At 44.8% G+C, this 72089-nt stretch overlaps 2 protein-coding genes across 2 annotated transcripts; both read right to left on the bottom strand.

Moving 5' to 3' along the window:
• Window positions 1-1492: 1492 nt before the first annotated feature.
• LOC130324303 (uncharacterized) lies at window positions 1493-1945 on the bottom strand. The gene has a single exon (XM_056553241.1). The coding sequence runs from the start codon at window positions 1943-1945 to the stop codon at window positions 1493-1495; it is 453 nt and encodes a 150-aa protein (XP_056409216.1).
• Window positions 1946-23680: 21735 nt separating this feature from the next.
• On the bottom strand, window positions 23681-51993 carry LOC130324302 (olfactory receptor 1019-like). The gene is made up of 2 exons (XM_056553240.1): window positions 51974-51993; window positions 23681-24623 (listed from the first exon to the last, which is right to left on the bottom strand). The coding sequence occupies exons 1-2, from the start codon at window positions 51991-51993 to the stop codon at window positions 23681-23683; spliced, it is 963 nt and encodes a 320-aa protein (XP_056409215.1).
• Between the last annotated feature and the right edge of the window lie 20096 nt (window positions 51994-72089).

Here is a 72089-nt window from a genome sequence, read left to right as displayed (position 1 = left end):
TATAGAGCTCTGTACGTTGGTCAGGACATGGAGGAGGCACTGCTGGGGAGGGTTCATCTGCTGCTCTCCTCATACGGAGCTCTGTACGTTGGTCAGGACATGGAGGAGGCACTGCTGGGGAGGGTTCATCTGCTGCTCTCCTCATACGGAGCTCTGTAAATCGGTCAGGACATGGAGGAGGCACTGCTGGGGAGGGTTCATCTGTGTCTCTCCTCATATAGAGCTCTGTATGTCGGTCAGGACATGGAGGAGGCACTGCTGGGGAGGGTTCATCTGCTGCTCTCCTCATGTAGAGCTCTGTACATCAGTCAGGACATGGAGGAGGCACTGCTGGGGGGGGTTTATCTGCTGCTTTCATCAAACGGAGCTCTGTACGTTGGTCAGGACATGGAGGAGGCACTGCTGGGGAGGGTTCATCTGCTGCTCTCCTCATACGGAGCTCTGTGTGTCGGTCAGGACATGGAGGAGGCACTGCTGGGGAGGGTTCATCTGCTGCTCTCCTCATGTAGAGCTCTGTACGTTGATCTGGACATGGAGGAGGTAATGATGGGGAGGGTTCATCTGCTGCTCTCCTCATGTAGAGCTCTGTACGTCGGTCAGGACATGGAGGAGGCACTGCTGGGGAGGGTTAATCTGCTGCTCTCCTCATATGGAGCTCTGTATGTCGGTCAGGACATGGATGAGGCACTGCTGGGGAGGGTTCATCTGCTGCTCTCCTCATACGGAACTCTGTACGTTAGTCAGGACATGGAGGAGATACTGATGGGGAGGGTTCATCTGCTGAGCTTCGCATATAGAGCTCTGTACGTTGGTCAGGACATGGAGGAGGCACTGCTGGGGAGGGTTCATCTGCTGCTCTCCTCATACGGAGCTCTGTAAATCGGTCAGGACATGGAGGAGGCACTGCTGGGGAGGGTTCATCTGCGGCTCTCCTCATATAGAGCTCTGTACGTTGGTCAGGACATGGAGGAGGCACTGCAGGGGAGGGTTCATCTGCTGCTCTCCTCATGTAGAGCTCTGTACATCGGTCAGGACATGGAGGAGGTACTGCTGGGGAGGGTTCATCTGCTGCTCTCCTCATACGGAGCTCTGTGTGTCGGTCAGGACATGGAGGAGGCACTGCTGGGGAGGGTTCATCTGCTGCTCTCCTCATGTAGAGCTCTGTACATTGGTCTGGACATGGAGGAGGTACTGATGGGGAGGGTTCATCTGCTGCTCTCTTCATGTAGAGCTCTGTACGTCGGTCAGGACATGGCGGAGGTACTGCTGAGGAGGGTTTATCTGCTTCTCTCCTCAAACGGAGCTCTGTATGTCGGTCAGGACATGGAGGAGGCACTGCTGGGGAGGGATCATCTGCTGCTCTCCTCATACGGAGCTCTGTACATTGGTCAGGACATGGAGTAGGCACTGCTGGGGAGGGCTCATCTGCTGCTCTCCTCATGTAGAGCTCTGTACGTCTGTCAGGACATGGAGGAGGCACTGCTGGGGAGGGTTAATCTGCTCCTCTCCTCATGTAGAGCTCTGTACTTCGGTCAGGACATGGAGGAGGCACTGCTGGGGAGGGTTCATCTGCTGCTCTCCTCATACGAAACTCTGTACGTCGGTCAGGACATGGAGGAGGCACTGCTGGGGAGGGTTCATCTGCTGCTCTCCTCATACGGAACTCTGTACGTCGGTCAGGACATGGAGGAGGCACTGCTGGGGAGGGATCATCTACTGCTCTCCTCATATAGAGCTCTGTACATTGGTCAGGACATGGAGGAGGCACTGCTGGGGAGGGTTCATCTGTTGCTCTCCTCATACGGAGCTCTGTACGTTGGTCAGGACATAGAGGAGGCACAGCTGGGGAGGGTTCATCTGCTGCTCTCCTCATACGGAGCTCTGTGTGTCGGTCAGGACATGAAGGAGGCACTGCTGGGGAGGATTTGTCTGCTGCTCTCCTCATGTAGAGCTCTGTACATTGGTCAGGACATGGAGGAGGCACTGCTGGGGAGGGTTCATCTGATGCTCTCCTCATACAGAGCCTTGTATGTCAGTCAGGACATGGAGGAGGCACTGCTGGGGAGGATTTATCTGCTGCTGTCCTCCATTAGAGCTCTGTACATTGGTGAGAACATGGAGGAGACACTGTTGGGAAGGGTTCATTTGCTGCTCTCCTCATACGGATCTCTATGTGTCGGTAAGGATATGGAGGAGGCACTGCTGGGGAGGGTTCATCTACTGCTCTCCTTTATATATAGCTCTGTACGTCGGTCAGGACATGGAGGAGTTAATGCTGGGGAGGGTTTATCTGCTGATCTCTTCATATAGTTATGACGTAGAGGAGGCACTGCTGGGGAGAGTTTATCTGCTGCTCTTCTCATACGGAGCTCTGTACGTCGGTCAAGACATGGAGGAGGAACTGCTGGGGAGGGTTTATCTGCTGCTCTCCTCATACGAAGCTCTGTAGGTTCGTCAGGACATGGAGGAGGCACTGCTGGGGAGGGTTTATCTGCTGTTCTTCTCATTCCGAGCTCTGTACGTCAGTCAGGGCATGGAGGAGGCACTGCTGGGGGGGAGGGTTCATCATCTTCTCTCCTCATACAGATCTCTGTACGTTGGTCAGAACATGGAGGAGGCACTGCTGGCGAGGGTTCATCTGCTGATCTTCTCATATAGAGCTCTGTACCTTGGTCAGGACATGGAGGAGGCACTGCTGGGGAGGGTTCATCTGCTGCTCTCCTCATAAGGAGCTCTGTACATTGGTCAGGACATGGAGGAGGCACTGCTGGGGAGGGTTCATCTGCTGCTCTCCTCATGTAGAGCTCTGTACATTGGTCAGGACATGGAGGAGGCACTGCTGGGGAGGGTTTATCTGCTGCTTTCCTCATACGGAGCTCTTTACATTGGCCAGGACATGGAGGAGGCACTGCTGGGGAGGGTTCAACTGCTGCTCTCCTCATGTAGAGCTCTGTACGTTGGTCAGGACATGGAGGAGGTACTGATGGGGAGGGTTCATCTGCTGAGCTTCTCATATAGAGCTCTGTACGTTGGTCAGGACATGGAGGAGGCACTGCTGGAGAGGGTTCATCTGCTGCTCTCCTCATGTAGAGCTCTGTACGTTGGTCAGGACATGGAGGAGGTACTGATGGGGAGGGTTCATCTGCTGAGCTTCTCATATAGAGCTCTGTACGTTGGTCAGGACATGGAGGAGGCACTGCTGGAGAGGGTTCATCTGCTGCGCTCCTCATACGGAGCTCTGTAAATCGGTCAGGACATGGAGGAGGCACTGCTGGGGAGGGTTCATCTGCTGAGCTTCTCATATAGAGCTCTGTACGTTGGTCAGGACATGGAGGAGGCACTGCTGGAGAGGGTTCATCTGCTGCGCTCCTCATACGGAGCTCTGTAAATCGGTCAGGACATGGAGGAGGCACTGCTGGGGAGGGTTCATCTGCGGCTCTCCTCATATAGAGCTCTGTACGTTGGTCAGGACATGGAGGAGGCACTGCAGGGGAGGGTTCATCTGCTGCTCTCCTCATGTAGAGCTCTGTACATCGGTCAGGACATGGAGGAGGCACTGCTGGGGAGGGTTTATCTGCTGCTTTCATCATACGGAGCTCTGTACGTTGGTCAGGACATGGAGGAGGCACTGCTGGGGAGGGTTCATCTGCTGCTCTCTTCATACGGAGCTCTGTGTGTCGGTCAGGACATGGAGGAGGCACTGCTGGGGAGGGTTTATCTGCTGCTCTCCTCATATAGAGCTCTGTACGTCGGTCAGGACATGGAGGAGGCACTGCTGAGGAGGGTTCATCTGCTGCTTTCCTCATACGGAGCTCTGTACATTGGTCAGGACATGGAGGAGGCACTGCTGGTGAGGGTTCATCTGCTGCTCTCCTCATACAGAGCTCTGTGTGTCGGTCAGGACATGGAGGAGGCACTGCTGGGGAGGGTTTATCTGCTGCTCTCCTCATATAGAGCTCTGTACATTGGTCAGGACATGGAGGAGGCACTGCTGGGGAGGGTTCATCTGCTGCTCTCCTCATGTAGAGCTCTGTGTGTCGGTCAGGACATGGAGGAGGCACTGCTGGGGAGAGTCCATCTGCTGCGCTCCTCATGTAGAGCTTTGTGTGTCGGTCAGGACATGCAGGAGGCACTGCTGGGGAGGGTTCTTCTGCTGCTCTCCTCATATAGAGCTCTGTACATTGGTCAGGACATGGAGGAGGCACTGCTGGGGAGGGTTCATCTGCTGCTCTCCTCATGTAGAGCTCTGTATGTTGGTCAGGACATGGAGGAGGCACTGCTGGGGAGGGTTCATCTGCTGCTCTCCTCATATAGAGCTCTATACGTCGGTCAGGACATGGAGGAGGCACTGCTGGGGAGGGTTCATCTGCTGCTTTCCTCATACGGAGCTCTGTACATTGGTCAGGACATGGAGGAGGCACTGCTGGGGAGGGTTCATCTGCTGCTCTCCTCATGTAGAGCTCTGTACATTGGTCAGGACATGGAGGAGGCACTGCTGGGGAGGGTTCATCTGCTGCTCTCCTCATATAGAGCTCTGTACATTGGTCAGGACATGGAGGAGGCACTGCTGGGGAGTGTTCATCTGCTGCTCTCCTCATTTAGAGCTCTGTACGTCGGTCAGGACATGGAGGAGGCACTGCTGGGGAGGGTTAATCTACTGCTCTCCTCATATAGAGCTCTGTACATTGGTCAGGACATGGAGGAGGGACTGCTGGGGAGGGTTCATTTGCTGCTCTCCTCATGTAGAGCTCTGTGTGTCGGTCAGGACATGGAGGAGGCACTGCTGGGGAGGGTCCATCTGCTGCGCTCCTCACGTAGAGCTCTGTGTGTCGGTCAGGACATGGAGGAGGCACTGCTGGGGAGGGTTCATCTGCTGCTCTCCTCATATGGAGCTCTGTACGTCGGTCAGGACATGGAGGAGGCACTGCTGGGGAGGGTTCATCTACTGCTCTCCTCATATAGAGCTCTGTACGTCGGTCAGGACATGGAGGAGGCACTGCTGGGGAGGGTTATTCTGCTACTCTCCTCATGTAGAGCTCTGTGTGTCGGTCAGGACATGGAAGAGGCACTGCTGGGGAGGGTTCATCTGCTGCTCTCCTCATATGGAGCTCTGTGTGTCGGTCAGGACATGGAGGAGGCACTGCTGGGGAGGGTTCATCTGCTGCTTTCCTCATACGGAGCTCTGTACATTGGTCAGGACATGGAGGAGGCACTGCTGGGGAGGGTTCATCTGCTGCTCTCCTCATGTAGAGCTCTGTACATTGGTCAGGACATGGAGGAGGCACTGCTGGGGAGGGTTCATCTGCTGCTCTCCTCATATAGAGCTCTGTACATTGGTCAGGACATGGAGGAGGCACTGCTGGGGAGTGTTCATCTGCTGCTCTCCTCATTTAGAGCTCTGTACGTCGGTCAGGACATGGAGGAGGCACTGCTGGGGAGGGTTAATCTACTGCTCTCCTCATATAGAGCTCTGTACATTGGTCAGGACATGGAGGAGGGACTGCTGGGGAGGGTTCATTTGCTGCTCTCCTCATGTAGAGCTCTGTGTGTCGGTCAGGACATGGAGGAGGCACTGCTGGGGAGGGTCCATCTGCTGCGCTCCTCACGTAGAGCTCTGTGTGTCGGTCAGGACATGGAGGAGGCACTGCTGGGGAGGGTTCATCTGCTGCTCTCCTCATATGGAGCTCTGTACGTCGGTCAGGACATGGAGGAGGCACTGCTGGGGAGGGTTCATCTACTGCTCTCCTCATATAGAGCTCTGTACGTCGGTCAGGACATGGAGGAGGCACTGCTGGGGAGGGTTATTCTGCTACTCTCCTCATGTAGAGCTCTGTGTGTCGGTCAGGACATGGAAGAGGCACTGCTGGGGAGGGTTCATCTGCTGCTCTCCTCATATGGAGCTCTGTGTGTCGGTCAGGACATGGAGGAGGCACTGCTGGGGAGGGTTCATCTGCTGCTCTCCTCATATACAGCTCTGTACATTGGTCAGGACATGGAGGAGGCACTGCTGGGGAGGGTTATTCTGCTGCTCTCCTCATGTAGAGCTCTGTATGTTGGTCAGGACATGGAGGAGGCACTGCTGGGAAGGTCCATCTGCTGCTCTCCTCATACGGAGCTCTGTACGTTAGTCAGGACATGGAGGAGGCACTGCTGGGGAGGGTTCATCTGCTGCTCTCCTCATGTAGAGCTCTGTGTGTCGGTCAGGACATGGAGGAGGCACTGCTGGGGAGGGTTCATCTGCTGCTCTCCTCATGTAGAGCTCTGTGTGTCGGTCAGGACATGGAGGAGGCACTGCTGGGGAGGGTCCATCTGCTGCTCTCCTCATGTAGAGCTCTGTGTGTCGGTCAGTACATGGAGGAGGCACTGCTGGGGAGGGTCCATCTGCTATGCTCCTCATGTAGAGCTCTGTGTGTCGGTCAGGACATGGAGGAGGCACTGCTGGGGAGGGTTCATCTGCTGCTCTCCTCTTGTAGAGCTCTGTGTGTCGGTCAGGACATGGAGGAGGCACTGCTGGGGAGGGTTCATCTGCTGCTCTCCTCAAATAGAGCTCTGTATGTTGATCAGGACATGGAGGAGGCACTGCTGGGGAGGTTTCATCTGCTGCTCTCCTCATATAGAGCTCTGTACGTCGGTCAGGACATGAAGGAGGCACTGCTGGGGAGGGTTCATCTACTGCTCTCCTCATATAGAGCTCTGTACGTCGGTCAGGACATGGAGGAGGCACTGCTGGGGAGGGTTATTCTGCTGCTCTCCTCATGTAGAGCTCTGTATGTTGGTCAGAACATGGAGGAGGCACTGCTGGGGAGTGTTCATCTGCTGCTCTCCTCATACAGAGCTCTGTACGTCGGTCAGGACATGGAGGAGGCACTGCTGGGGAGGGTTCATCTGCTGCTCTCCTCATATAGAGCTCTATACGTCGGTCAGGACATGGAGGAGGCACTGCTGGGGAGGGTTCATCTGCTGCTTTCCTCATACGGAGCTCTGTACATTGGTCAGGACATGGAGGAGGCACTGCTGGGGAGGGTTCATCTGCTGCTCTCCTCATGTAGAGCTCTGTACATTGGTCAGGACATGGAGGAGGCACTGCTGGGGAGGGTTCATCTGCTGCTCTCCTCATATAGAGCTCTGTACATTGGTCAGGACATGGAGGAGGCACTGATGGGGAGTGTTCATCTGCTGCTCTCCTCATTTAGAGCTCTGTACGTCGGTCAGGACATGGAGGAGGCACTGCTGGGGAGGGTTAATCTACTGCTCTCCTCATATAGAGCTCTGTACATTGGTCAGGACATGGAGGAGGGACTGCTGGGGAGGGTTCATTTGCTGCTCTCCTCATGTAGAGCTCTGTGTGTCGGTCAGGACATGGAGGAGGCACTGCTGGGGAGGGTCCATCTGCTGCGCTCCTCACGTAGAGCTCTGTGTGTCGGTCAGGACATGGAGGAGGCACTGCTGGGGAGGGTTCATCTGCTGCTCTCCTCATATGGAGCTCTGTACGTCGGTCAGGACATGGAGGAGGCACTGCTGGGGAGGGTTCATCTACTGCTCTCCTCATATAGAGCTCTGTACGTCGGTCAGGACATGGAGGAGGCACTGCTGGGGAGGGTTATTCTGCTACTCTCCTCATGTAGAGCTCTGTGTGTCGGTCAGGACATGGAAGAGGCACTGCTGGGGAGGGTTCATCTGCTGCTCTCCTCATATGGAGCTCTGTGTGTCGGTCAGGACATGGAGGAGGCACTGCTGGGGAGGGTTCATCTGCTGCTTTCCTCATACGGAGCTCTGTACATTGGTCAGGACATGGAGGAGGCACTGCTGGGGAGGGTTCATCTGCTGCTCTCCTCATGTAGAGCTCTGTACATTGGTCAGGACATGGAGGAGGCACTGCTGGGGAGGGTTCATCTGCTGCTCTCCTCATATAGAGCTCTGTACATTGGTCAGGACATGGAGGAGGCACTGCTGGGGAGTGTTCATCTGCTGCTCTCCTCATTTAGAGCTCTGTACGTCGGTCAGGACATGGAGGAGGCACTGCTGGGGAGGGTTAATCTACTGCTCTCCTCATATAGAGCTCTGTACATTGGTCAGGACATGGAGGAGGGACTGCTGGGGAGGGTTCATTTGCTGCTCTCCTCATGTAGAGCTCTGTGTGTCGGTCAGGACATGGAGGAGGCACTGCTGGGGAGGGTCCATCTGCTGCGCTCCTCACGTAGAGCTCTGTGTGTCGGTCAGGACATGGAGGAGGCACTGCTGGGGAGGGTTCATCTGCTGCTCTCCTCATATGGAGCTCTGTACGTCGGTCAGGACATGGAGGAGGCACTGCTGGGGAGGGTTCATCTACTGCTCTCCTCATATAGAGCTCTGTACGTCGGTCAGGACATGGAGGAGGCACTGCTGGGGAGGGTTATTCTGCTACTCTCCTCATGTAGAGCTCTGTGTGTCGGTCAGGACATGGAAGAGGCACTGCTGGGGAGGGTTCATCTGCTGCTCTCCTCATATGGAGCTCTGTGTGTCGGTCAGGACATGGAGGAGGCACTGCTGGGGAGGGTTCATCTGCTGCTCTCCTCATATAGAGCTCTGTACATTGGTCAGGACATGGAGGAGGCACTGCTGGGGAGGGTTATTCTGCTGCTCTCCTCATGTAGAGCTCTGTATGTTGGTCAGGACATGGAGGAGGCACTGCTGGGAAGGTCCATCTGCTGCTCTCCTCATACGGAGCTCTGTACGTTAGTCAGGACATGGAGGAGGCACTGCTGGGGAGGGTTCATCTGCTGCTCTCCTCATGTAGAGCTCTGTGTGTCGGTCAGGACATGGAGGAGGCACTGCTGGGGAGGGTTCATCTGCTGCTCTCCTCATGTAGAGCTCTGTGTGTCGGTCAGGACATGGAGGAGGCACTGCTGGGGAGGGTCCATCTGCTGCTCTCCTCATGTAGAGCTCTGTGTGTCGGTCAGTACATGGAGGAGGCACTGCTGGGGAGGGTCCATCTGCTATGCTCCTCATGTAGAGCTCTGTGTGTCGGTCAGGACATGGAGGAGGCACTGCTGGGGAGGGTTCATCTGCTGCTCTCCTCTTGTAGAGCTCTGTGTGTCGGTCAGGACATGGAGGAGGCACTGCTGGGGAGGGTTCATCTGCTGCTCTCCTCAAATAGAGCTCTGTATGTTGATCAGGACATGGAGGAGGCACTGCTGGGGAGGTTTCATCTGCTGCTCTCCTCATATAGAGCTCTGTACGTCGGTCAGGACATGAAGGAGGCACTGCTGGGGAGGGTTCATCTACTGCTCTCCTCATATAGAGCTCTGTACGTCGGTCAGGACATGGAGGAGGCACTGCTGGGGAGGGTTATTCTGCTGCTCTCCTCATGTAGAGCTCTGTATGTTGGTCAGAACATGGAGGAGGCACTGCTGGGGAGTGTTCATCTGCTGCTCTCCTCATACAGAGCTCTGTACGTCGGTCAGGACATGGAGGAGGCACTGCTGGGGAGGGTTATTCTGCTGCTCTCCTCATGTAGAGCTCTGTATGTTGGTCAGAACATGGAGGAGGCACTGCTGGGGAGTGTTCATCTGCTGCTCTCCTCATATAGAGCTCTGCACATTGGTCAGGACATGGAGGAGGCACTGCTGGGGAGGGTTATTCTGCTGCTCTCCTCATGTAGAGCTCTGTACATTGGTCAAGACATGGAGGAGGCACTGCTGGTGAGTGTTCATCTGCTGCTCTCCTCATATAGAGCTCTGCACATTGGTCAGGACATGGAGGAGGTACTGCGGGTTAGGGTTTATCTTCTGCTCTCCTCATGTAGACCTCTGTACATTGGTCAGGACATGGAGGAGGCACTGCTGGGGAGTGTTCATCTGCTGCTCCTCATATAGAGCTCTGCACATTGGTCAGGACATGGAGGAGGCATTGCTGGGGAGGGTTCATCTGCTGCTCTCCTCATATAGAGCTCTGTACATTGGTCAGGACATGGAGGAGGCACTGCTGGGGAGGGTTCATCTGCTGCTCTCCTCATATAGAGCTCTGTACGTTGGTCAGGACATGGAGGAGGCACTGCTGGGGAGGGTTTATCTGCTGCTCTCCTCATACGGAGCTCTGTACATCGGTCAGGACATGGAGGAGGCACTCCTGGGGAGGGTTCATCTGCTGCTTTCCTCATATAGAGCTCTGTACATTGGTCAGGACATGGAGGAGGCACTGCTGGGGAGGGTTTATCTGCTGCTCTCCTCATGTAGAGCTCTGTGTGTCGGTAAGGACATGGAGGAGGCACTGCTGGGGAGGGTTCATCTGCTGCTCTCCTCATGTAGAGCTCTGTGTGTCGGTCAGGACATGGAGGAGGCACTGCTGGGGAGGGTCCATCTGCTGCTCTCCTCATGTAGAGCTCTGTGTGTCGGTCAGGACATGGAGGAGGCACTGCTGGGGAGGGTCCATCTGCTATGCTCCTCATGTAGAGCTCTGTGTGTCGGTCAGGACATGGAGGAGGCACTGCTGGGGAGGGTTCATCTGCTGCTCTCCTCATGTAGAGCTCTGTGTGTCGGTCAGGACATGGAGGAGGCACTGCTGGGGAGGGTTCATCTGCTGCTCTCCTCAAATAGAGCTCTGTATGTTGATCAGGACATGGAGCAGGCACTGCTGGGGAGGGTTCATCTGCTGCTCTCCTCATATAGAGCTCTGTACGTCGGTCAGGACATGGAGGAGGCACTGCTGGGGAGGGTTCATCTACTGCTCTCCTCATATAGAGCTCTGTACGTCGGTCAGGACATGGAGGAGGCACTGCTGGGGAGGGTTATTCTGCTGCTCTCCTCATGTAGAGCTCTGTATGTTGGTCAGAACATGGAGGAGGCACTGCTGGGGAGTGTTCATCTGCTGCTCTCCTCATATAGAGCTCTGCACATTGGTCAGGACATGGAGGAGGCACTGCTGGGGAGGGTTATTCTGCTGCTCTCCTCATGTAGAGCTCTGTACATTGGTCAAGACATGGAGGAGGCACTGCTGGTGAGTGTTCATCTGCTGCTCTCCTCATATAGAGCTCTGCACATTGGTCAGGACATGGAGGAGGTACTGCGGGTTAGGGTTTATCTTCTGCTCTCCTCATGTAGACCTCTGTACATTGGTCAGGACATGGAGGAGGCACTGCTGGGGAGTGTTCATCTGCTGCTCCTCATATAGAGCTCTGCACATTGGTCAGGACATGGAGGAGGCACTGCTGGGGAGGGTTCATCTGCTGCTCTCCTCATATAGAGCTCTGTACATTGGTCAGGACATGGAGGAGGCACTGCTGGGGAGGGTTCATCTGCTGCTCTCCTCATATAGAGCTCTGTACGTTGGTCAGGACATGGAGGAGGCACTGCTGGGGAGGGTTTATCTGCTGCTCTCCTCATACGGAGCTCTGCACATTGGTCAGGACATGGAGGAGGCACTGCTGGGGAGGGTCCATCTGCTGCTCTCCTCATACGGAGCTCTGTGCATCGGTCAGGACATGGAGGAGGCACTGCTGGGGAGGGTTCATCTGCTGCTCTCCTCATATAGAGCTCTGTACATCGGTCAGGACATGGAGGAGGCACTGCTGGGGAGGGTTCATCTGCTGCTCTCCTCATATAGAGCTCTGTACATTGGTCAGGACATGGAGGAGGCACTGCTGGGGAGGGTCCATCTGCTGCTCTCCTCATACGGAGCTCTGTACATCGGTCAGGACATGGAGGAGGCACTGCTGGGGAGGGTTCATCTGCTGCTCTCCTCATATAGAGCTCTGTACGTTGGTCAGGACATGGAGGAGGCACTGCTGGGGAGGGTCCATCTGCTGCTCTCCTCATATAGAGCTCTGTACATTGGTCAGGACATGGAGGAGGCACTGCTGGGGAGGGTCCATCTGCTGCTCTCCTCATACGGAGCTCTGTGCATCGGTCAGGACATGGAGGAGGCACTGCGCGGGAGGGTTCATCTGCTGCCATATTGGGTTAATGTGTATGTGTATACAGTCTCGCTATATACATGATCTCTTAGCCATGACCACCAACCTGACTAACAGCATTTGTCTTGCAGACAAAGTCTTGACTCAGATTTCACCGGCTCGATCACCGGACCACAGTGGTACATCCCGAAAGATTCTTAGGAAACCGCGGTGAATCTTGGTTCCGGAACACAACGTTCTGAAAGGAGAAGAAGAAGAAGAAATATCAATCATGTCGATCACTCTGCATAGGAAATACAAAATAAACTATGTCACCTGTAATGATGATGTCACCTATAATGATGATGTCACCTGTAATGATGATGTCACCTGTAATTGTGATGTCACCCCTTTAATGATGATGTCACCCCTGTAATGATGATGTCACCTGTAATGATGATGTCACCTGTAATGATGATGTCACCCCTGTAATTATGATGTCACCTGTAATGATGATGTCACCCATGTAATGATGATGTCACCCCTGTAATGATGATGTCACCTGTAATGATGATGTCACCTGTAATGATGATGTCACCCCTGTAATTATGATGTCACCTGTAATGATGATGTCACCCATGTAATGATGATGTCACCCCTGTAATGATGATGTCACCTGTAATGATGATGTCACCCCTGTAATTATGATGTCACCTGTAATGATGATGTCACCCCTGTAATGATGATGTCACCTCTGTTATTATGATGTCATCCCTGTAATTATGATGTCACCCCAGTTAGAATGATGTCACCCCTATAATTATGATGTCAACCCTGTAATTATGATGTCCCCTCTGTAATGATGATGTCACCCCTGTTATTATGATGTCACCCCTGTAATTATGATGTCACCCCTGTAATTATGATGTCACTCGTTATTAGGATGTCATCCCTGTTATTACGATGTCACCTCTGTTATTATGATGTCACCCGTGTAATGATGATGTCACCCCCCTGTTATTATGATGTCACCCCTGTAATGATGATGTCACCCCTGTAATGATGTCACCTCTGTTATTATGATGTCATCCCTGTAATTATGAGGTCACCCCTGTAATTATGAGGTCCCCCCTGTAATTATGATGTCACCCATGTAATTATGTCACCGTTGTTAATATGTCACCCCTGTAATGATGATGTCACCTCTGTTATTATGATGTCATCCCTGTAATTATGATGTCACCCCTGTTATTATGATGTCACCCCAGTTAGAATGATGTCACCCCTATAATTATGATGTCAACCCTGCTAGTATGAGGTCACCCCTGTAATTATGATGTCACCCCTGTAATTATGATGTGACCCCTGTAATTATGAGGTCACCCCTGTAATGATGATGTCACCCCTGTAATTATTATGTCCCCTCTGTTATTATGATGTCACCCCTGTAATGATGATGTCACCCCTGTAATTATGAGGTCACCCCTGTAATGATGATGTCCCCTCTTTTATTATGAGGTCACCCCTGTAATGATGATGTCACCCCTGTAATTATGATGTCACCCCTGTAATGATGAGGTCACTCCTGTAATTATGAGGTCACCCCTGTAATTATTATGTCCCCTCTGTTATTATGATGTCACCCCTGTAATGATGATGTCACCCCTGTAATTATGAGGTCACCCCTGTAATGATGATGTCCCCTCTTTTATTATGAGGTCACCCCTGTAATGATGATGTCACCCCTGTAATTATGATGTCACCCCTGTAATGATGAGGTCACTCCTGTAATTATGAGGTCACCCCTGTAATTATTATGTCCCCTCTGTTATTATGATGTCACCCCTGTAATGATGATGTCACCCCTGTAATTATGAGGTCACCCCTGTAATGATGATGTCCCCTCTTTTATTATGAGGTCACCCCTGTAATGATGATGTCACCCCTGTAATTATGATGTCACCCCTGTAATTATGATGTGACCCCTGTAATTATGAGGTCACCCCTGTAATTATGAGGTCACCCCTGTAATTATTATGTCCCCTCTGTTATTATGATGTCACCCCTGTAATGATGATGTCACCCCTATAATTATGAGGTCACCCCTGTAATGATGATGTCCCCTCTTTTATTATGAGGTCACCCCTGTAATGATGATGTCACCCCTGTAATTATGATGTCACCCCTGTAATGATGAGGTCACTCCTGTAATTATGATGTCACCTGTAATGATTATGTCACCCATGTAATGATGATGTCACCCCTGTAATTATGATGTCACCCCTGTAATAATGATGTCACCTGTAATGATGATGTCACCCCTGTAATGATTATGTCACCCATGTAATGATGATGTCACCCCTGTAATTATGATGTCACCTGTAATGATGAGGTCATTCCTGTAATGATGATGTCACCCCTGTAATTATGATGTCCCCTCTGTTATTATGATGTCACCCCTGTAATTATGATGTCACTCGTTATTAGGATGTCATCCCTGTTATTACGATGTTACCCCTGTAATGATGATGTCACCTCTGTAATGATGATGTCACCCATGTAATTATGATGTCACCTTTGTTATGATGATGTCACCTTTGTTATGATGATGTCACTTCTGTTATGATGATGTCACCTCTGTTATGATGATGTCACCACTGTTATGATGATGTCACCCCTGTTATTATGATGTCACTTCTGTTATGTTGATGTCACTCCTTCTAGTATGATGTCACCCCAGTAAGTCATTCTTTCTATATAGTAGAGACAATAAGCTGTAGGTGACTACCACAGTATACACCAGGTCACCTTCATGAACATGGGCTGTTGCTATGTAATGGAATACTCCATTTCCTATCATAAACAATAATGATGTAATAAAGGAACAATACTCCAGTATATGTGGGGAATAAATAGAGCTCTTCTTTATATGAGTCCAACCTCTCAATGTATACAGTTATTATGTGAGACACATTGCTTCACCTCTGAGCGGTCACCCTGGAGGATTTCAGTAATATTAGTAATAACTGTACCAAGTAATACTTCTGTATGTTGATAGGGGGCGCTCTTCCTGCACTTTGGATATATCTTTATTGAAATCTATTTATTTTGATATTTTGTATTTGATAACACAATAAAGCTTTAACATTTCAGATTTTTGGTCTCTCTGGCAAAACTTTTTGTACAATCGTTTTTATAGCAATGACATCATAGATACTGTAGGGCTCTGCCATCAGGACAGGAGTAAGAATATGCAACCCTAAACTCCACCCACCACCCCAGTCCCTCAACTGGGCGATGGTCCCTTGCCTCATAGGGAAGACAACAGGATCAAAATCAACAGCACAGGGTCAGAACCAGAATTTCAAATCAAATCAGGAGAGGGATCAGGATCAGGTCCGAGAGTCAAAATCAAGGAAAGTCCAAAATCACAATAACAGAAGAGGAAAGAAATGACAGCAGTTATATCCAGTAGGAACACATGTGGGGCTATAGATGGCCAGCAGATGATTGGTTAAATGTGACACAGTTAGAAAGCAGGGGGTGCCGATGATGACCCTGATTTTCCTGGTCTCCCTGAATTATAAACCTTATTACTTCAAGGGAATCTGTCAGCTCCATATCAGGTATAAAAAATAAATAAATAACTAAACATTAGTTCTGCTGATCTCCAAGTATGAGGAGATTGTGAAGTTATAAAGGTGCCTGCAGCTTCTCTGTATACAGTATATTGTGTATGTAAATATAACACTGCATGAAAAGAGGGACCTACGAGGAGGCTCCTAGCCATCCAGGCCCTTATAATGCCCCAGACACACCATAACCGCTATCATTATCACTAAAGACAATATAAGTGGTTACAGCGCAGTTATATGCCGCTACATAATGCTATAATAATACAGTCACATCATAAACACTATCATTACCATTACAGACCATAAAGTGATTACAGTGCAGTTATATCCAGAGATGTCCCTACATAATGCTATAATAATACAGTCACATCATAAACACTATCATTACCATTACAGACCATAAAGTGATTACAGTGCAGTTATATCCAGAGATGCCCCTACATAATGCTATAATAATACCGTCACATCATAAACACTATCATTACCATTACAGACCATAAAGTGATTACAGTGCAGTTATATCCAGAGATGTCCCTACATAATGCTATAATAATACAGTCACATCATAAACACTATCATTACCATTACAGACCATAAAGTGATTACAGTGCAGTTATATCCAGAGATGCCCCTACATAATGCTATAATAATACCGTCACATCATAAACACTATCATTACCATTACAGACCATAAAGTGATTACAGTGCAGTTATATCCAGAGATGTCCCTACATAATGCTATAATAATACAGTCACATCATAAACACTATCATTACCATTACAGACCATAAAGTGATTACAGTGCAGTTATATCCAGAGATGCCCCTACATAATGCTATAATAATACAGTCACATCATAAACACTATCATTACCATTACAGACCATAAAGTGATTACAGTGCAGTTATATCCAGAGATGTCCCTACATAATGCTATAATAATACAGTCACATCATAAACACTATCATTACCATTACAGACCATAAAGTGATTACAGTGCAGTTATATCCAGAGATGCCCCTACATAATGCTATAATAATACCGTCACATCATAAACACTATCATTACCATTACAGACCATAAAGTGAAGACAGTGCAGTTATATCCAGAGATGTCCCTACATAATGCTATAATAATACAGTCACATCATAAACACTATCATTACCATTACAGACCATAAAGTGATTACAGTGCAGTTATATCCAGAGATGTTCCTACATAATGCTATAATAATACAGTCACATCATAAACACTATCATTACCATTACAGACCATAAAGTGATTACAGTACAGTTATATCCAGAGATGCCCCTACATAATGCTATAATGATACCGTCACATCATAAACACTATCATTACCATTACAGACCATAAAGTGATTACAGTGCAGTTATATCCAGAGATGTCCCTACATAATGCTATAATAATACAGTCACATCATAAACACTATCATTACCATTACAGACCATAAAGTGATTACAGTGCAGTTATATCCAGAGATGTTCCTACATAATGCTATAATAATACAGTCACATCATAAACACTATCATTACCATTACAGACCATAAAGTGATTACAGTGCAGTTATATCCAGAGATGCCCCTACATAATGCTATAATAATACCGTCACATCATAAACACTATCATTACCATTACAGACCATAAAGTGATTACAGTGCAGTTATATCCAGAGATGTCCCTACATAATGCTATAATAATACAGTCACATCATAAACACTATCATTACCATTACAGACCATAAAGTGATTACAGTGCAGTTATATCCAGAGATGCCCCTACATAATGCTATAATAATACCGTCACATCATAAACACTATCATTACCATTACAGACCATAAAGTGATTACAGTGCAGTTATATGCGGGGGTGCCCCTACATAATGCCTTAATAATACTGTTGATATAGATTTAATCAGATAGCCTGGTAAGTATCCTGCTCCCTTCCAAATACAAAAAAAATAAGGCCTTTGATTCTTTGTGCTTGCACCGGAGTAATTCACACAGACACACACATGGTCAGTGGTAAAATACTTCTGATCTTTATTAAGCAGGCCCCTGATTTATATAACCTCTGTAATTAGCATAAGTTCCCACCCCCTGCTAGGGGGGAAAGACCTGCCACTCCTGAGTCTTTCCCGGGCTTTCTTTGTTCAAAGTCTTCAGACGATGGTTGGGGCCAGATAAAGTGAGCAGAAAGGGGAGGGGCATATGGGGAAGGGGCGTCCTAAATGAATCATTTTTTTACATGGAAGGAAAACATAGACACATCTATTACAGACCATAAAGTGATTACAGTGCAGTTATATGCGGTGGCGCCCCTACATAATGCCTTAATAAAACCGTTACATCATAAACACTATCATTACCATTACAGACCATAAAGTGATTACAGTGCAGTTATATGCGGTGGTGCCCCTACATAATGCCTTAATAATACCGTCACATCATAAACGCTATCATTACCATTACAGACCATAAAATGATTACAGTGCAGTTATATGCGGTGGTGCCCCTACATAATGCTATAATAATACCGTCACATCATAACCGTTATCATTATCACTAGGGACAATATTAATGATTACAGTGCAGTTTTATCTGGTAACTCGCAGGTGACGTCTTCTCTCATCAGAGTTAGACATGTGCAATTTGTTTCGGACGTAATTCGTTTTCACCTGAATTGTACATACAGGAAAAGAAGAGACCCACGGAGATCAGGAAAAGAAGAGACCCGCGGAGATCAGGAAAAGAAGAGACCCGCGGAGATCAGGAAAAGAAGAGACCCGCGGAGATCAGGAAAAGAAGAGACCCGCGGAGATCAGGAAAAGAAGAGACCCGCGGAGATCAGGAAAAGAAGAGACCTGCGGAGATCAGGAAAAGAAGAGACCCGCAGAGATCAGGAAAAGAAGAGACCCGCGGAGATCAGGAAAAGAAGAGACCCACGGAGATCAGGAAAAGAAGAGACCCGCGGAGATCAGGAAAAGAAGAGACCTGCGGAGATCAGGAAAAGAAGAGACCCGCGGAGATCAGGAAAAGAAGAGACCCGCGGAGATCAGGAAAAGAAGAGACCTGCGGAGATCAGGAAAAGAAGAGACCCGCGGAGATCAGGAAAAGAAGAGACCCGCGGAGATCAGGAAAAGAAGAGACCCGCGGAGATCAGGAAAAGAAGAGACCCGCGGAGATCAGGAAAAGAAGAGACCCGCGGAGATCAGGAAAAGAAGAGACCTGCGGAGATCAGGAAAAGAAGAGACCCGCGGAGATCAGGAAAAGAAGAGACCTGCGGAGATCAGGAAAAGAAGAGACCCGCGGAGATCAGGAAAAGAAGAGACCCGCGGAGATCAGGAAAAGAAGAGACCCGCAGAGATCAGGAAAAGAAGAGACCCGCGGAGATCAGGAAAAGAAGAGACCCGCGGAGATCAGGAAAAGAAGAGACCCGCGGAGATCAGGAAAAGAAGAGACCTGCGGAGATCCGGAAAAGAAGAGACCCGCGGAGATCAGGAAAAGAAGAGACCCGCGGAGATCCGGAAAAGAAGAGACCTGCGGAGATCAGGAAAAGAAGAGACCCGCGGAGATCAGGAAAAGAAGAGACCCGCGGAGATCAGGAAAAGAAGAGACCCGCGGAGATCAGGAAAAGAAGAGACCCGCGGAGATCAGGAAAAGAAGAGACCCGCGGAGATCAGGAAAAGAAGAGACCTGCGGAGATCAGGAAAAGAAGAGACCCGCGGAGATCAGGAAAAGAAGAGACCCGCGGAGATCAGGAAAAGAAGAGACCCGCGGAGATCAGGAAAAGAAGAGACCCGCGGAGATCAGGAAAAGAAGAGACCTGCGGAGATCAGGAAAAGAAGAGACCCGCAGAGATCAGGAAAAGAAGAGACCCGCGGAGATCAGGAAAAGAAGAGACCCGCGGAGATCAGGAAAAGAAGAGACCCGCGGAGATCAGGAAAAGAAGAGACCCGCGGAGATCAGGAAAAGAAGAGACCCGCGGAGATCAGGAAAAGAAGAGACCCGCGGAGATCCGGAAAAGAAGAGACCCGCGGAGATCAGGAAAAGAAGAGACCTGCGGAGATCAGGAAAAGAAGAGACCCGCGGAGATCAGGAAAAGAAGAGACCCGCGGAGATCAGGAAAAGAAGAGACCCGCGGAGATCAGGAAAAGAAGAGACCCACGGAGATCAGGAAAAGAAGAGACCCGCGGAGATCAGGAAAAGAAGAGACCCGCGGAGATCAGGAAAAGAAGAGACCCGCAGAGATCAGGAAAAGAAGAGACCCGCGGAGATCAGGAAAAGAAGAGACCCGCGGAGATCAGGAAAAGAAGAGACCCGCGGAGATCAGGAAAAGAAGAGACCCGCGGAGATCAGGAAAAGAAGAGACCCGCGGAGATCCGGAAAAGAAGAGACCCGCAGAGATCAGGAAAAGAAGAGACCTGCGGAGATCAGGAAAAGAAGAGACCCACGGAGATCAGGAAAAGAAGAGACCCGCGGAGATCAGGAAAAGAAGAGACCTGCGGAGATCCGGAAAAGAAGAGACCTGCGGAGATCCGGACATTGGAAGACGGGTGGGATAATGTATCATTTTATGTGATTCATTAATACATGATGTAATGCTGCATGAATGATCCATGTGTTTGACGGGTGATTTATGTATAACGTGTCATGTTGGTTATTTTTATTCTATTCTTCATGTAGATATTTATAGTAAAATATGTGGAAAACTATATGTATGAAAAGTCTCGGCCATACACCTGCCCACTTAGTGCATGTTACCTCTCGGCAATAAATGAGGAAAATAATAGGTTGTCCCTAGCAAGGACTGAGGTGCCTTATAAAATATAACTTTTAATTATATCACTTAAAATATTATTCCAACAATTATAGAAAACCAAAAAATTGTTAAAAAAAACTATCGTGCATAAAGCACATAAGTTGCGGCTTAAATAGGGGTTATAAGCCCACTACGGCGCAAGTTACATAGATGTATGACAGTAGTTGTTATCAACACATCACTAATCTGTGATTGGATCCTCCTCAATACCAATTGTTATCACAACATAAATAAAAATTCCCTTTATCCCGGGATAAAGGGAATTTGTAACTTGCGTCGTAGTGGGCTTATAACCCCTATAATTGTTGGAATAATATTTTAAGTGATATAATTAAAAGTTATATTTTATAAGGCACCTCAGTCCTTGCTAGGGACAACCTATTATTTTCCTAGTAAAATATGTGATTTTAATAAATACTTATTGTTAATACATACATTTTCATGTAATGAGCATTTTTTTGAACATGTAAAATATGTTAGATACGTGTTTTAGACTTGCGCTAACACAGTGTTTCTGAAGCTTTCTGTTACCCAACAAACCAGGGTGCCTCCAGCTGTTGCAAAACTACAACTCCCAGCATGCCGGACAGCCTTTGGCTGTCAGGGCATGCTGGGTGTTGCAGATTTTCAACAGCTGGAGGCACCCTGGTTCATTGGGAAACAAAAATACTGTGTTAGCGCAAGTGTAAAACACGTAACCATCTATATCTAACATATTTTACATTTTCAAAAAAATACACATTGCAAAAAAGTTATTGTATTAACAATAAGTATATATTAAAATCTCACCGGTCTTCCAATGTTCCGATCTCTGCGGCTCCCTTCTTTTCCTGCACCTGCTCCCCATAATGGCCCCCTGCTTATAAATAAAAAAGATTTTCATTATCACAAAAATAAAATTTGTTTCTCGCAATTCCCGACAGCATGTTTGTTTTTCGTGGTACCCCAGCAAAAGGGCTTAAAAGAGAAAAAAATAAAAAAAATTACGAAACAAAACTAAGTTAAATGAAAAATAAATACGATACTCCGAATGCCGAATGTGCCTGGAAAAAAAAAACGAATACTGAATGTGTCCGAAAAAATCAACCCCCCCAAAAAAAACGAATACCGAATGTATCCAAAAAAATCAAACCCCAAAAAAACGAATACTGAATGTATCCAAAAAAACAAACCCCAAAAAATTACTGAACCGAAAATTTTACCAAAACGAAAAAACTATACGAAAGGAAAGTTTCTCTTGTGCACATGTCTAATCGGAGTCATTCACTTACCTTTTTCTTTGCCATTAAGCCCAGACCGTCATTACTATTCCTTCCAGACATGATTCGTCTCTGCAGAACCTGCTAAACAGACATTTTGTCCTGCACTTTTCCAGGACTTACAGCACCTTAAAGGGGTACTCCGGGGGAATTTAATTTTTTTTTTTTTTTAATTGACTGATGCCAAAAAGTTAAACAGATTTGTAAATTACTTCGACTAAAAAAATCTTAATCCTTCCAGTACTTATTAGTGGCTGTATACTACAGAAGAAATTATATCCTTTTTGGATTTCTTTTCTGTCATGACTAGACATCTCTTTCCATGTCAGGAACTGTCCAGAGTAGGAGAAAATCCCCATAACAAACCTCTCCTGGTCTGGATAGTTCATAAAATGTACAGAGGTGTCAGCAGCGAGCATTGTGGTTGTACAGAAAATAAATCCAAAAATAAAAGAATTTCCTCTGTAGTATACAGCAGCTAGTAAGTACTGGAAGGATTACAAATTTTTTATAAACGTTATTTACAAATCTGTTTAACTTTCTGGCACCAGGTGATTAAAAAGAAAAACAATAAGGTTTTTCCACCGGAGTACCCTTTTAAAAAGGTATTTTTCTTCCCTGCTGTCCCCCCCCCCCCCAATAGATGGGCTAAATAAGTGGGTTGGTGAATAGGTAGTTCCCCCCAATAGGTAGTAAGGTCACTCCAGTAGATAGACAGGTCCCTTCAGGTAGTTTCCCTTATTAAGTATGAAGATTCACCAGGGATTCCCTGTAGGTAGACTCTCCAGTATCTACCATCTGAAGCTAGAACCCCTAGATAGTTGCCCCCTGTAGATAGACACCCCTAGATAGCTGCCCTTTGTAGGCAGACCCTTAGAGAAAGTTGCCACCTCTAGGTAGCCCCCCCTAGAGACAATTGCCCTCTGTAGAAAAGCTCCCAGAGATAGGTGACCCCTGTGGGTAGGCCCACCAGAGATAATTGCCCACTATAGGAAGATAGCATCTCACTATAAGTAGACACACTTGGATAGCTGCTTCCTGTAGGTAGGTCCCCCTAAGTAGTTTTTCTTTATAGGTAGCTGCCCTCTGTAGGTAGACCCCCTAGTTATCTAGACATCAAAAACAAAGACAAACTCCACAACTTACCTTCTCCTTCCAGCTCCCCCACAGTTCACGGCATGGCCTCTCCCCTGTGCTCCGCTGCACTATGACATCACCAGTGTGTTGGAGCACAGAGGAAGAGATGATTGGCCTCTTGTGACTGCCAGCATAATGCAGCCAACATGCACCAGAGTGATTGACAGGGGGAGGAGCCAATGGCTCTTTGCTCTGTACATTTTTTACTTTAGGACTAAATAAAAATTCGAGATATGTGGGGTCCATCCTGGGATGGCAGGACATCACCCCAAAATCAGGAATGTCCCACTGGATCCAGGACAGATCCAGGGAGGTATGATCCAGAGGCTGATTTTTGCCAGACAGTTCTGTCCCTCTGCTGGTCTTTTTTTCTACTTTGTAGGAAGCGAGGCATTCTGGGAGAAATAGCTTTATTGTACAGACTGCTGTGGAGGACAGACATTACCTCCATTCTGCCATTTGGCGTCTCTGATCGACTCTCCCCTTCTTGCAGCTTTGCTCCACCTCTATGACCTTTCCTGCACCTCAGGCCCGCCTCTATGATATTTTTTATCTTTTTTAGGATTTGAAGCTCCATTTATTGCATAAAGCCGAACAGACGAACAGATTCCCTTTTATGTAATAAATTTATTTCCCAAAAATTCATCCCACAAAAACAGCACCAATAGGTAGATTGAAAAAAAATATAAGTAGTGTCCGATGGAATGAAGAGATGCAATCAGTGGGTAGGTAAGGAATCCCTCCAGTTGGCAGGTAAGTCATTCTGTTTACATTTTAATAATGTAACTTTACTATCTGTGCCAAACCTAAGTACTAGTGTGAGTGGGGAGGACAAGTGAGCGTCCACTCATGAGCTTTAAATGACATTCTCTAAATTCATGTCTAATCCATAACCCTGTATTAGCCTCAACTAAGAATCAGAAAACCTTCATACTTCACAGACTACCCTAGTTTTCTTTTTAGTGACGCTTTCACGTCTCTGTTTTTTAAGCTGTAGATCAGTGGGTTGAGCATGGGAACTGCAGCTGTGTTAAAGAGAGAGGACAACTTATTGGCCTCCAAGGAGTCCGCTGTGGTCGGTCTCAGGTATTGATAAACTAACGTCACGTAGAGAAGGACGACGACTGTGAGATGGGAGGAACATGTGTAGAAGGCTTTACGTCTTCCAGTGTGAGACTGGATTCTCAGTATCGAGGCAATGATGAAGATGTATGGAGTGAAGGTAAGGACAAAAGGAGTGAGGCTTAGCAGTACCATTCCTTCAATAAGGCTGAGTAGCTTCAGGATGGAGGTGTCACTGCACGAGAGACTGAGCAGAGGCACAAGGTCACAGAAGAAGTGATTGATGATGTTGGAAGTATAACAGGAGATCTCAGAGAGTAATACTACATATGGCATAACTTCTATGAAAGATAAGACCCAACAGACCATGGCTAAGAGGACGCACACCTTACAGTTCATGATAGTAGAGTATCGTAAAGGTTTGCAGATGGCAATGTAACGGTCGTAACTCATGACCGCAAGTATCAGCAGTTCATTGCATGCCAAGCAAGAAAATATGTAGAACTGTATCATGCAGGAAAGGAAAGACACTTTGCTGTCTCTTGTTAAAAAGGCTACTAGGATCTTGTGTAGACTGACGGAGCTGGAGGAGATGTCCAAAACCGACAAGTTGGCTAAAAAGAAGTACATGGGAGTGTGTAGGTGCCGGTCAAGACAGACCAGCAGGAGAAGAGTCATGTTTCCTCCTAGTGTGAAGAGGTAAATGAAAAGAACAAGGAGGAAAATGAGAACCTGTAATTGTGGGAAACTGGAAATGCCCTTAATGATGAAGAAGGTCACCATAGTCAGGTTACAGGATGTATCATGGTGAACTATGGACACACTGAAAGCAAAAAGATCTCATTGTGAGGAGGAAAAGGGACGCCTGGATTCTAAACCTAAAGAGTTTTCCCAATAAGAGCATTTTAACACCATATGGCAGCTGACAGTAAGAATATGTGTGTGTGAGGCTGAAGGATCTGTGTGTATAAGGACAATAGATCTGTGTGTATGAGGGTGAAGGTGCTGTGTGTATGAGGATGAAGGATCTGTGTGTATGAGGGTGAAGGATCTGTGTGTATGAGGGTTAAGGATCTGTGTGTATGAGGGTGAAGGATCTGTGTGTATGAGGGTGAAGGATCTGTGTGTATGAGGGTGAAGGATCTGTGTGTATGATGGTGAAGGATCTGTGTGTATGAGGGTGAAGGATCTGTGTGTATGAGGATGAAGGATCTGTGTGTATGAGGGTGAAGAATCTGCGTGTGTGAGGGTGATGGATCTGTGTGTATGATGGATCTATGTGTATGATGGATCTGTGTGTATGAGGGTGATGGATCTGTGTGTGTGAGGGTGATGGATCTGTGTGTATGAGGGTGAAGGATCTGTGTGTATGAGGGTTAAGGATCTGTGTGTATGAGGGTGATGAATCTGTGTGTATGATGGATCTATGTGTATGAGGGTGAAGGATCTGTGTGCATGAGGGTGAAGGATCTGTGTGTATGAGGGTGATGGATCTGTGTGTATGAGGGTGATGGATCTGTGTGTATGAGGGTGAAGGATCTTTGTATGAGGGTGATGGATCTGCGTGTATGAGAGTATGAGAGTGAAGGATCTGTGTGTATGAGGGTGAAGGATTTGTGTGTATGAGGGTGATGGATCTGTGTGTATGATGGATCTGTGTGTATGAGGATGAAGGATCTGTGTGTATGAGGTTGAAGGATCTGTGTGTATGATGGTGAAGGATCTGTGTGTATGAGGGTGATGGATCTGTGTGTATGAGGGTGAAGGATCTGTGTGTATGAGGGTGAAGGATTTGTGTGTATGAGGGTGATGGATCTGTGTGTATGAGGGTGATGGATCTGTGTGTATGAGGGTGAAGGATCTCTGTGTATGAGTATGAGGGTGAAGGCCTGTGTGTATGATGGATTTGTGTGTATGAGGATCAAGGATCTGTGTGTATGATTGTGATGGACCTGTGTGTATGAGGATGAAGCATCTGTGTGTATGAGAGTGAAGGATCTGTGTGTATGATGGTGAAGTATCTGTGTGTATGAGGGTGATGGATCTGTGTGTATGAGGGTGAAGGATCTGTGTGTATGAGGATGAAGGATCTGTGTGTATGAAGGTGATTGATCTGTGTGTATGAGGGTGATGGATCTGTGTGTATGATGGATCTGTGTGTATGAGGGTGAAGGATCTGTGTGTATGAGGGTGATCGATCTGTGTGTATGAGGGTGATGGATCTGTGTGTATGATGGATCTGTTTGTATGAGGTTGATGGATCTGTGTGTATGAGGGTGAAGGATCTTTGTATGAGGGTGATGGATCTGTGTGTATGAGGGTGAATGATTTGTGTGTATGAGGGTGATGAATCTGTGTGTCTGATGGATCTGTGTGAATGAGGGTAAGGGATCTGTGTGTATGAGGGTGAAGGATCTGTGTGTATGATGGATCTGTGTGAATGAGGGTGAAGGATCTGTGTGTATGAGGGTGAAGGATCTGTGTGTATGAGGGTGATGAATCTCTGTGTATGAGGGTGATGGATCTGTGTGTATGAGTATGAGGGTGAAGGATCTGTGTGTATGAGAGTGAAGGATCTGTGTGTATGATGGATCTGTCTGTATGAGGGTGAAGGATCTTTGTATGAGGGTGAAGGATCTGTGTGTATGAGAGTGAAGGATCTGTGTGTATGAGGGTGAATGATCTGTGTGTATGATGGATCTGTGTGTATGAGGGTGAAGAATCTGTGTGTATGAGGATGAAGGATCTGTGTGTATGAGGGTAAAGGATCTGTGTGTATGAGGATGAAGGATCTGTGTGTATGATGGATCTGTGTGTATGAAGGATCTGTGTGTATGATGGATCTGTGTGTATGATGGATCTGTGTGTATGATGGATCTGTGTGTATGATGGATCTGTGTGTATGATGGATCTGTGTGTATGATGGATCTGTGTGTATGATGGATCTGTGTGTATGACGGATCTGTGAGAATGAAGGATCTGTGTGTAAGATGGATCTGTGTGCATGATGGATCTGTGTGTATGATGGATCTGTGTGTATGATGGATCTGTGTGTATGAAGGTGAAGGATCTGTGTGTATGAGGGTGATGGATCTGTGTGTATGATGGATCTGTGTGTATGAGGGTGATTCATCTGTGTGTATGATGGTGATGGATCTGTGTGTATGAGGGTGATGGATCTGTGTGTATGAGGGTGAAGGATCTGTGTGTATGATGGATCTGTGTGTATTAGGGTGATGGATCTGTGTGTATGATGGATCTGTGTGTATGAGGGTGATGGATCTGTGTGTATGATGGATCTGTGTGTATGATGGATCTGTGTGTATGATGGATCTGTGTGTATGATGGATCTGTGTGTATGAGGGTGAAGGATCTGTGTGTATGAGGGTGATGGATCTGTGTGTATGATGGATCTGTGTGTATGAGGGTGATGGATCTGTGTGTATGATGGTGATGGATCTGTGTGTATGAGGGTGAAGGATCTGTTTGTATGATGGATCTGTGTGTATGATGGATCTATGTGTATGATGGATCTGTGTGTATTAGGGTGATGGATCTGTGTGTATGATGGATCTGTGTGTATGAGGGTGATGGATCTGTGTGTATGATGGATCTGTGTGTATGATGGTGAAGGATCTGTGTGTATGATCAATCTGTGTGTATGAGGATGATGGATCTGTGTGTATGATGGATCTGTTTGTATGATGGATCTGTGTGTATGATGGTGAAGGATCTGTGTGTATGAGGGTGATGGATCTGTGTGTATGAGGGTGAAGGATCTGTGTGTATGAGGGTGATGTATCTGTGTGTATGATGGATCTGTGAGTATGAGGATGATGGGTCTATGTGTATGATGGATCTGTGTGTATGATGAATCTGTGTGTATGATGGTGAAGGATCTGTGTGTATGATGGATCTGAGTGTATGAGGATGATGGATCTATGTGTATGAAGGATCTGTGTGTATGATGGATCTGTGTGTATGAGGATGATGGATCTATGTGTATGATGGATCTGTGTGTATGATGGTGATGGATCTGTGTGTATGAGGTTGATGGATCTGTGTGTATGAGGGTGAAGGATCTGTGTGTATGATGGATCTGTGTGTATGATGGATCTGTGTGTATGATGGTGAAGGATCTGTGTGTATGATGTATCTGTGTGTATGAGGATGATGGATCTGTGTGTATGATGGATCTGTGTGTGTGAGGATGAAGGATCTGTGTGTATGATAGTGAAGGATTTGTGTGTATGATGGGTCTGTGTGTATGAGGGTGATGGATTTGTGTGTATGAGGTTGATGGATCTGTGTGTATGATGGATCTGTGTGTATGAGGGTGATGGATCTGTGTGTAGGAGGGTGAAGGATCTGTGTGTATGATGGATCTGTGTGTATGATGGTGATGGATCTGTGTGTATGAGGGTGATGGATCTGTGTGTATGAGGGTGAAGGATCTGTGTGTATGATGGATCTGTGTGTATGATGGATCAGTGTGTATGATGGTGAAGGATCTGTGTGTATGAGGGTGATGGATCTGTGTGTATGATGGATCTGTGTGTATGAGGGTGATGGATTTGTGTGTATGAGAGTGAAGGATCTGTGTGTGTGAGGATGAAGGATCTGTGTGTATGAGGGTGATGGATCTGTGTGTATGATGGATCTGTGTGTATGAGGGTGATGATCTGTATGTAGGAGGGTGAAGGATTTGTGTGTATGATGGATCTGTGTGTATGAGGGTGAAGGATCTGTGTGTATGATGGTGATGGATCTGTGTGTATGAGGGTGATGGATCTGTGTGTATGAGGGTGAAGAATCTGTGTGCATGATGGATCTGTGTGTATGATGGATATGTGTGTATGATGGATCTGTGTGAATGAAGGATCTGTGTGTAAGATGGATCTGTGTGCATGATGGATCTGTGTGTATGATGGATCTGTGTGTATGATGGATCAGTGTGTATGAGGGTGAAGGATCTGTGTGTATGAGGGTGATGGATCTGTGTGTATGATGGATCTGTGTGTATGAGGGTGATGGATCTGTATGTAGGAGGGTGAAGGATCTGTGTGTATGATGGATATGTGTGTTTGAGGGTGATGGATCTGTATGTAGGAGGGTGAAGGATCTGTGTGTATGATGGATCTGTGTGTATGATGGTGATGGATCTGTGTGTATGATGGTGATGGATCTGTGTGTATGATGGTGATGGATCTGTGTGTATGATGGATCTGTGTGTATGAGGGTGATGGATCTGTGTGTATGAGGGTGAAGGATCTGTGTGTATGATGGATCTGTGTGTATGAGGGTGAAGGATCTGTGTGTATGAGGGTGATGGATCTGTGTGTATGATGGATCTGTTTGTATGATGGTGATGGATCTGTGTGTATGAGGGTGATGGATCTGTGTGTATGAGGGTGATGGATCTGTATGTAGGAGGGTGAAGGATCTGTGTGCATGATGGATCTGTATGTATGATGGTGAAGGATCTGTGTGTATGAAGGTGAAGGATCTGTGTGTATGAGGGTGATGGATCTGTGTGTATGATGGATTTGTGTTTATTAGGGTGATGGATCTGTGTGTATGATAGATCTGTGTGTATGATGGATCTGTGTGTATCAGGATGAAGGATCTGTGTGTATGAGGGTGATGGATCTGTGTGTATGATGGATCTGTGTGTATGAGGGTGATGGATCTGTGTGTATGAGGGTGAAGGATCTGTGTGTATGAGGGTGATGTATCTGTGTGTATGGTGGATCTGTGTGTATGAGGATGATGGATCTATGTGTATGATGGATCTTTGTGTATGATGGATCTGTGTGTATGATGGTGAAGGATCTGTGTGTATGATGTATCTGTGTGTATGAGGATGATGGATCTGTGTGTATGATGGATCTGTGTTTATGATGGATCTGTGTGTATGATGGATCTGTGTGTATGAGGGTGAAAGATCTGTGTGTATGAGGGTAATGGATCTGTGTGTATGATGGATCTGTGTGTATGAGGGTGATGGATCTGTGTTTATGATGGTGATGGATCTGTGTGTATGAGGGTGAAGGATCTGTGTGTATGAGGGTGATGGATCTGTGTGTATGAGGGTGAAGGATCTGTGTGTATGAGGGTGATGGATCTGTGTGTATGATGGATCTGTGTGTATGATGGATCTGTGTGTATTAGGGTGATGGATCTGTGTGTATGATGGATATGTGTGTATGATGGATCTGTGTGTATGAGGATGAAGGATCTGTGTGTATGAGGGTGATGGATCTGTGTGTATGAGGGTGATGGATCTGTGTGCATGATGGATCTGTGTGTATGAGGATGATGGATCTGTGTGTATGATGGATCTGTGTTTATGATGGATCTGTGTGTATGATGGATCTGTGTGTATGAGGGTGAAAGATCTGTGTGTATGAGGGTAATGGATCTGTGTGTATGATGGATCTGTGTGTATGAGGGTGATGGATCTGTGTTTATGATGGTGATGGATCTGTGTGTATGAGGGTGAAGGATCTGTGTGTATGAGGGTGATGGATCTGTGTGTATGAGGGTGAAGGATCTGTGTGTATGAGGGTGATGGATCTGTGTGTATGATGGATCTGTGTGTATGATGGATCTGTGTGTATTAGGGTGATGGATCTGTGTGTATGATGGATATGTGTGTATGATGGATCTGTGTGTATGAGGATGAAGGATCTGTGTGTATGAGGGTGATGGATCTGTGTGTATGAGGGTGATGGATCTGGGTGCATGATGGATCTGTGTGTATGAGGGTGATGGATCTGTGTGTATGAGAGTGAAGGATCTGTGTTAATGAGGATGAAGGATCTGTGTATATGAGGGTGATGGATCTGTGTGTATGATGGATCTGTGTGTATGAGGGTGATGGATCTGTATGTAGGAGGGTGAAGGATCTGTGTGTATGATGGATCTATGTGTATGATGGTGATGGATCTGTGTGTATGAGGTGATGGATCTGTGTGTATGAGGGTGAAGGATCTGTGTGTATGATGGATCTGTGTGTATGATGGATCTGTGTGTATGATGGTGAAGGATCTGTGTGTGTGAGGGTGATGGATCTGTGTGTATGAGGGTGATGGATCTGTATGTAGTAGGGTGAAGGATCTGTGTGCATGATGGATCTGTGTGTATGATGGTGAAGGATCTGTGTGTATGATGGTGAAGGATCTGTGTGTATGATGGATCTGTGTGTATGAGGGTGATGGATCTGTGTGTATGATGGTGATGGATCTGTGTGCATGAGGGTGAAGGATCTGTGTGTATGAGGGTGATGGATCTGTGTGTATGAGGGTGAAGGATCTGTGTGTATGAGGGTGATGGATCTGTGTGTATGATGGATCTGTGTGTATAATGGATCTGTGTGTATTAGGGTGATGGATCTGTGTGTATGATGGATATGTGTGTATGATGGATCTGTGTGAATGAGGATGAAGGATCTGTGTGTATGAGGGTGATGGGTCTGTGTGTATGAGTGTGATGGATCTGTGTGTATGAGAGTGATGGATCTGTGTGTATGATGGATCTGTGTGTATGAGGGTGATGGATCTGTGTGTATGAGAGTGAAGGATCTGTGTGTATGAGGATGAAGGATCTGTGTGTATGAGGGTGATGGATCTGTGTGTATGATGGATATGTTTGTATGAGGGTGATGGATCTGTATGTACGAGGGTGAAGGATCTGTGTGTATGATGGATCTGTGTGTATGATGGTGATGGATCTGTGTGTATGAGGGTGATGGATCTGTGTGTATGAGGGTGAAGGATCTGTGTGTATGATTTATCTGTGTGTATGATGGTGAAGGATCTGTGTGTATGAGGGTGATGGATCTGTGTGTATGAGGGTGATGGGTCTGTATGTAGGAGGGTGAAGGATCTGTGTGCATGATGGATCTGTATGTATGATGGTGAAGGATCTGTGTGTATGAAGGTGAAGGATCTGTGTGTATGAGGGTAATGGATCTGTGTGTATGATGGATTTGTGTGTATTAGGGTGATGGATCTGTGTGTATGATAGATCTGTGTGTATGATGGATCTGTGTGTATGACGGTGAAAGATCTGTGTGTATGAGGGTGATGAATCTGTGTGTATGATAGATCTGTGTTTATGATGGATCTGTGTGTATGAGGGTGAAAGATCTGTGTGTATGAGGGTGAAAGATCTGTGTGTATGATGGATCTGTGTGTATGATGGATCTGTGTGTATGATGGTGATGGATCTGTGTGTATGAGGGTGAAGGATCTGTGTGTATGAGGGTGATGGATCTGTGTGTATGAGGGTGATGGATCTGTGTGTATGATGGATCTGTGTGTATGATGGATCTGTGTGTATGATGGTGATGGGTCTGTGTGTATGAGGGTGATGGATCTGTGTGTATGAGGGTGATGGATCTGTGTGTATGAGGGTGATGGGTCTGTGTGTATGATGGTGAAGGATCTGTGTGTATGATGGATCTGTGTGTAGGAGGGTGATGGATCTGTGTGTATGAGGGTGATGGATCTGTGTGTATGAGGTTGATGGGTCTGTGTGTATGAGGGTGATGGATCTGTGTGTATGAGGGTGATAGATCTGTGTGTATGATGGATCTGTGTGTATGAGGGTGGTGGATCTGTGTGTTTGAGAGTGAAGGATCTGTGTGTATGAGGATGAAGGATCTGTGTGTATGATGGTTCTGTGTGTATGATGGTGATGGATCTGTGTGTATGAGTGTGATGGATCTGTGTGTATGAGGGTAAAGAATCTGTGTGTATGATGGATCTGTGTGTATGATGGTGATGGATCTGTGTGTATGAGTGTGATGGATCTGTGTGTATGAGGGTGAAGGATCTGTGTGTATGATGGATCGGTGTGTATGATGCATCTGTGTGTATGATGGTGAAGGATCTGTGTGTATGAGGGTGATGGATCTGTGTGTATGAGGGTGATGGATCTGTATGTAGGAGGGTGAAGGATCTGTGTGCATGATGGATCTGTGTGTATGATGGTGAAGGATCTGTGTGCATGATGGATCTGTGTGTATGATGGTGAAGGATCTGTGTGTATGAGGGTGATGGATCTGTGTGTATGATAGATCTGTGTGTATGATGGATCTGTGTGTATGATGAATCTGTGTGTATGATGGTGAAAGATCTGTGTGTATGAGGGTGATGGATCTGTGTTTATGATGGATCTGTGTGTATGATGGATCTGTGTGTATGAGGGTGAAAGATCTGTGTGTATGAGGGTGATGGATCTGTGTTTATGATGGATCTGTGTGTATGATGGATCTGTGTGTATGAGGGTGAAAGATCTGTGTGTATGAGGGTAATGGATCTGTGTGTATGATGGATCTGTGTGTATGATGGTGATGGATCTGTGTGTATGATGGTGATGGATCTGTGTGTATGATGGTGATGGATCTGTGTGTATGAGGGTGAAGGATCTGTGTGTATGAGGGTGATGGATCTGTGTGTATGATGGATATGTGTGTATGATGGATCTGTGTGTATGAGGATGAAGGATCTGTGTGTATGAGGGTGATGGGTCTGTGTGTATGAGGGTGAAGGATCTGTGTGTATGAGGATGATGGATCTGTGTGTATGATGGATCTGTGTGCATGAGGGTGATGGATCTGTGTGTTTGAGGGTGAAGGATCTGTGTGTATGAGGATGAAGGATCTGTGTGTATGAGGGTGATGGATCTCTGTGTATGATGGATCTGTGTGTATGAGTGTGATGGATCTGTATGTAGGAGGGTGAAGGATCTGTGTGTATGATGGATCTGTGTGTATGAGGGTGAAGGATCTGTGTGTATGATGGATCTGTGTGTATGATGGTGAAGGATCTGTGTGTATGAGGGTGATGGATCTGTGTGTATGAGGGTGATGGATCTGTGTGTATGAGGGTGATGGATCTGTATGTAGGAGGGTGAAGGATCTGTGTGTATGATGGATCTGTGTGTATGATGGATCTGTGTGTATGAGGGTGAAGGATCTGTGTGTATGATGGTGAAGGATCTGTGTGTATGAGGGTGATGGATCTGTGTGTATGAGGGTGATGGATCTGTGTGTATGAGGGTGATGGATCTGTATGTAGGAGGGTGAAGGATCTGTGTGTATGATGGATCTGTGTGTATGATGGATCTGTGTGTATGAGGGTGATGGATCTGTGTGTATGATGGATCTGTGTGTTTGATGGATCTGTGTGTATGAGGGTGAAGGATCTGTGTGTATGAGGGTGATGGATCTGTGTGTATGATGGATCTGTGTGTATGAGGGTGATGGATCAGTGTGTATAATGGTGATGGATCTGTGTGTATGAGGGTGAAGGATCTGTGTGTATGAGGGTGAAGGATCTGTGTGTATGAGGGTGATGGATCTGTGTGTATGATGGATCTGTGTGTATTAGGGTGATGGATCTGTGTGTATAATGGATCTGTGTGTATGATGGATCTGTGTGTATGATGGATCTGTGTGTATTAGGGTGATGGATCTGTGTGTATGATGGATCTGTGTGTATGATGGATCTGTGTGTATTAGGGTGATGGATCTGTGTGTATGATGGATATGTGTGTATGATGGATCTGTGTGTATGATGGATCTGTGTGTATGATGGATCTGTGTGTATGATGGATCTGTGTGTATTAGGGTGATGGATCTGTGTGTATGATGGATCTGTGTGTATTAGGGTGATGGATCTGTGTGTATGATGGATATGTGTGTATGATGAATCTGTGTGTATTAGGGTGATGGATCTGTGTGTATGATGGATCTGTGTGTATGATGGATCAGTGTGTATTAGGGTGATGGATCTGTGTGTATGATGGATATGTGTGTATGATGGATCTGTGTGTATGAGGGTGATGGATCTGTGTGTATGAGGGTGATGGATCCGTGTGTATTAGGGTGATGGATCTGTGTGTATGATGGATCTGTGTGTATGATGGATCAGTGTGTATTAGGGTGATGGATCTGTGTGTATGATGGATATGTGTGTATGATGGATCTGTGTGTATTAGGGTGATGGATCTGTGTGTTTGGTGGATCTGTGTGTATGATGGATCTGTGTGTATGATGGATCTGTGTGTATTAAGGTGATGGATCTGTGTGTATGATGGATCTGTGTGTATGATGGATCTGTGTGTATGATGGATCTGTGTGTATGATGGATCTGTGTGTTTGATGGATCTGTGTGTATTAGGGTGATGGATCTGTGTGTATGATGGATCTGTGTGTATGATGGATCTGTGTGTATTAGGGTGATGGATCTGTGTGTATGATGGATATGTGTGTATGATGGATCAGTGTGTATTAGGGTGATGGATCTGTGTGTATGGTGGATCTGTGTGTATGATGGATCTGTGTTTGTGATGGATCTGTGTGTATTAGGGTGATGGATCTGTGTGTATGATGGATCTGTGTGTATGATGGATCTGTGTGTATGATGGATCTGTGTGTATGATGGTGATGGATCTGTGTGTATGATGGTGATGGATCTGTGTGTATGATGGTGATGGATCTGTGTGTATGAGGGTGAAGGATCTGTGTGTATGAGGGTGATGGATCTGTGTGTATGATGGATATGTGTGTATGATGGATCTGTGTGTATGAGGATGAAGGATCTGTGTGTATGAGGGTGATGGGTCTGTGTGTATGAGGGTGAAGGATCTGTGTGTATGAGGATGATGGATCTGTGTGTATGATGGATCTGTGTGCATGAGGGTGATGGATCTGTGTGTTTGAGGGTGAAGGATCTGTGTGTATGAGGATGAAGGATCTGTGTGTATGAGGGTGATGGATCTCTGTGTATGATGGATCTGTGTGTATGAGTGTGATGGATCTGTATGTAGGAGGGTGAAGGATCTGTGTGTATGATGGATCTGTGTGTATGAGGGTGAAGGATCTGTGTGTATGATGGATCTGTGTGTATGATGGTGAAGGATCTGTGTGTATGATGGTGATGGATCTGTGTGTATGAGGGTGAAGGATCTGTGTGTATGAGGGTGATGGATCTGTATGTAGGAGGGTGAAGGATCTGTGTGTATGATGGATCTGTGTGTATGATGGATCTGTGTGTATGAGGGTGAAGGATCTGTGTGTATGATGGTGAAGGATCTGTGTGTATGAGGGTGATGGATCTGTGTGTATGAGGGTGATGGATCTGTGTGTATGAGGGTGATGGATCTGTATGTAGGAGGGTGAAGGATCTGTGTGTATGATGGATCTGTGTGTATGATGGATCGGTGTGTATGAGGGTGATGGATCTGTGTGTATGATGGATCTGTGTGTTTGATGGATCTGTGTGTATGAGGGTGAAGGATCTGTGTGTATGAGGGTGATGGATCTGTGTGTATGATGGATCTGTGTGTATGAGGGTGATGGATCAGTGTGTATAATGGTGATGGATCTGTGTGTATGAGGGTGAAGGATCTGTGTGTATGAGGGTGAAGGATCTGTGTGTATGAGGGTGATGGATCTGTGTGTATGATGGATCTGTGTGTATTAGGGTGATGGATCTGTGTGTATAATGGATCTGTGTGTATGATGGATCTGTGTGTATGATGGATCTGTGTGTATTAGGGTGATGGATCTGTGTGTATGATGGATCTGTGTGTATGATGGATCTGTGTGTATTAGGGTGATGGATCTGTGTGTATGATGGATATGTGTGTATGATGGATCTGTGTGTATGATGGATCTGTGTGTATGATGGATCTGTGTGTATGATGGATCTGTGTGTATTAGGGTGATGGATCTGTGTGTATGATGGATCTGTGTGTATTAGGGTGATGGATCTGTGTGTATGATGGATATGTGTGTATGATGAATCTGTGTGTATTAGGGTGATGGATCTGTGTGTATGATGGATCTGTGTGTATGATGGATCAGTGTGTATTAGGGTGATGGATCTGTGTGTATGATGGATATGTGTGTATGATGGATCTGTGTGTATGAGGGTGATGGATCTGTGTGTATGAGGGTGATGGATCCGTGTGTATTAGGGTGATGGATCTGTGTGTATGATGGATCTGTGTGTATGATGGATCAGTGTGTATTAGGGTGATGGATCTGTGTGTATGATGGATATGTGTGTATGATGGATCTGTGTGTATTAGGGTGATGGATCTGTGTGTTTGGTGGATCTGTGTGTATGATGGATCTGTGTGTATTAAGGTGATGGATCTGTGTGTATGATGGATCTGTGTGTATGATGGATCTGTGTGTATGATGGATCTGTGTGTATGATGGATCTGTGTGTTTGATGGATCTGTGTGTATTAGGGTGATGGATCTGTGTGTATGATGGATCTGTGTGTATGATGGATCTGTGTGTATTAGGGTGATGGATCTGTGTGTATGATGGATATGTGTGTATGATGGATCAGTGTGTATTAGGGTGATGGATCTGTGTGTATGGTGGATCTGTGTGTATGATGGATCTGTGTTTGTGATGGATCTGTGTGTATTAGGGTGATGGATCTGTGTGTATGATGGATCTGTGTGTATGATGGATCTGTGTGTATGATGGATCTGTGTGTATGATGGATCTGTGTGTGAGAGGGTGATGGATCTGTGTGTATGATGGATCTGTGTGTATGATGGATCTGTGTGTTTGATGGATCTGTGTGTATTAGGGTGATGGATCTGTGTGTATGATGGATCTGTGTGTATTAGGGTGATGGATCTGTGTGCATGATGGATCTGTGTGTATGAGGGTGATGGATCTGTATGTATGAGAGTGAAGGATCTGTGTTAATGAGGATGAAGGATCTGTGTGTATGAGGGTGATGGATCTGTGTGTATGATGGATCTGTGTGTATGAGGGTGATGGATCTGTATGTAGGAGGGTGAAGGATCTGTGTGTATGATGGATCTGTGTGTATGATGGATCTGTGTGTATGATGGATCTGTGTGTATGAGGGTGATGGATCTGTGTGTATGAGGGTGAAGGATCTGTGTGTATGATGGATCTGTGTGTATGATGGATCTGTGTGTATGATGGTGAAGGATCTGTGTGTGTGAGGGTGATGGATCTGTGTGTATGAGGGTGATGGATCTGTATGTAGTAGGGTGAAGGATCTGTGTGCATGATGGATCTGTGTGTATGATGGTGAAGGATCTGTGTGTATGATGGTGAAGGATCTGTGTGTATGAGGGTGATGGATCTGTGTGTATGATAGATCTGTGTGTCTGATGGATCTGTGTGTATGAGGGTGATGGATCTGTGTGTATGAGGGTGAAGGATCTGTGTGTATGATGGATCTGTGTGTATGATGGATCTGTGTGTATGATGGTGAAGGATCTGTGTGTGTGAGGGTGATGGATCTGTGTGTATGAGGGTGATGGATCTGTATGTAGTAGGGTGAAGGATCTGTGTGCATGATGGATCTGTGTGTATGATGGTGAAGGATCTGTGTGTATGAGGGTGAAGGATCTGTGTGTATGATGGATCTGTGTGTATGATGGATCTGTGTGTATGATGGTGAAGGATCTGTGTGTGTGAGGGTGATGGATCTGTGTGTATGAGGGTGATGGATCTGTATGTAGTAGGGTGAAGGATCTGTGTGCATGATGGATCTGTGTGTATGATGGTGAAGGATCTGTGTGTATGATGGTGAAGGATCTGTGTGTATGAGGGTGATGGATCTGTGTGTATGATGGATCTGTGTGTATGAGGGTGATGGGTCTGTGTGTATGAGAGTGAAGGATCTGTGTGTATGAGGATGAAGGATCTGTGTGTATGAGGGTGATGGATCTGTGTGTATGAGGATGAAGGATCTGTGTGTATGAGGGTGATGGATCTGAGTGTATGATGGATCTGTGTGTATGAGGGTGATGGATCTGTATGTAGGAGGGTGAAGGATCTGTGTGTATGATGGATCTGTGTGTATGATGGTGATGGATCTGTGTGTATGAGGGTGATGGATCTGTGTGTATGAGGGTGAAGGATCTGTGTGTATGATTTATCTGTGTGTATGATGGTGAAGGATCTGTGTGTATGAGGGTGATGGATCTGTGTGTATGAGGGTGATGGATCTGTATGTAGGAGGGTGAAGGATCTGTGTGCATGATGGATCTGTATGTATGATGGTGAAGGATCTGTGTGTATGAAGGTGAAGGATCTGTGTGTATGATGGATTTGTGTGTATTAGGGTGATGGATCTGTGTGTATGATAGATCTGTGTGTATGATGGATCTGTGTGTATGATGGATCTGTGTGTATGAGGGTGATGGATCTGTGTGTATGAGGGTGAAGGATCTGTGTGTATGAGGGTGATGTATCTGTGTGTATGATGGATCTGTGTGTATGAGGATGATGGATCTATGTGTATGATGGATCTTTGTGTATGATGGATCTGTGTGTATGATGGTGAAGGATCTGTGTGTATGATGTATCTGTGTGTATGAGGATGATGGATCTGTGTGTATGATGGATCTGTGTGTATGAGGATGATGGATCTGTGTGTATGATGGATCTGTGTGTATGAGGATGAAGGATCTGTGTGTATGAGGGTGATGGATCTGAGTGTATGATGGATCTGTGTGTATGATGGTGATGGATCTGTATGTAGGAGGGTGAAGGATCTGTGTGTATGATGGATATGTGTGTATGAGGGTGATGGATCTGTGTGTATGATGGATCTGTGTGTATGATGGTGATGGATCTGTGTGTATGAGAGTGATGGATCTGTGTGTATTAGGGTGAAGGATCTGTGTGTATGATGGATCTGTGTGTATGATGGTGATGGATCTGTGTGTATGAGAGTGATGGATCTGTATGTAGGAGGGTGAAGGATCTGTGTGTATGATGGATCTGTGTGTATGATGGATCTGTGTGTATGATGGATCTGTGTGTATGAGGGTGATGGATCTGTGTGTATGAGGGTGAAGGATCTGTGTGTATGATGGATCTGTGTGTATGATGGATCTGTGTGTATGATGGTGAAGGATCTGTGTGTGTGAGGGTGATGGATCTGTGTGTATGAGGGTGATGGATCTGTATGTAGTAGGGTGAAGGATCTGTGTGCATGATGGATCTGTGTGTATGATGGTGAAGGATCTGTGTGTATGATGGTGAAGGATCTGTGTGTATGAGGGTGATGGATCTGTGTGTATGATAGATCTGTGTGTATGATGGATCTGTGTGTATGATGAATCTGTGTGTATGATGGTGAAAGATCTGTGTGTATGAGGGTGATGGATCTGTGTTTATGATGGATCTGTGTGTATGATGGATCTGTGTGTATGAGGGTGAAAGATCTGTGTGTATGAGGGTAATGGATCTGTGTGTATGATGGATCTGTGTGTATGAGGGTGATGGATCTGTGTGTATGATGGTGATGGATCTGTGTGCATGAGAGTGAAGGATCTGTGTGTATGAGGGTGTTGGATCTGTGTGTATGAGGGTGAAGGATCTGTGTGTATGAGGGTGATGGATCTGTGTGTATGATGGATCTGTGTGTATGATGGATCTGTGTGTATTAGGGTGATGGATCTGTGTGTATGATGGATATGTGTGTATGATGGATCTGTGTGAATGAGGATGAAGGATCTGTGTGTATGAGGGTGATGGGTCTGTGTGTATGAGGGTGATGGATCTGTGTGTATGAGAGTGATGGATCTGTGTGTATGATGGATCTGTGTGTATGAGGATGAAGGATCTGTGTGTATGAGGGTGAAGGATCTGTGTGTATGATGGTGAAGGATCTGTGTGTATGAGGGTGATGGATCTGTGTGTATGATGGATCTGTGTGTATGAGGGTGATGGGTCTGTGTGTATGAGAGTGAAGGATCTGTGTGTATGAGGATGAAGGATCTGTGTGTATGAGGGTGATGGATCTGTGTGTATGAGGATGAAGGATCTGTGTGTATGAGGGTGATGGATCTGAGTGTATGATGGATCTGTGTGTATGAGGGTGATGGATCTGTATGTAGGAGGGTGAAGGATCTGTGTGTATGATGGATCTGTGTGTATGATGGTGATGGATCTGTGTGTATGAGGGTGATGGATCTGTGTGTATGAGGGTGAAGGATCTGTGTGTATGATGGATCTGTGTGTATGATTTATCTGTGTGTATGATGGTGAAGGATCTGTGTGTATGAGGGTGATGGATCTGTGTGTATGAGGGTGATGGATCTGTATGTAGGAGGGTGAAGGATCTGTGTGTATGAAGGTGAAGGATCTGTGTGTATGATGGATTTGTGTGTATTAGGGTGATGGATCTGTGTGTATGATAGATCTGTGTGTATGATGGATCTGTGTGTATGATGGATCTGTGTGTATGAGGGTGATGGATCTGTGTGTATGAGGGTGAAGGATCTGTGTGTATGAGGGTGATGTATCTGTGTGTATGATGGATCTGTGTGTATGAGGATGATGGATCTATGTGTATGATGGATCTTTGTGTATGATGGATCTGTGTGTATGATGGTGAAGGATCTGTGTGTATGATGTATCTGTGTGTATGAGGATGATGGATCTGTGTGTATGATGGATCTGTGTGTATGAGGATGATGGATCTGTGTGTATGATGGATCTGTGTGTATGAGGATGAAGGATCTGTGTGTATGAGGGTGATGGATCTGAGTGTATGATGAATCTGTGTGTATGAGGGTGATGGATCTGTATGTAGGAGGGTGAAGGATCTGTGTGTATGATGGATATGTGTGTATGAGGGTGATGGATCTGTGTGTATGATGGATCTGTGTGTATGATGGTGATGGATCTGTGTGTATGAGAGTGATGGATCTGTGTGTATTAGGGTGAAGGATCTGTGTGTATGATGGATCTGTGTGTATGATGGTGATGGATCTGTGTGTATGAAGGTGATGGATCTGTGTGTATGAGGGTGAAGGATCTGTGTGTATGATGGATCTGTGTGTATGATTTATCTGTGTGTATGATGGTGAAGGATCTGTGTGTATGAGGGTGATGGATCTGTGTGTATGAGGGTGATGGATCTGTATGTAGAAGGGTGAAGGATCTGTGTGCATGATGGATCTGTATGTATGATGGTGAAGGATCTGTGTGTATGAAGGTGAAGGATCTGTGTGTATGAGGGTGATGGATCTGTGTGTATGATGGATTTGTGTGTATTAGGGTGATGGATCTGTGTGTATGATAGATCTGTGTGTATGATGGATCTGTGTGTATGATGATGAAGGATCTGTGTGTATGAGGGTGATGGATCTGTGTGTATGATGGATCTGTGTGTATGAGGGTGATGGATCTGTGTGTATGAGGGTGAAGGATCTGTGTGTATGAGGGTGATGTATAAGTGTGTATGATGGATCTGTGTGTATGAGGATGATGGATCTATGTGTATGATGGATCTTTGTGTATGATGGATCTGTGTGTATGATGGTGAACGATCTGTGAGTATGATGTATCTGTGTGTATGAGGATGATGGATCTGTGTGTATGATGGATCTGTGTGTATGAGGATGAAGTATCTGTGTGTATGATAGTGAAGGATTTGTGTGTATGATGGGTCTGTGTGTATGAGGGTGATGGATCTGTGTGTATGAGGGTGATGGATCTGGGTGTATGATGGATCTGTGTGTATGAGGGTGATGGATCTGTGTGTATGAGGGTGAAGGATCTGTGTGTATGAGGATGAAGGATCTGTATGTATGAGGGTGATGGATCTGAGTGTATGATGGATCTGTGTGTATGAGGGTGATGGATCTGTATGTAGGAGGGTGAAGGATCTGTGTGTATGATGGATCTGTGTGTATGAGGGTGATGGATCTGTGTGTATGAGGGTGATGGATCTGTGTGTATGAGGGTGAAGGATCTGTGTGTATGATGGATCTGTGTGTATGATGGATCTGTGTGTATGATGGATCTCTGTGTATGAGGGTGATGGATCTGTGTGTATGAGGGTGATGGATCTGTATGTAGGAGGGTGAAGGATCTGTGTGTATGATGGATCTGTGTGTATGATGGTGAAGGATCTGTGTGTATGATGGTGAAGGATCTGTGTGTATGAGGGTGATGGATCTGTGTGTATGATGGATCTGTGTGTATGAGGGTGAAGGATCTGTGTGTATGATAGATCTGTGTGTATGATGGATCTGTGTGTATGATGGATCTGTGTGTATGATGGTGATAGATCTGTGTGTATGAGGGTGATGGATCTGTGTTTATGATGGATCTGTGTGTATGATTAATCTGTGTGTATGAGGGTGAAAGATCTGTGTGTATGAGGGTAATGGATCTGTGTGTATGATGGATCTGTGTGTATGAGGGTGATGGATCTGTGTGTATGATGGTGATGGATCTGTGTGTATGAGGGTGAAGGATCTGTGTGTATGAGGGTGATGGATCTGTGTGTATGAGGGTGAAGGATCTGTGTGTATGAGGGTGAAGGATCTGTGTGTATGAGGGTGATGGATCTGTGTGTATGATGGATCTGTGTGTATGATGGATCTGTGTGTATTAGGGTGATGGATCTGTGTGTATGATGGATATGTGTGTATGATGGATCTGTGTGTATGAGGATGAAGGATCTGTGTGTATGAGGGTGATGGATCTGTGTGTATGAGGGTGATGGATCTGTGTGCATGATGGATCTGTGTGTATGAGGGTGATGGATCTGTGTGTATGAGAGTGAAGGATCTGTGTTAATGAGGATGAAGGATCTGTGTATATGAGGGTGATGGATCTGTGTGTATGATGGATCTGTGTGTATGAGGGTGATGGATCTGTATGTAGGAGGGTGAAGGATCTGTGTGTATGATGGATCTGTGTGTATGATGGTGATGGATCTGTGTGTATGAGGGTGATGGATCTGTGTGTATGAGGGTGAAGGATCTGTATGTAGTAGGGTGAAGGATCTGTGTGTATGATGGATCTGTGTGTATGATGGATCTGTGTGTATGATGGTGAAGGATCTGTGTGTGTGAGGGTGATGGATCTGTGTGTATGAGGGTGATGGATCTGTATGTAGTAGGGTGAAGGATCTGTGTGCATGATGGATCTGTGTGTATGATGGTGAAGGATCTGTGTGTATGATGGTGAAGGATCTGTGTGTATGAGGCTGATGGATCTGTGTGTATGATAGATCTGTGTGTATGATGGATCTGTGTGTATGATGGATCTGTGTGTATGATGGTGAAAGATCTGTGTGTATGAGGGTGATGGATCTGTGTTTATGATGGATCTGTGTGTATGATGGATCTGTGTGTATGAGGGTGAAAGATCTGTGTGTATGAGGGTAATGGATCTGTGTGTATGATGGATCTGTGTGTATGAGGGTGATGGATCTGTGTGTATGATGGTGATGGATCTGTGTGCATGAGGGTGAAAGATCTGTGTGTATGAGGGTGATGGATCTGTGTGTATGAGGGTGAAGGATCTGTGTGTATGAGGGTGATGGATCTGTGTGTATGATGGATCTGTGTGTATGATGGATCTGTGTGTATTAGGGTGATGTATCTGTGTATGATGGATATGTGTGTATGATGGATCTGTGTGAATGAGGATGAAGGATCTGTGTGTATGATGGATCTGTGTGTATGATGGATCTGTGTTTATGAGGGTGATGGATCTGTGTGTATGAGAGTGATGGATCTGTGTGTATGATGGATCTGTGTGTATGAGGGTGATGGATCTGTGTGTATGAGAGTGAAGGATCTGTGTGTATGAGGATGAAGGATCTGTGTGTATGAGGGTGATGGATCTGTGTGTACGAGGGTGAAGGATCTGTGTGTATGATGGATCTGTGTGTATGATGGATCTGTGTGTATGAGGGTGATGGATCTGTGTGTATGAGGGTGAAGGATCTGTGTGTATGATGGATCTGTGTGTATGATTTATCTGTGTGTATGATGGTGAAGGATCTGTGTGTATGAGGGTGATGGATCTGTGTGTATGAGGGTGATGGATCTGTGTGTATGATGGATTTGTGTGTATTAGGGTGATGGATCTGTGTGTATGATAGATCTGTGTATATGATGGATCTGTGTGTATGATGGTGAAAGATCTGTGTGTATGAGGGTGATGGATCTGTGTGTATGATAGATCTGTGTTTATGATGGACCTGTGTGTATGAGGGTGAAAGATCTGTGTGTATGAGGGTGAAAGATCAGTGTGTATGATGGATCTGTGTGTATGATGGATCTGTGTGTATGATGGTGATGGATCTGTGTGTATGAGGGTGATGGATCTGTGTGTATGATGGATATGTGTGTATGATGGATCTGTGTGTATGATGGTGATGGGTCTGTGTGTATGAGGGTGATGGATCTGTGTGTATGAGGGTGATGGATCTGTGTGTATGAGGGTGATGGGTCTGTGTGTATGAGGGTGATGGGTCTGTATGTATGAGGGTGATGGATCTGTGTGTATGAGGGTGATGGATCTGTGTGTATGAGGGTGATGGGTCTCTGTGTATGAGGGTGATGGGTCTGTATGTATGAGGGTGATGGGTCTGTATGTAGGAGGTTGAAGGATCTGTGTGTATGATGGATCTGTATGTATGATGGTGAAGGATCTGTGTGTATGAAGGTGAAGGATCTGTGTGTATGAGGGTGATGGATCTGTGTGTATGATGGATTTGTGTGTATTAGGGTGATGGATCTGTGTGTATGATAGATCTGTGTGTATGATGGATCTGTGTGTATGATGGTGAAAGATCTGTGTGTATGAGGGTGATGGATCTGTGTGTATGATAGATCTGTGTTTATGATGGATCTGTGTGTATGAGGGTGATGGATCTGTGTGTATGAGGGTGAAGGATTTGTGTGTATGAGGATGAAGGATCTGTGTGTATGAGGGTGATGGATCTGTGTGTATGAGGGTGAAGGATTTGTGTGTATGAGGGTGATGAATCTGTGTGCATGATGGATCTGTGTGTATGAGGGTGAAGGATCTTTGTATGATGGTGATGGATCTGTGTGTATGATGGTGATGGATCTGTGTGTATGATGGATCTGTGTGTATGAGGGTGAAAGATCTGTGTGTATGAGGGTGAAAGATCAGTGTGTATGATGGATCTGTGTGTATGATGGATCTGTGTGTATGATGGTGATGGATCTGTGTGTATGAGGGTGATGGATCTGTGTGTATGATGGATATGTGTGTATGATGGATCTGTGTGTATGATGGTGATGGGTCTGTGTGTATGAGGGTGATGGATCTGTGTGTATGAGGGTGATGGGTCTGTGTGTATGAGGGTGATGGATCTGTGTGTATGAGGGTGGTGGATCTGTGTGTATGAGGTTGATGGATCTGTATGTAGGAGGGTGAAGGATCTGTGTGCATGATGGATCTGTGTGTATGATGGATCTGTGTGTATGAGGGTGAAAGATCTGTGTGTATGAGGGTAATGGATCTGTGTGTATGATGGATCTGTGTGTATGAGGGTGATGGATCTGTGTGTATGATGGTGATGGATCTGTGTGTATGAGGGTGAAGGATCTGTGTGTATGAGGGTGATGGATCTGTGTGTATGAGGGTGATGGATCAGTGTGTATGAGGGTGAAGGATCTGTGTGTATGAGGGTGATGGATCTGTGTGTATGATGGATCTGTGTGTATGATGGATCTGTGTGAATGAGGATGAAGGATCTGTGTGTATGAGGGTGATGGGTCTGTGTGTATGAGGGTGATGGATCTGTGTGTATGAGAGTGATGGATCTGTGTGTATGATGGATCTGTGTGTATGAGGGTGATGGATCTGTGTGTATGAGGGTGATGGATCTGTATGTAGGAGGGTGAAGGATCTGTGTGTATGATGGTTCTGTGTGTATGATGGTGATGGATCTGTGTGTATGAGGGTGATGGATCTGTGTGTATGAGTGTGATGGATCTGTGTATATGAGGGTGAAGGATCTGTGTGTATGATGGATCTGTGTGTATGATGGATCTGTGTGTATGATGGTGAAGGATCTGTGTGTATGAGGGTGATGGATCTGTGTGTATGAGGTTGATGGATCTGTATGTAGGAGGGTGAAGGATCTGTGTGCATGATGGATCTGTGTGTATGATGGATCTGTGTGTATGAGGGTGAAAGATCTGTGTGTATGAGGGTAATGGATCTGTGTGTATGATGGATCTGTGTGTATGAGGGTGATGGATCTGTGTGTATGATGATGATGGATCTGTGTGTATGAGGGTGAAGGATCTGTGTGTATGAGGGTGATGGATCTGTGTGTATGAGGGTGATGGATCTGTGTGTATGAGGGTGAAGGATCTGTGTGTATGAGGGTGATGGATCTGTGTGTATGATGGATCTGTGTGTATGATGGATCTGTGTGTATTAGGGTGATGGATCTGTGTGTATGATGGATATGTGTGTATGATGGATCTGTGTGAATGAGGATGAAGGATCTGTGTGTATGAGGGTGATGGGTCTGTGTGTATGAGGGTGATGGATCTGTGTGTATGAGAGTGATGGATCTGTGTGTATGATGGATCTGTGTGTATGAGGGTGATGGATCTGTGTGTATGAGGGTGATGGATCTGTGTGTATGATGGATATGTGTGTATGAGGGTGATGGATCTGTATGTAGGAGGGTGAAGGATCTGTGTGTATGATGGATCTGTGTGTATGATGGTGATGGATCTGTGTGTATGAGGGTGATGGATCTGTGTGTATGATGGATATGTGTGTATGATGGATCTGTGTGTATGATGGTGATGGGTCTGTGTGTATGAGGGTGATGGGTCTGTGTGTTTGAGGGTGATGGATCTGTGTGTATGAGGGTGATGGATCTGTGTGTATGAGGGTGATGGGTCAGTGTGTATGAGGGTGATAGATCTGTGTGTATGATGGATCTGTGTGTATGAGGGTGGTGGATCTGTGTGTATGAGAGTGAAGGATCTGTGTGTATGAGGATGAAGGATCTGTGTGTATGAGGATGATGGATCTGTATGTAGGAGGGTGAAGGATCTGTGTGTATGATGGTTCTGTGTGTATGATGGTGATGGATCTGTGTGTATGAGTGTGATGGATCTGTGTGTATGATGGTGAAGGATCTGTGTGTATGATGGATCTGTGTGTATGATGGATCTGTGTGTATGATGGTGAAGGATCTGTGTGTATGAGGGTGATGGATCTGTGTGTATGAGGGTGATGGATCTGTATGTAGGAGGGTGAAGGATCTGTGTGCATGATGGATCTGTGTGTATGATGGTGAAGGATCTGTGTGCATGATGGATCTGTGTGTATGATGGTGATGGATCTGTGTGTATGATGGTGAAGGATCTGTGTGTATGAGGGTGATGGATCTGTGTGTATGATAGATCTGTGTGTATGATGGATCTGTGTGTATGATGGATCTGTGTGTATGATGGTGAAAGATCTGTGTGTATGAGGGTGATGGATCTGTGTTTATGATGGATCTGTGTGTATGATGGATCTGTGTGTATGAGGGTGAAAGATCTGTGTGTATGAGGGTGATGGATCTGTGTTTATGATGGATCTGTGTGTATGATGGATCTGTGTGTATGAGGTTGAAAGATCTGTGTGTATGAGGGTAATGGATCTGTGTGTATGATGGATCTGTGTGTATGATGGATCTGTGTGAATGAGGGTGAAGGATCTGTGTGTATGATGGTTCTGTGTGTATGATGGTGATGGATCTGTGTGTATGAGGGTGATGGATCTGTGTGTATGAGTGTGATGGATCTGTGTGTATGAGGGTGAAGGATCTGTGTGTATGATGGATCTGTGTGTATGATGGATCTGTGTGTATGAGGGTGAAGGATCTGTGTGTATGAGGGTGATGGATCTGTGTGTATGATGGTTCTGTGTGTATGAGGGTGATGGATCTGTGTGTATAATGGTGATGGATCTGTGTGTATGATGGATCTGTGTGTATTAGGGTGATGGATCTGTGTGTATGATGGATCTGTGTGTATTAGGGTGATGGATCTGTGTGTATGATGGATCTGTGTGTATTAGGGTGATGGATCTGTGTGTATGATGGATCTGTGTGTATGATGGATCTGTGTGTATTAGGGTGATGGATCTGTGTGTATGATGGATCTGTGTGTATGATGGATCTGTGTGTATTAGGGTGATGGATCTGTGTGTATGATGGATCTGTGTGTATGATGGATCTGTGTGTATTAGGGTGAAGGATCTGTGTGTATGATAAATCTGTGTGTATGATGGTGATGGATCTGTGTGTATGATGGTGAAGGATCTGTGTGTATGAGGGTGATGGATCTGTGTGTATGATAGATCTGTGTGTATGATGGATCTGTGTGTATGATGGATCTGTGTGTATGATGGTGAAAGATCTGTGTGTATGAGGGTGATGGATCTGTGTTTATGATGGATCTGTGTGTATGATGGATCTGTGTGTATGAGGGTGAAAGATCTGTGTGTATGAGGGTGATGGATCTGTGTTTATGATGGATCTGTGTGTATGATGGATCTGTGTGTATGAGGTTGAAAGATCTGTGTGTATGAGGGTAATGGATCTGTGTGTATGATGGATCTGTGTGTATGATGGTGATGGATCTGTGTGTATGAGGGTGAAGGATCTGTGTGTATGAGGGTGATGGATCTGTGTGTATGATGGATATGTGTGTATGATGGATCTGTGTGTATGAGGATGAAGGATCTGTGTGTATGAGGGGGATGGGTCTGTGTGTATGAGGGTGATGAATCTGTGTTAATGAGGGTGATGGATCTGTGTGTATGATGGATCTGTGTGTATGAGGGTGATGGATCTGTGTGTTTGAGGGTGAAGGATCTGTGTGTATGAGGATGAAGGATCTGTGTGTATGAGGGTGATGGATCTGTGTGTATGATGGATCTGTGTGTATGAGTGTGATGGATCTGTATGTAGGAGGGTGAAGGATCTGTGTGTATGATAGATCTGTGTGTATGATGGTGATGGATCTGTGTGTATGAGGGTGATGGATCTGTGTGTATGAGGGTGAAGGATCTGTGTGTATGATGGATCTGTGTGTATGATGGATCTGTGTGTATGATGGTGAAGGATCTGTGTGTATGAGGGTGATGGATCTGTGTGTATGATGGTGATGGATCTGTGTGTATGAGGGTGATGGATCTGTGTGTATGATGGTGATGGATCTGTGTGTATGAGGGTGATGGATCTGTGTGTATGATGGTGATGGATCTGTGTGTATGAGGGTGATGGATCTGTGTGTATGAGGGTGATGGATCTGTATGTAGGAGGGTGAAGGATCTGTGTGCATGATGGATCTGTGTGTATGATGGTGAAGGATCTGTGTGTGTATGATGGTGAAGGATCTGTGCGTATGAGGGTGATGGATCTGTGTGTATTATGGATCTGTGTGTATGATGGATCTGTGTGTATGATGGATCTGTGTGTATGAGGGTGAAGGATCTGTGTGTATGATGGATCTGTGTGTATGATGGATCTGTGTGTATGAGGGTGAAGGATCTGTGTGTATGAGGGTGATGGATCTGTGTGTATGATGGATCTGTGTGTATGAGGGTGATGGATCTGTGTGTATAATGGTGATGGATCTGTGTGTATGAGGGTGAAGGATCTGTGTGTATGATGGATCTGTGTGTATTAGGGTGATGGATCTGTGTGTATGATGGATCTGTGTGTATGATGGATCTGTGTGTATTAGGGTGATGGATCTGTGTGTATGATGGATCTGTGTGTATGATGGATCTGTGTGTATTAGGGTGATGGATCTGTGTGTATGATGGATCTGTGTGTATGATGGATCTGTGTGTATTAGGGTGATGGATCTGTGTGAATGATGGATATGTTTATATGAGGGTGAAGGATCTGTGTGTATGATGGATCTGTGTGTATGATGGATATGTGTATATGAGGGTGATGGATATGTGTATATGAGGGTGATGGATCTGTGTGTATGATGGATCTGTGTGTATGATGGATCTGTGTGTATGATGGATCTGTGTGTTTGATGGATCTGTGTTTGATGGATCTGTGTGTATTAGGGTGATGGATCTGTGTGTATGATGGATCTGTGTGTATGATGGATCTGTGTGTATTAGGGTGATGGATCTGTGTGTATGATGGATATGTGTGTATGATGGATCTGTGTGTATTAGGGTGATGGATCTGTGTGTATGAGGGTGATGGATCTGTGTGTATTAGGGTGATGGATCTGTGTGTATGATGGATCTGTGTGTATGATGGATCTGTGTGTATTAGGGTGATGGATCTGTGTGTATGATGGATATGTGTGTATGATGGATCTGTGTGTATTAGGGTGATGGATCTGTGTGTTTGGTGGATCTGTGTGTATGATGGATCTGTGTGTATGATGGATCTGTGTGTATTAGGGTGATGGATCTGTGTGTATGATGGATCTGTGTGTATGATGGATCGGTGTGTATGATGGATCTGTGTGTTTGATGGATCTGTGTGTATTAGGGTGATGGATCTGTGTGTATGATGGATCTGTGTGTATGATGGATCTGTGTGTATTAGGGTGATGGATCTGTGTGTATGATGGATATGTGTGTATGATGGATCTGTGTGTATTAGGGTGATGGATCTGTGTGTATGATGGATATGTGTGTATGATGGATCTGTGTGTATAATGGATCTGTGTGTATGAGGGTGATGGATCTGTGTGTATGATGGATCTGTGTGTATGATGGATCTGTGTGTATGATGGATCTGTGTGTTTGATGGATCTGTGTGTATTAGGGTGATGGATCTGTGTGTATGATGGATCTGTGTGTATTAGGGTGATGGATCTGTGTGTATGATGGATCTGTGTGTATGATGGATCTGTTTGTATTAGGGTGATGGATCTGTGTGTATTAGGGTGATGGATCTGTGTGTATGAGGATGAAGGATCTGTGTGTATGATGGATCTGTGTGTATGAAGGATCTGTGTGTATGATGGATCTGTGTGTATGATGGATCTGTGTGTATGATGGATCTGTGTGTATGATGGATCTGTGTGTATGATGGATCTGTGTGTATGATGGATCTGTGTGTATGATGGATCTGTGTGTATGAGGATGAAGGATCTGTGTGTATGATGGATCTGTGTGTATGAAGGATCTGTGTGTATGATGGATCTGTGTGTATGATGGATCTGTGTGTATGATGGATCTGTGTGTATGATGGATCTGTGTGTATGATGGATCTGACCACTTATATCTTTATCACCCACATTGATGTAGTAATGGTTTGTTCCATATCATGATATGACGCTGACATAGACCGTCTCGGAGACACTTACCTGCTGCTGACAATGTTCATTGTGTTACATTATCTGCAATCTGAGAAGAGAATTTATAAACCTTCCAGTAATTCTGGATCCGCATGAGATTAATTACAAGAAGATAATGAAGTAACATCTCTGCATCATAACGACATAGACGGGTCCCTCTGGGACTGTCTGCATTGTCCCCGTAGGACTTTGTGCTGAGATCCCAGCCGTAAGACAATAATATATTCTGTATCCTGCAGCCCTCTAATGAGGTATATACTTCTAAAAGAAACATAAATAACTGATATAGCGCAATTTACTTCAATTATTTATTAAACTATTAATTGAACATCTAAAGCAGAACCAAGACGAGATCCAGACTGATCAATTAGCAAAAGATGATTAGAGAAAAAGATGATAAATATCTGTATGAAATCCAATGGAAGAACCGCTGCATAATAATATATATATATATGGAGGTGTCTGCTGTGTATATATATATACATATATATATATATATATATATATATATATATATATATATATGGAGGTGTCTGCTGTGTATATATATATATATATATATATATATATGTGTGTAAAGGCTAACAAGTTAGCCTGTATTTGTGGGAGGAGCTGGAAGGACACATAAGAGCCCGTGGCCGGATACCGGTGCGCGCCGCGGGTTCTTTGCTTCCCCTGATCAGCTGACTTGCCGTAGTCAGCTGACCGGAAATTGACACGCAGTAGTTCGGCGCAAGTGCAGGTAAGCGGTTGGGGCTGAGCGGGGTCTTGTTGTTTCTTCCACTACGGAGGTGAGCCGTAGATGGAAGGGATCCCCGGTCAGCCCGACCCCAGGTTTATTTAATTTCAGCCCGCTCGGGCCATGCTACAATGTGGGGCGGTCGTTTACGCAGGCTCGGTCACGCTACGGTCCCGGTGTCAGTGCCGGCACAGGCATGACACTCGGGCTTTTCAGTGGGGGGCAGTACCGGCTTAGCGGGCAGTGCCGGCTCGGCCACGCTACACAGCACAGACACGGGGCTGCGCCATTATAAGTTTTTGTTACAGGGGGTTATTTTACAAGGGGAACAGGACCGGATTATTGTTTTTAAGTGTCAGTGTCGCTTGGCCACGCTACACAGCGCTGACACGGGGCAGGCTGATTTAGTTGCGCTGCTATGCGTTATGCATGCAGGGGGAGCAATGCCGGATTCATTTCACAGTTATATTTACAGGGGTCAGTGCCGGTCCGGCCACGCTACGTAACGCTAAATGCGGGGGGTAGGTTAGCTTAGTCATTACCACAGATCAGGTTATAGGGGGACTGGGTCGGTTATCATATTCAAATGCATATTCACAGGAGACCGCGCTGGCTCAGCTCAGCAAGGCTGGCTCAGGTCACGCTACTATAAAGTACACACAGTGAAGGGTATCATTGTCACTAACCATGTACAGGGGGCAGTACTGGCCCAGGTCGCATTATTTAAGAGATCAGTCGTTGCTGACTCTGGTTACGCAATAACTACTGAACACGTTTCTTCAGTTATATTATCCATAGACCTGATCACATTGCTCGACCCAGCCACAACATGTCAATATTATGTACAGAGGGTTCACTAACACGATCAAGTTGCAGCTTGTCCACGAGCGGCAGGTTGACTAAGTGGTTCATTTATTATCCCGAGTCTTTTCGCAGCCACAGTACGGTCTCAGGATTAAACGTTCTGCATAATTCGGGTTACATATACATTTCTTTATCGTATAGTTATTGGTTCATGTTGCCACCGTCGGTGTGAGTATATATATATAGGTGTTTGTGTATGTATATATACGTGTATGTGTGTATGTAGTCGGCAATGGATGGTCCAGGTTGGCTTTAGACGTTATGTTTATGTTGGCAAGTGTTTCACAGTCATGGTTGTTAGTGTGGTCATTAGGTTCTCATATACTCATCTTTTGTTACAGCTTGGAGTTGAGAGTATTCATCATATTTACGTCACATGCTGTTCGGTCATCTTGCAATACGGATGGTATGTAGCATCATGGGTTATAGCCAGTAGCACAGTAGTAGTTTTTCAAGTCATGGCCATACTTAGGTACCATAGATTATGTTGCATAGGGAAGCTTACGAGGTTATCAGCTCAGTCGAAGCAAGATAGTATATATAATGAATCACATCGCGCAGTATTATCACAAGCGATCGGTTCCCACAGTTAAAGATATGCAACTACATGCGCTTTGTCAGAAGGATAAGCAATATTGTTGCAATTTGTGTGTATGTGATCAGTTACGGATTATTCCTTTTTAGGTCCGGGGTAAAATTGGTCGGTCTTTTGAGTCATCTGCCAGTCTTCAGTAGCTATCACCGTATGAGCAGGAATCAATCACGTATAGTGTATTGTTAGTTAGTGTTCACGTGGTGACAGGTTGTCATGTAATAGGATGTTTTTGATAATTCAGATTATCTTCACGACTTTGTTCTGTCTGGACGTAGTTAGACTAGGCATATTCCTCACAACAAGGAGACTCTCTACATCCGGGTAGGTGTTTAAAAAAAAAAAAAAAAAACTGCTTCAGCACAGGTAGGAGGTAATAACTTTGTGTATTTGGTTTCAGTTAGTCGACCAGGGGTGTCATCAGTGAACATTCGCTCTCGTGCAGTAATCCTCAAGTTTCGGTCTTTTTTTTGGGTACGTGTTCAGCTACTTGTTAGGGGCACCGTTAGTTCAGTCGGATGTTGTGGATGTAAATGGTGAATAATTATAATAAGGTTGTTGTTCAGCTTTAGGTGGTGTGATTCGTCATCAGTCCGGTAAGGTATCCTTTTGTTTATCCTAGATAGTCGCCTCATGAACCCGACACGCCTTTGGGTTGCGACTATCTCGTGGATTCGGTGCACTATTAATCACGGTGGTCGTCACATGTCCAGGACATAGGGTGCAATTCTGGTACAGGTCACGGGTAGATGATTCACTTCTCACGGTTACAACACAGGGTACGTTACCCATCTCAGCTGTTTTCTGGTGGTATCCATTATGTCTTCAGATAAGTTATCGTTGTAGTTATGGTTACAGTCGGCAGGTGAGTAAAGTTCAGGTAGGAATGTTGGTTGGTGACAGTCACGCTATTGTACATTCATTGCAGCCAGCTGGAGTTAAGTTGAGTCTCATTGTGCTGGGGGTTTTTTTTTGGGGTTCTTTTTCAGAATGTCGCATGTTTCAGATATAGAGGAGTCAGCCTCTGTCGTGGACAATCCAGCCAGGTCTTCAGAACGGGGTAGTGTGATATCATACAGGAACTGGACCATTCCCAAGATTATGGCTGAATTGGCCAAGAAAGGAATCCCCTTTTCTGCGACAGCCAGAAAAGCGGAACTTTATCGGCTATTGGTGTCAGACACAGCGAGTAATTCCAACGAAGTAGTGTCCATGGATACACTACACACGTCGATTACTCAGTTACATACACTTATTAATAATATGGCTACTAACATGTCTGACATGCAAAGTAGAGTGGAGGCTTTAGAGAACAGGGATGTCACTCCAACCACTCCTTCCGCAGTGTCTGCACCACCAGTGGCACTCATACCGTCGGTCATGCCACCACCTCCTGTACCGCAAGCTAGTCAATCAGGTACGGTGTCCACTGTGCCCAATATAGCTCCAGCACATTTCATCCCTGCACATATTAAGAGTGATATTCTAGAAGGGAAAGACGTGAATTTAGCTTCATTATTGATAGCCACGCATGATGTTGCCGAAAACAAGACCATAGCCTGCGGTGACGTTTCGGTAGTACTGAAATCAAAAGATGCTAGGCTTAATAGGAAGCTGACTTTGTCTGAATTTATCATGGCCTTCAGTATATACAGGGATGTTATATGTACAGTCAAACCGCATAGAAGAGAAGAACTAGACCAGTACCTGTACAAGCTAACAGAATATTACCATAAGTATGGCGGTTATCATTTCTATGATTATCACAAATCATTTGCAGCGAAAGCAGCAGCAGCACTCAGTCAGTTTAATTATGTTGTCAACTGGGCTACTGTTGATACAGAGATATACTGCAACCATTTCGCTGGTCTCAAGGCAGCTGTATGCGCTAGGTGTCAGTCCAGCACACATTTTACTGAGTGGTGCAATTTAGTTAATTCAGGATCTGCAGATAATCAGCCAAGCACGTCAGGGGCCAACCAGCCGAGAAACCAGAAGGTGTCCGGGCTGGTTGATAAGCTGGGACGTCCTATTCGTTACCTGGGTAAATCGCAAGTATGCAACAATTACAATTACACCTCGTGCAACTATGGGCAATGCAGGTTGCTGCACATATGCACAATCTGTTTCAGGGCTCATCCGAAAACAGCTTGTACCCAGAAAAACGAAAAGGCGTGACTAAGCGTGGTCAATTTAGAATTCTTGAACCTGTTCTTGGTAGATCATCCTGATCAGCGTTTTGTTGAGTTCTTGGTTAACGGTTTCCTGGGTGGGTTTCACACAGGTTTAGTGTCTCTTCCCGAGGTCACATATGAGTGTAGGAATCTACTGTCAGGATTGGCAGATCCATGCACAGTATCTTCCCTTGTCCAAGTCGAATTGGAGAAGGGTTTCATTATTGGACCATTCCGGCAACCTCCGTTTGACATCTGGAGAGTGAACCCTATTGGTTTAGTCACCGGGAAATTCTCCAATAAAAAGAGATTGATTTACGATTTGTCTGCCCCATATTCTTCGCATATACCTAGTCTTAACTCTCTCGTACCAGCAGAAGAGTTTTCCTTAAAATATGCCTCCATCGACAGTGCCATCGCCATTATTCTTAGTGAGGGGCAGGGAGCGTGGCTTAGCAAAGCTGATATTTCCGATGCATTCAAGCTCCTGCCCATACTTCCTCAACTATGGAAATGGCATGGCATTAAGTGGTTGGACAGGTATTATTTTGCTATCAAATTGACATTCGGAGCTAGGAGTAGCCCATGGCTGTTTAACAAGTTTGCCGATGCTCTACATTGGATTCTGGAAAATAGATTTTCATCCCATCATGTCATCCATTATCTTGATGACTTTTTGCTTATCGAGCCTCCTCACAAGACACCTAGGGACTTAGCAATCCTGTTGGCATCCTTCGAGCAATTAGCGGTACCTGTGGCACCCAATAAAGTAGAGGGCCCCACACAAGTTATCACTTTTCTTGGAGTTGTGCTCGATTCACAAAAAATGGAGGCAAGATTACCAGCAGACAAGTTACAGAGAGTCAGAGAAGCAATTGTCAAGCTAAAAAACAGTCCTCATATACTCAAAGTCGAGCTACAATCAATTCTAGGCATGTTGAATTTTGCGATGCCTATAATTCCACAAGGTCGCACGTTTATTTCCAGGTTGCTTGAACTCCTTCCCACGGCCCCCGAACAAAACAGCATCATTCAGCTAAATCAGCAAGCGGTAACCGATTTGAGGATGTGGGAACTGTTTTTTCTTAACTGGAATGGGATTTCCTTTTTCATCCCTGAAATTTCTGATCAATCCCCCATAGTGTTTTCAGATGCGTCCGCCATCTTGGGTTATGCTGCTATTTGGGGTAAGAGATGGCTGGCGAGTTCGTGGCCTCCCGAAGTAAGCCAGATGCCTGGTTTCCAGCGTAATTCTGCCCTGTTTGAACTATACCCTATAGTAGCAGCAGCCCAGGTTTGGGGTCGTTACTGGGAGAAGTCTACTGTACTCTTTGTATCAGGTAATGCAGCTATAGTGGAAGTACTCATGAAGGGTAGGTCCAGATGCCCTCACATCATGTCCTTCGCTAGGAAACTAGTATGGTTATCGTTGTATCATAAATTCAATTTCTCCTGTGCGCACATAAATGGTGTTGAAAACATAGCAGCCGATGCTCTTTCTAGAAGGAACTTTTCACTTTTTTCACATTTAATGCCAGAAGCAGAGCCAGAAGGGGCCCAGATCCCGCCGTGGCATTCACTGATCCTAGACTAGTAAAGCATTGGCTGACAGCTAAACAGCTTGTGGTTAATTCTTTGTCTCCTAATACTCAGAAGATTTATGATGCTGCATGGAGAGTGTTTCAGAGATTCTGTCTTGATTTTCCAGAAGGAGATGTGAAATCTTTACAATTTGTTCTAGCTTTTATCGGGTTTTGCCATACTAATTTACAGTTAGCACACAATACAATAAAACTATATTTATCAGGAATTCACCATTACTTTTCCTTGACTGAGCCTAACAGAGACTCTGTGTTTTCATCCCGCATGGTCAAAGCAGCGTTGAAAGGTATTGCTAAAACAGAGACACCCAAAGTAGCTGTCAGGCAGCCGATTTCAGGGGAGCTGTTCCGGCAGCTTTCGGATGCGCTAGATGGTGCCCCATTCGGTCGGCTCGACAGTCATATCTTAAAGGCTGCTATGTATCTTGGATACTATGGTTTTCTCAGGCCAGGAGAGTTCACCAGTAGTAACAGTCGCAGCTTGTTTCTTAAGGTGGGTCAATTAGAACGTAAGTTAGATTATTTTGAGTTGTTGTTGAACAGCACTAAGACTACGTTACCAGGGCATTTTGTAGCCATTCGGTATTTCACCACGACTCATAAATGGTGTCCAGTTAAAGTATTGGATTCATTATTGGCCCTAGGTCATTTCAGTCAGCCTGATGCTCCCCTGTTATTGTTTAAAAACTCCCCATTAACGACTTCAGTGTTCATAAAACACTTACGCATTCTGGTTAGGTCCGTAGGTGGCGATCCGGCTGCGATTTCTGGTCATTCGTTTCGTATTGGTGCTGCCACTGCCGCGTCACGCAATGGGGTACCAGCGCACATTATAAAGAAGTTAGGTCGCTGGAAATCTGGCAGTTTCATGCGTTACATTCCTAATCCTCGCAGAGAAATGGGGGAGGCATTCCAGTCTATAGTGATGTGAACTGTGATTGTTAATAAAGAGTTTTGGTTATATTAATGAATTTTGCCCTCTTTTATACAGGTGTACTCTGCACGCAGCAGTGATGGCACACATCAGACTGCATAGTTAGATACGAGGTGGTTAGGTAGGATAAGAATAGGTAGGGACGTTCGTCTCACGATAAGATCCGACCACAAGTGTAAAGGCTAACAAGTTAGCCTGTATTTGTGGGAGGAGCTGGAAGGACACATAAGAGCCCGTGGCCGGATACCGGTGCGCGCCGCGGGTTCTTTGCTCCCACCCACCCTCCCTTTATATTTATATTTATTTCTCTTATAGGGTATGCCCTCTTTTATACAGGTGCACTCTGCACGCAGCAGTAATGGCACACATCAGACTGCATAGTTAGATACGAGGTGGTTAGGTAGGATAAGAATAGGTAGGGACGTTCGTCTCACGATAAGATCCGACCACAAATATATATATATTTGTGGTCAGAGCTCACCGAAACCGTGAGCGTACTTAGTTACCTAGATAACAACCCCTACCTAACTGGAACCTAAGCAGTCTGAAATGTGCCCATACTGCAGTGTATAGAGTAGGCCTGAATAAGAGGGCAAAACTCAGAAAATGCAATCACAAAACTTTATTTACATAACAATCACATGACAAGAGACTGAAAAGCGGACGTCATCTCCTTGCGAGGATTCGGTATATATCTCATGTAGCTAGCGGATTTCCAGCGACCAAGTTGTTTAATGACATGTGCCTGAACTTCGTTACGAGACGCAGCGGTCGCTGCTCCTATACGAAATGAATGGCCCGATAGAGAGGAAGGATCACCTCCCATAGACTTGATCAAAACACGTAAATATTTAATAAAAATAGAAGTGGTTAAGGAATCATTATTAAACAACAACAAAGGAGTGTCGGGCCTTCTAAAAAGACATAGACTCAACAGTGTGTCAAGAACTTTCACCGGGCACCATTTATGAGTGGTGGGGAAATACCGGACCTCTATCACTTGGCCTGGAAGAGACGTCTTAGTCATCGTCAGAGACAATACATAATTCTCCCCCTCTCGTACTAGCTGACTAAACTTAAGATAAGCACTAACTGAATTGCGGCTAGTAAATTCCCCGGGTCTAAGAAACCCATAATACCCCAGATACATGGCTGCTTTCAAAAATAGACTATTAACTAAACCAAACGGGGCATTATCTAACATGTCCGAAAGTTTCCTAAAAACATCAACAGAAATGGGCTGCCTAACTGGTGCCCTAGGCGCCTCTCTTTTAGCAACGCCCTTCAACGCTGCCTTAACTAAACGGGAGGAAAACAATGACGCCCTGTCTGGGTCAGTCAAGGACAGATGGTGTTGAATACCTGACAGATACAGCTTAATAGTATTATGGGCTAAGTGTAGGTCAGAGTGGCAAAACCCAATGAAAGCTAAAATAAAAGACATCGATCTAACGTCCCCTTCTGGAAAATCAACATGAAATTTGGTGAATGCTCTCCAGGCAATGTCATAAACCCTACGAGTATTGGCAGACAGCGAATTAATGATAAGTTGTTTGGCTACTTGCCAGTGTCCCTCTAATCGAGCATCAGTGTATGTAGCGGTGGGATCTGAGCCCCTGTTATCTCTGCCTCTGGCATCACCTGAAAGAAAAGTGAGAAATTTCTTCTAGAGAGAGCATCGGCAGCCACATTCTGAATACCACTTATGTGAGCGCAAGTAAAATTGAATCCATGCTGTAACGATAACCACACTAACCTTCTAGCAAAAGACATAATTAAAGAACATTTTGACCTGCCTTTCAGAAGCACTTCTACTATTGCTGTTTTGTCAGATACGAACAACACTGTGGTCTTCCTCCAATACTGACCCCAAGCTTGCGCTGCTGCCACTATAGGATGTAACTCAAAGAGTGCGGAATTGAGCTGAAACCCAGGCAGCATGCTGACTTCACAAGGCCAAGAGCTCGCCAACCATTTTTTACCGCAGATAGAAGCAAAACCTGAGATGGCAGCAGCATCGGAAAAAACTATGGGTGACTGATCGCTGACTTTTGGAATGAAAAAAGACACACCATTCCAGTCACGTAAAAATAATTCCCACATGCATAAATCAGATATCGCTTGCTGGTCTAGCTGGATAATGCTGTGTTGTTCTGGGACTGAAGGCAAAAGTTCTAAGAGACGGGAAATGAAAGTGCGGCCTTGCTTAATAATCCGCATAGCAAAATTTAACATTCCTAAAACTGACTGTAACTCTACCTATGATATGTGGGGACTTTCTTTGAATCTGGAAATAACTGCTTTGACTCTCTGCAACTTCTCCTGAGGTAACCTGGCTTCCATATTTTGAGAATCGAGTACAATCCCCAAAAAGGTGATAACCTTCAATGGGCCCTCTACTTTCTTAGGGGAAACTGGGACTGCTAACTGTTCAAAAACCGCTAACAATATGTCTAAATCTCGTGGGGTTCTATGCGGAGGCTCAACAAGCAAAAAGTCGTCTAAATAATGTATGACATGACCACACGAAAATCTATTCTCTAGAATCCAATGAAGCGCATCCGCAAACCTGTTAAATAACCATGGGCTACTCCTCGCACCAAAAGTCAGCTTGACTGCAAAATAATAATTGCTCATCCATTTGATACCATGCCATTTCCACAACTGAGGCTGGATGGGCAGGAGCTTGAATGCATCGGATATGTCCGCTTTAGCGAGCCAAGCCCCCCGACCCATGTTGAGGATGATTGCAATAGCACTATCAACTGAGGCATATTTCAACGAAAATTCCTCTGCCGGTATGAGGGAGTTAAGACTAGGAGTAGACTTAGAATATGGCGCGGACAAATCATAAATCAACCTTTTTTTATTGGAAAATTTACCCGTAACCAAACCAATGGGACTCACTCTCCACATGTCAAAAGGAGGTTGGGAAAAGAGGCCTATGATAAACCCTTTGTCCAATTCTGCCTGTATGAGAAGCGACACAGTGTCTGGATCCGCTAAAGTTGATAACAGATTATCACACTCATAAGTAGCCTGAGGAAGTGTCACAAACCTTACATGGAATCCAGCACGGAACCCATTGAGCAGGAATTGGACAAAGCGCTGGTCGGGGTGATCTGCCAAGAACAAACCAAGAAACTCAGTGTTTACCACGCCTAGTCAGGACTTCTCCGATTTTTGGGAGCAAGATGTCTTAGGATGAGCACGAAAACAGATTGTACAAATATGTAATAACCTGCACTGACCGAAGTTACATGTGTAATTAAAGTTATTACATATTTGTGACTTACCCAAAAACAGATAGGCCTTCCCAGTTTATCAGTCAAACCTGACACTCTATAACCCTTAGAGTAGGAACCTGAAGTACCAGGTTTATTTTCTGTAGCATCGGAATTCGCCAGATGACACCATTCGGAGGAATGGGTGGTAGATTGGCATCTGGCGCACGCCGGGGCTTTAAGACCCGCAAAATGGTTGCAATAGATCTCAGTATCTACCACCGCCCAATTGACTTCATAATTAAACTAATTCAAGGCAGCTGCCGCTTTGGCAGAAAAAGACTTATGATAATCATAAAACGAGTGACCCCCGAACTTATGATAGAATTCTGTAATCTTGTACAGATACTGGTCTAGCTCCTCCCTCCTACCCGGTTTAACAGTGCAGATAATGTCTCTATAAATACTGAAAGACATTATAAACTCAGACAACGTTAGCTTCCTGTTGAGCCTCACATCCTTGGATTTTAGAATCACCGAGACCTCACCACAGGCTATAGTTTTGTTCTCAGACAAATCATGTGTGGCTATCAACAGGGAAGCTAGGTTTACATCTTTACCCTCAATATTGTCTTTCTTGATATGTGCCGGTATAAAATGGGCTGGAGCTATATTAGGAATGACAGCCACTGTACCTGGACGGTTAACTTGCTGCGCTGACACCTGAGAAGTGGGAGGAACTATAGGATTTGAAACATTCCTGCTTTCTAACGCCTCGACTCTAGTTTGCATATCAGACATGTTGTTGGACATATTGTTAATAAGCACATGAAGCTGCGTTAATGACGTATGAAGCGTGTTCATGGAGACCACTTCATTAGAGGGGCCAGTAGTGTCAGCCATCATCAGTCTGTAAAGTTCTGCCTTTCTGGCAGTCGCTGGGAAGGGGATCCCCCTCTTGACAAGCTCTGCCGTGATCTTCGGATTCCTCTATGTCAGAAGCATGCGACATACTGTAAAATAACCCCCGAAACTGTAAGAAAACTATTCCTAGACAAATTTACGCAGATTAGTGACCATCACCATAAAAAACGCTACCCTTACCTGAAGTACTCACCTGCCGACCCACCTAAGACAAGGCGACTACCAAACAAATACTATAACACAACCCGTGAAGTAACTGAGTGTCGCTGGTAACCATGCATGCTTGTGAACGCCCCCAGGCCATACCTTATAACCAGTGGTGACTGTAACCGTGGGAGAAATACACCGAAATAACCCCAACCCAAAGGCGTGTTGGGTTCATGAGGCGATTACCAAGACAAACAAGAATCTTACCCGAAATAGATGGAGTAGAGCTTCCTGAGGACAAGACAACAACAGGCTTGATATTAGAAATACGACCTGAACCACAAAATTACATAAAGGTGATCAGAAAGAAAACATGACCGATGACACATAGCAATTAAAGACGAGTCGACTGTAGAAATATGATGACCCCACCAGCTCCAGACGTTACTGACCCCTAACTGATTTAACTGAACAACCTGAAAGACAAGAAACCCCGAATCTATGACTGTAAAAATCGAGAACCGAAATCCCTGAGGTAACCGCAACCTGAAGGCGTGTCAGGTTCGTGAGGCGATTACAAGGGCCGACCTCCCCACGTACCAGCAGCAGGAGCCAACGATAAGAAGCGGAAAACAGATCCTTGTGCAGATAACCAAACTGTAATCCTGAGGATAAGAAAGCAAACAACATATATATGTATATATATAAACTTCATATCTATATATATATATATATATATATATATATATATAAAAAAAATTTTTTTTTCAGAGGACCACCAACATAATACACCCTCACTTACCTAGCTAAGGCAAAATAACACTAGTATCGATAACAGAACTGAAACAGCCAAGTGCCGAAACCTTAGATCTCTGAAAAACAAACCAGGTATTCATTCCACATACTAAACAAGCCATTTTTACTACCTACAGTGCACCCATCAGTGACTGACCAATAGCTTAACACTTGTAAGGATAAGAGTACCTACACAACAAGGACAGACACGATGAAAAACTTTTGTGCTGACTTACACGGTACAGTATACGATCGAGCTGCACGTACCGAATTAAATGGTGAGCGTGTGCTAAACAAGGACTACAACCGGTCGCCGATTGATTAACCCCAACGGGCTATACCTATTAAAACATATATTAACAACACATGCCAGACGACTTAATCAACTATGCAAATTATAAAACGTACCGAATGTTATCTAAGGATGACCCCAGACGTAGATCATGAAAAATGAGCTTGAACCTGTAAAAACATGACTAAATTAAACCTCTTTTACTATCCCTCCTTCCCCACAAAACTCATGTATAGATATGCACATATATATATATATATACATACACACGTGCATACACATATGCTAAATAGGAAGCACAATACATATCTATACACATAATTGAACCCTTAATATTGACATATCTATCTCAAAGAAGTAAGTGGGGTGGGAGGGGGCACGACCAGCTGAAGTCAAGATGGACTCGCTGAGAACCACCTGCCTCTGGCAACCCCCTCTCCCCACCCCCCGGCATTAAATAAGACGTGTAAGCTACTAGGTGAAAGGCTGAATGAAAACATTGACAAGCGTATAAACTCTGGGGTGGCGTGGACCGAGCTGACCTGCGGCATGGCTCTGGACTGTGTACGGAATGCGCCACAAATCTCCTAAGAAAGCAAAGATCGAGCCGTGCTGCTAAGGCGCAGGCACCACATGATACGTGACTGAACCGGCTAACTGCTCCACAGACCTGTGTGTAGTGTGACCGAGCTGACCTGCAATAAACTCCCCTCCCCCCTTGTAGCGTGAACCGTGGCGGCCAGCATGTAATAACTTGACAAGAGCCATGGCTGAGCTGGACGGGGGATCTCTCATGCCTCTAGCTTACCTCCAGAGCGAGGGAAAGTACCCTGCCCGGCCAGCCACTAACCTGCTCGTACTCCGTGTGCGCCCGAAGCCCACGAAGACAGTCAGCGGACACGCCTGGTCAGCTGATCGGAAGCGAAGAATCCACGGCGTGCAGGGAAGGGAAGCCGCGGGTCCTTATGTACCTCCCGCTCCTCCCACAAATACGGCTAATAAATTAGCCTAACACATATGGAGGTGTCTGCTGTGTGTGTATATATATATATATATATATATATATATATATGGAGGTGTCTGCTGTGTATATATATATATATATATATATATATATATATATATGTGTCTGCTGTGTGTGTATATATATATATATATATATATATATATATATATATATATGAAGAAACAAGGTCCGGCACTAGGTTGCAGGTAAAACTTCTTATTCCTTTATTTCAAGATTCTGCGGTACAGGGTAGAAAGTCTGACGCGTTTCGCTAAGAAGCTTAATCGTAGACTGCCGTACAATCACAGGGGACAACTTAAAATACCGGAGGTATAAGTCACATGACTAACCTCGTCATTGTTAATAACATGTTACATATAAAACCTGGAATTGGAATCCATTCAGAACATTACTTGTGGTGTCTGTTCACACTCTTAGATTATCATGCACTGCGTTAGAGACTATTTCATATTTATTATTCGCTGATCGCTGATTGGACAAGAAATTAGAAGAATATCTCTTTGTCTCTCATCCCATAATTCCGGTGTTCCACTCACTCCCCAAGGTGCATAAAGGGGTTTTTCCACCTCCCCTGAGACCCATTGTCGCTGGCATTGGGTCCTTGCTAGAGCGCCTTGGTGAGTGGGTGGATCACTACTTGCAGCCCCTCACTAAGACTACTCCTACATATATAGAGGATTCAAAACATGCCATTAATGTTCTAGAAAATATCACTTGGGGCAAGGAGTTGTCATGGGCAACGTGTGATGTCATAGGATTATATCCATCTATTCCTTGTTCCAAGGGCTTAGAAGCTTTATCCTTGCACATGGAAAAATATAGCCCGTACTCCCCTGGTCTGAGGGACTTCATCACCATCGCAACAGAATTTTTGCTTAAACACAATTATTTTATGTTCGATGGTGATTATTTCCTTCAGACCAGGGGAGCATCGATGGGGGCCAAATACTCCCCCTCTTTTGCAAACATTTTTATGTTCTATTGGGAATCCCAGTTCATATTCAATATTGATAATCCATACTTGAATAGTATACATTGGCTAGGGCGCTTCATTGACGATATTTTAATCATCTGGAAAGATTCAAAGGATGAATTTGAGAATTGTGTTAAATATATTGGATCCAATGACCTCAATTTGGGGTTTACATCATTCTTTAACAAAGATAGTATTAATTTCCTAGATCTCACATTGGTGGGCAGAGAGGATGTTATAGAAGTCCTTCCTTACAGGAAGGAAACGGCGACTAATTCCATATTAAGAGCATCCTCCTGTCACCCAAAACATGTTCTGGATAATATCCCATTTGGAGAGCTCTGCAGGATCAGGCGCAATTGCTCTAGAGATGATGAGTTTAAAGTGGCAGCAGAAGACCTGTGTGTCAGGCTGAGAAATAGAGGCTATAATGATAAAATCTTGAATCAGTCACACAGGAAAATTAATGAAATTGATCAGAGGGATTTAGTGGCATACTCTAGGAGGAGACAGGAACAGGAAAAATCACATAATGCAGTAGGCAAAAGTAGTAAATTTAAATCTAAATTTAAGAGACCTTTTTCGTTACACAGTATAGGACCCAATTTAATAAATAAAAAATATTATAAATAGATACATTCCAGTCCTTGAAACTGATCCAGCTTTAAGAAATATTGTAGCGGGAGGCATTGCTATTGTATCTAGGAGGGGTCCCTCTATAGGGTCTAAAATATCCCCAAGTCTTTTTGAAAGTAAAAGTTATATCAAAACAAATAGCCAAAATTGGCTTAATGCCAAAGGAAATTGGAAATGTGGACACAATCGATGTTTAACGTGTGACTATATGAGTGTTTCAAATCAAGTGATATCATGCAGTACGGGAAAAGCACACAGTATACAAAATTACATATGTTGCAATACTAAAAATATTGTGTATGTGGCGACTTGCACAACTTGCAAATTACAATATGTGGGTTGCTCAGGCAACTCATTAAAAATGAGATTCAGAAAACATGTGTCGGATATTAGGACTAATCTACCAGGTATCTCCATGTTATCTCGTCATTTCAGAGAAATACATGGAGGGGAGGCAAATAGCCTCCGTGTCTCGGGATTGGAAAAAATATCCTTGGGGCCAAGAGGTGGAGATCTCAAATATAGGATGTATAAACGTGAGACCTATTGGATGTTCCTCTTGGGAACTAGATACCCAGAGGGTTTAAATAAAAGAATGAATATTATGTTAACTTGTCCATAATATTGCATTGTTGTTAGGTTATATTTTGTAGGAATAGTATTTATAGTTATTGATAAGCCAAACAATCCAGTGTGGCTTGACAATGTCATAACCTACACTGTATTCATAGACCAAATCTATCTAACTATGTAGGGTAATTATGTCTTAATTTTATGTTATGGAATAGCATGATAGGATCCATACTTGGATTTTACTAGTAAAAAGGAGAAATAATAATAACGATAAATATCAACAATAAATAATAATAAAAATAAAAATAATGATATTTACAATAATAACTATAAAAATAATAATATGGAATAAATAATAACAAAAATAAAAATAAATAATAAAAATAAAAAACAAAATTAAATATAAAAAACATAAAAACAAATAATCAACAATGGAAAATAATAAATAAATAATAGATAATAATAAAAATAAACAAATAATAATAATAATGATATAAAATAATAATAACAAAATAAATAACAAAATAATAATAACATAAATATAATAAAAATAATAATGAATTAATAAATACAATGAAATAGGAAAGATGTCAATGTCATCTAGGATATTATGGCATAACAATAAATGTTAGCAAATTATAAATAATAACAAGATAAATATATAAAAATAAAAATAAGAAATATTTAAAGATAAAAAGTATTAATAATATACACACAAAAAATTATAAATAAAAATCATAAAAAATTGCTCATCAATGGTCTCCATTTATTTCATCCTGCTAATATCCACACACAAATAATTGATGTTGTTCTCATATGACAGTCAGTAGCGTATAATATTACGCACTAACTGTATTGTGTGCCTTTCCCATGTGCGTATTCCAATAATGATAAATATATATGTATATAAAAAATCTTTATTTTCCCGTGCTAAATTTGAACTCTTCTTGCCCGTTTGTTCCCTTTTCCTCCCCCTCTATTGCGGTTTCCGTATTTACATGACAATTTGTACGTCTAGTTCACACTCCATTTTCATCCACTGCGATTCTTAAAAATATATAATTAATAAGAGGTCAAAACCCATCTTACAATACAATTTATTGCTATGGAAGCTCTTAGTCTTGCAATCAGCGAATAATAAATATGAAATAGTCTCTAACGCAGTGCATGATAATCTAAGAGTGTGAGCAGACACCACAAGTAATGTTCTGAATGGATTCCAATTCCAGGTTTTATATGTAACATGTTATTAAAAATGACGAGGTTAGTCATCTGATTTATACCTCCGGTATTTTAACCCCTTCAGGACCAAGCCCATTTTGGCCTTAAGGACCAGAGCGTATTTTGCACATCTGACCACTGTCACTTTAAACATTAATAACTCTGGAATGCTTTTAGTTATCATTCTGATTCCGAGATTGTTTTTTCGTGACATATTCTACTTTAACATGGTGGTAAATTTTTGTGGTAACTTGCATCCTTTCCTTGTGAAAAATCCTAAAATTTGATGAAAAATTTGAAAGCTTTGCAGTTTTCTAACTTTGAAGCTCTCTGCTTGTAAGGAAAATGTATATTACAAATAAAAAAAATTTTTTATTCACATATACAATATGTCTACTTTATGTTTGCATCATAAAAGTCACGAGTTTTTACTTTTGGAAGACACCAGAGGGCTTCAAAGTTCAGCAGCAATTTTCCAATTTTTCACAAAATTTTCAAACTCACTATTTTTCAGAGACCAGTTCAGGTTTGAAGTGGATTTGAAGGGTCTTCATATTAGAAATACCCCACAAAAGACCCCATTATAAAAACTGCACCCCCCAAAGTATTCAAAATGACATTCAGTCATCATTTTAACCCTTTAAGTGTTTCACAGGACTAGAAGCAAAGTGAAGGAGAGAATTCATAATCTTCATTTTTTACACTCGCATGTTCTTGTAGACCCAATTTTTTAATTTTTACAAGGGGTAAAAGGAGAAAATGTATACTTATATTTGTAGCCCAATTTCTCTCGAGTAAGCACATACCTCATATGTCTATGTAAAGTGTTCGGCGGGCGCAGTAGAGGGCTCAGAAGGGAAGGAGCGACAAGGGGATTTTGGAGAGTACTTTTTTCTGAAATGGTTTTTGGGGGGCATGTTGCATTTAGGAAGCCCCTATGGTGCCAGAACAGTAAAAAACCCTCACATGGCATATCATTTTGGAAACTAGACCCCTTGAGGAACGTAACAAGGGGTAAAGTGAACCTTAATACCCCACAGGTGTTTCACGACTTTTGCATATGTAAAAAAATATATATTTTTTTTCACTAAAATGTGTGTTTCCCCCCATATTTCACATTTTTCCAAGGGTTAATAGCAGGAAATACCCCCCAATATTTGTAACCCCTTCTCTTCTGAGTATGGAGGTACCCCATAAGTTGACCTGAAGTACACTACGGGCGAACTACAATGCTCAGAAGAGAAGGAGTCATATTTGGCTTTTTGAGAGCAAATTTTGCTCGGGTGGCATGTCGCATTTAGGAAGCCCCTATGGTGCCAGAACAGCAAAAAAAAACACATGGCATACCATTTTGGAAACTAGACCCCTTGAGGAACGTAATAAGGAATAAAGTGAGCCTTAATACCCCACAGGTGTTTCACGACTTTTGCATATCTAAAAAAAAATAAAAAAATTCCACTAAAATGTGTGTTTCCCCCAAAATTTCTAATTTTTTGCAAGGGTTAATAGCAGAAAATACCCCCAAAATTTGTAACCCCATCTCTTCTGAGTATGGAGGTACCCCATAAGTTGACCTGAAGTGCACTACGGGCGAACTACAATGCTCTGAAGAGAAGGAGTCATATTTGGCTTTTTGAGAGCAAATTTTGCTCGGGGAGCATGTCGCATTTATGAAGCCCCTAAGGTGCCAGAACAGCAAAAAAAAAAAAAAACATGGCATACCATTTTGGAAACTAGACCCCTTGAGGAACGTAACAAGGGGTACAGTGAGCATTTGCCCCCCACTGGTGTCTGACAGATCTTTGGAACAGTGGGCTGTACAAGTTTTCATTTTCACGGACCACTGTTCCAAAGATCTGTCAGACACCTGTGGGGGGTAAATTCTCACTGCACCCCTCATTACATTCCGTGAGGGGTGTCGTTTCCGAAATGGGGTCACATGTGGGTTGTTTTTTTTTTTGCGTTTGTCAATACCGCTGTAACAATCAGCCACCAATGTGCAAATCACCTCAAATGTACATGGCGCACTCTCCCTTCTGGGCCTTGTTGTGCGCCCCCCAGAGCACTTTGCGCCCACATCTCCGTGTGTATCTCCGTAGTCAGGAGAAATTGCGTTACAAATTTTGGGGGCTGTTTTCCCTTTTACCTCTTGTGAAAATGTAAAGTATAGGGCAACATCAGCATGTTAGTGTAAAAAAGTAAAAAATTTTACACTAACATTCTGGTGTAGACCCCAACATTTCCTTTTCATGAAGGGTTAAAAAAGTAAATACCCCCCAAACCTTGTAACACAATTTCTCCCGAGTACAGCGATATCCCATATGTGACCCTAAACTGTTGCCTTGAAATACGACAGGGCTCCAAAGTTAGAGCGCCATGTGCATTTGAGGCCTAAATTAGGGATTTGCATAGGGGTGGACATAGGGATATTCTACGCCAGTGATTCCCAAACAGGGTGCCTCCAGCTGTTGCAAAACTCCCAGCATGCGTGGACAGTCAACGGCTGTCCGGCAATACTGGGAGTTGTTGTTTTTTAACAGCTGGAGGCTCTGCTTTGGAAACAGTGGTGTACCGGACGTTCTTATTGGCGGAGGGGGGCTGTGTAGGGGTATGTGTATATGTAGTGTTTTTAACTTTTTATTATATTTTGTGTTGGTGTAGTGTAGTGTTTTTAGGGTACAGTCAGATGGGCGGGGGATTACAGCGAGTTTCCCAGCGCAAAATTTGCTGCATCTCAAACTTGCAGTGAGAAACCCACTGTAAAAGCCTCGCCCATGTGAAAGTACCCTGTACATTCACAGGGGGGGGGGGGGGGTGCCCCAGCTGTTGCAAAACCACAACTCCCAGCATGCATGGTCTGTTAGTGCATGCTGGGAGTTATAGTTTTGCAACAGCTGGAGGCACACAGGTTAGGAAACACTGTGTTAGAAACAGACAATGTTTCCCAACCAGTGTGTCTCCAGTTGTTGCAAAACTACAACTCCCAGCATGCCCAGACAGCTGAAGGGCATGCTGGGAGTTGTAGTTCGGCAACATCTGAAGGGTCAGATGTTGCTAAACTAAAACTCCCAGCATGCCTGGACAGTCAGTGCATGCTGGGAGTTGTAGTTTTGCAACAGCTGGAAGAGCACAGATTGGAGACCATTATACAATGGTCTCCAAACTGGGGCCCTCCAGATGTTGCAAAACTACAACTCCCAGCATGCCCAGACAGCCAAAGGCTGTCTAGGCATGCTGGGAGTTGTAGTTTTCAGACTCCTAGAAGCAGCAGTGAAGATCTTCGCTGCTGCTTCTGAGGACCATATACTTACCTGCCGGTCCCGTCGCTGCTCCTCCACGTGGCCGGGTCCCGCGCCGCTCCCCGGTCCCGCCGCTGGTTCGGATAAGGCCGCCGGTCCCCGTGTGTTCC

Source organism: Hyla sarda, unplaced genomic scaffold (assembly GCF_029499605.1).
Source record: "Hyla sarda isolate aHylSar1 unplaced genomic scaffold, aHylSar1.hap1 scaffold_263, whole genome shotgun sequence".
In the NCBI taxonomy this organism is placed as follows: domain Eukaryota; kingdom Metazoa; phylum Chordata; class Amphibia; order Anura; family Hylidae; genus Hyla; species Hyla sarda.
This window is presented reverse-complemented; position numbering and strand designations above follow the sequence as displayed.

Coding starts and splice junctions, on each gene's coding strand:
- LOC130324303 (XM_056553241.1), bottom strand. CDS start 1,945: ATGAGGAGAGCAGCAGACAAATCCTCCCCAGCAGTGCCTCCTTCATGT.
- LOC130324302 (XM_056553240.1), bottom strand. CDS start 51,993: ATGAACATTGTCAGCAGCAG. Junction 24,624..51,973: donor ATGAACATTGTCAGCAGCAG/GTAAGTGTCTCC, acceptor TTTTGCTTTCAG/TGTGTCCATAGTTCACCATG.